The sequence below is a fragment of the Hyperolius riggenbachi genome, chromosome 2 (assembly GCF_040937935.1).
Source record: "Hyperolius riggenbachi isolate aHypRig1 chromosome 2, aHypRig1.pri, whole genome shotgun sequence".
In the NCBI taxonomy this organism is placed as follows: Eukaryota; Metazoa; Chordata; class Amphibia; order Anura; family Hyperoliidae; genus Hyperolius; species Hyperolius riggenbachi.
In genome coordinates this window covers 348,481,862-348,544,332 of record NC_090647.1, presented here as the reverse complement: position 1 = coordinate 348,544,332, position 62,471 = coordinate 348,481,862, and the positions used below count along the sequence as shown (strand labels likewise).

The window sequence follows — 62,471 nt, the reverse complement described above, 5'->3', positions numbered from 1 at the left end:
GGAATTGGCTGATCTCTTCATCCAGCAAATTTTCCGTCTGCATGGTATTCCGGAAAATGTAGTGTCAGATCGGGGAGTCCAATTTGTTTCTAAGTTTTGGAGAGCCTTTTGCCATCAGCTGGATATGGACCTTGCATTCTTATCAGGCTACCACCCACAGACCAATGGCCAGACCGAGAGAGTTAACCAATCCCTGGAACAGTTTCTCAGATGTTATGTTGCAGATGCACAATCCGATTGGGTAAAATTTTTGCCGTTCGCAGAATTTGCGCACAACAACCTGAAAAGCTACTCTTCAGGATTTTCGCCACTACAGGTAGTCTCGGGAAGATCACCTAAGTTTGCTCCATTGCCGGTGGCATCTACACCATTCCTGGCTTTGGAGGATTGGCAGAGGGCTTTAAAGGAGATTTGGGGAATGGTTAAGAGGAACCTGGGGAAAGCTTTCCAAACCCAGAAAAGACAGGCAGATAAAAGGCGGTCCGTAGAGTGGAAGTTCTCTCCAGGAGATTTGGTGTGGGTATCCACTCGGCATTTGGCCTTGAAGCAGCTGTCACCCAAACTAGGTCCTAGATTTATAGGACCATTCCCAGTGTCCAAGAAAATTAATAATGTCACTTACGCGATTGATCTCCCAGCCAGTATGAGAGGTGTGAGATCATTCCATGTGTCTCTATTGAAGCCAGCAGTGCACGTGGATTCCTCTCCCACCCTCCCCGCTGTATTGGTTGATGACCAACCAGAATATGAGATTGAAAAGATCCTGGACTCTCGCTTAGTGCAGAATTCCGTACAGTATCTGGTCCACTGGAAAGGATATGGTGTGGAGGAAAGATCTTGGGTGCAAGATTGTCGCATGCATGCGGAGGAATTAAAGAAAGAATTTCATGACTCACATCCTGGGAAGCCTGGTGGGAAGTGTCCAGAGTCCACTCCTCAGGGGGGGGGGGACTGTAATGGATTGCGGAAGCACCGCCGCGCGGTCTGACAGCGGGGCGGCTGTTTCCGCGTTCAGACCGGCGGTTTCCGCACAGCAGCATGCGTCTGGTTTGTCTGAGCCTAGTAGTGCACACAGATGGAGAGCTACGCGCGCGCGCGTGCGCTAGGAGGCAGGACCTTTATGCCAATAGGAGAAGGATCAGCTGATCAGGACAATCAGCTGATTCCAGCTCAGTGGGTGATTGGCTGAGTGGGACTGGGCGGTGCTGAGGAGCGCTGCACTATATATACTTCTTGCCTGTCAGTTGCTGGTTGTCTGCCGTTGTGAATACTAACGTGTGAGCACTCAGACCTCAGTTAGATCACACAGTGTGTTAGAACCAGGAGAACCTGGGAATTCACACTTAGCCAGATTACGTTTGTGTTATATGTTAGACCAGTTCCAGGGTGTTGTGACCACGGACCTCACACCTAAGCTTAGGGATACTGTGTCATTGCTGTGTTATACTTTAGACCAGTTCCAGGGTGTTGTGACCACGGATCTCACACCCAAGCTTAGGGATACTGTGTCATTGCTGTGTTATACTCTAGACTAGTTCCAGGGTGTTGTGACCACGGACCTCACACCCAAGCTTAGGGATACTGTGTCATTGCTGTGTTATACTCTAGACTAGTTCCAGGGTGTCGAGACCAAGGAACTCACACCCCAGTCTAGGACTTTGTTATACTTATATGTTATGACCATTGGCTCTGTCGACCTTTCTCTTGTTTTCTGATTCGGTACCTCTGCATATCTGCCTACCTGTTGCCAGACCCTGCCTGTACCCGGTTACCGAATCTCTCTCTCTCTGTACCTGATCTGCTCGTGTGTTGCCGACCTGACCTGGCCTGCCCGACCACTCTAGCTGTCACTCTCCCTGAGTGCTCAGTCTAACTGTACTAGCAGTAACACCATTCCACCAGGTGGCGGCTGCAACCAGGACTTCCACTCCTCAGAGAGCCCTCTCTGCAGTAGTGCCAAGGGCTCTACCCCTTAGGAGTCCTCTGGCTGCAGTATAGTCTTATTCCCAGTATAGCAGGGAATCATTGGCTCCCAGGTTATCTCTATCCCCTCTCCTAGGAGATAGTTCACACACAGCCATAGGCCTCCTGCTCCTCAGGTGGTCCATGCTCATAGTTTCTGCGTCTCCCGCCCCACGGGAGATAGCCTACTGTTGCACCAAAACACTTACACATTACTAGGTGTCCAGAGGTTAGTCATACTTGTATTATTGGTGATTCTGCAGATCATCAATAATCAGGTATACATCTGTATTCTTGGTGATACTGCACATCACCAATAATCAGATTCTCTCTGTGTGCTGACACCGATCGTTACATAGGGTTTGGAACAGCAGGAACAAGTTAAAGTGAACCTCCAGACTAAAAATCTACTCAGCAGAAATGAAAAGGCTTGGTGTTTCTTTAGTTTCACAGCATCAGAACTTTGTTTTTCTTATAGAAGTCTCATTTTTAGCTGCATTTTTAGCTAGGCTTCGCCCCATAACAGAAAACAGCCTGGGCTTTTTCCCCCTGATGCTGTGCAAAGCATGATGGGATTTCCTATGTTGTTATTCACGTTGCCTAGCAACTGGGAGGGGTGATCAGGACACAGGACAATTGGAACTGTGTCTCATGCTCTCTGTCACCTTCTTTCAACCAAAAAGATGGCTAACCTTTTGAAATCACAAACCTTTGCCTGTTCTTTTAAAACAGGGAGGGTAAGATATTACATTACCTACCTATTTTAATTAACATAACTATTGTAACTTAATGACAGTATGTTTGTTTAGGCTGAAGTTCCTCTTTAACCAAGCCAGGGATACAGGTAGCAAGAAGCCAAGATGCACAGGACAATACCTTGATGAACTGCTAGCTGTCAGTTTTCCTCATTGGTTATCAGAGGCGTATCTAGGGAAAACAGCGCCATGGCAAACATTGATGCCCTAACATTTTAATGTGTAGTGTCAGTTGAAATGGTTGTGCCCAAGTTAGGGTGAAGTATGGCCTATAAGAGTATTGCAATAGGTTAGCTTAAATATATCCCCCAAATTGCAGTTAGACAGCTTGTCCCCCCAAAAGATGTAACCAGGTAGCAGAATGTCCCCCAGATAAAACTAGAATCTGTATGCAGAACACCAAGGTTGCTACGGAGCAGCCCCCTCAGTAACAGGCGCCCATGGCACATGCTATACCTGAACCCCTGTAGATATGCCTTTGTTGGTTATCACTGCAGGTGACCCACCAGCATACATTTCTCAGTATCTACCTGGAATGGATATCACTAGAATCTAGAAATCACGATCTACCTTCCACTGCACTCTACCGATCACTACCAATCTGCCTTAGAACCTACTTATCCCTATCTGCCAGCCACTAGAAGGTAAAGGACTAGAAAACCCCTACACTCACTTCACATAGGGATTGTAAATGAGATCATTATAATACCAGCTTGAAAGCAAAACTAATGCAACATGTATCCAGCTAGTAATTTGGCCAATAAGAATAATCAGAAAGGACATCTGATTAGCCTAATACCAAGGTGTACACTATTTGCGTTAAAGTCATGTCCGCCGTCTCCGCATGTCAGCCGGCAGCGGTCCCCGCCTCGCCGTCACGGACAGGTCCTTCGGCCGCACACAGGGCATGGGCTACGCGTGCGCGCGCCCAGCGGCAGGACCTTTATGCAGCTAGACGGAGAGTCAGCTGACTCGCCGGTCAGCTGACTCCAGCTAGCTGCCGGATTGGCTGGGCGGCTGGGTGGCGCTGCAGAAGCGCTCCCAGCATATAAGGAGCTGTTTGTCAGTTGCTCCTCGTCTGCTGTCGTGATTACCTCGTGTGCTAGCGCTCAGACCTTAGACTAGATCCCTGGTGTTGATGCTAAGGATTTCACATCAAGATTAGAACATTGCTGATATTGTATTTGATTTCCTGTGTATGATTCTCGGCTAACTCTGACTCTGATCCTGCTTTCTGACTCTGTACTTCTACCTATCTGCCTCACTGTTGCTGAACCTTTTGCCTAATTACCGACTACTCTCTTGCCTTACGATTTAGTACCGATACTTACCTCTCTGTTGCTGAACCTTCTGCCTGATTACCGATTACTCTCTTGCCTAACGATTTTGTACCGATACTTACCTCTCTGTTGCCAACTCGATTAGTCTGACTCCTCTACTCTCACCAGAGGGCCCTTGTCTCTGGTGAGGGGCTCTGTACTGTTAGGGCCCTCCAGCTCCTCTGTAGAGGTACAGCCAAGCCTATCAGTGCTACTGTTGCACCAAACACCACAATATTGTATTCCTCTGCTATACTAGTATTATTGGTGATTCTGCAGGTCACCACATAATCTGGTATAGTCTGCATTATTGGTGATTCTGCAAATCACCACATAATCAGACATTTGAGTCGCTACACAGTACCATTACAGAACAGCAGACCACATTATGGACGCACTACGCAGCCAGGTGGAGGCCTTAGCCACTTCAGTAAACAATCTCATTGGGGTGGTTAATACGCAACAAACCCAGATCACTCAATTGTCTGGGTCTGTACAGGCCCTCCAAACGGCCGTCAACACAATGCGATCCCCCAGTCGTAGACCTTCACATGTCGGTACCTGAGAAATTTTTAGGTCACAGGTCTGATTTTCAAAATTTTCGAAATCGAGTCTTGTCCTATTTTGAGTTGAGGCCTACTTTGTCAGGTTCAGAGCAACAAAGAGTGACTTTTATAAAAACCTTGTTATCAGGAGACTCACAAACCTGGGCATATAATCTCCCTCCTGGAGATGAGGCCCTGTCCTCAGTTGAGGAATTCTTTAAAGCAATGGCCATCATATATGATGATCCGGACGTTTCGATCACTGCTGAGAGGAAACTTAAGGCTCTCAAGCAGGGACGGAATTCTGTAGGATTTTATGCAGCTGAATTTAGAAGGTGGGCTGTGTTGGCTAGGTGGGGGTATTATGCTTTGTTAGACTGCTTTCTTTCTGGCTTATCAGATGCAGTCTCTGAGCTAATGTTGGGACACCCTGAACCAAAAAATATCGATGATGCTATTTCTCTGGCTGTGCGAGTTGACCGCCGGCTACGTTATCAGCGACAAACTCGTGGGAAGAGTGCAGTAAGGTCTGTTTCTTACGCTACCTCCTCTCCTTCCACGTCAACAGATGAGCCGATGCATATCGGACATTCCCGTTTGACACAAGTGGAGAAGGATCGCATAAGGTCTGAAAAGCTTTGTCTGTATTGTGCAGAGGAGGGTCACATGGTACAAAATTGCCCCAAGAAGTCGGGAAACTCTGCCGCCTAGGAGTAGTTGGAGGTAGCACCCTAGGTGAGCAGATGTTACCTCTATGCAATAATCGTTTACTCCTACCTTGTTTCATTTCTTGGGAAGACCGGGCTGCGTGCACTGAGGCCTTCGTGCACTCTGGCTCGGCGGCCAATTTTTTTTTTAAACATATTTTATTGCACATATGTCATTACAAATTATAAAAACTGGACACAGTTGAAAATTATATTACATCGCATATAACAAGTCAGTATACAATGCGCCTTCAGACATCTGCGCGTTTCTCAACATTTTCACCGAACCCCCCTCCCCCCCCCCTCCCCCAACCTCATCTACAACTACCTATCTCATCGGGTATTATTAACCAGACCACATCTCCATATGCTTGTCTATACGGTATGGTTTTTTTTCCTGTTTTTGTTTTTGTTGCTAGCCAAGTTCCGATGTGTCTAGCACTTTAAGTATCTGATCTTACTATTTCAAGCTTCCCTAGGCTGCCAAGTAGTTGTTCCGTGCAATACCAAGATGTGTATTTAAAGGGATCCATGAGTGCCGCTATCTCTTCGCTTGTGTAGAAAAATTCCACAAATCGTCGCCAGGTATTAAACAATTTTTTTGTTCTTTTCTCTTTATGTGCTAATGTCAGGATTTTTTCTTTATCGAACAGGAATTTTAGCTCTTTTCTTAATTCACCTAAGGATGGGGTTGTAGGATATATCCAACGATTAAATATAACTTTCCGCGCTGCCATGAGTGTTATGTGAACTAGATCTGTTGGCTTCATATTTCTGGTACCCTCTTTTTCTGGATCATACCAATTGAACAGTAGCATCCATGGATCCCTCTCCACATCTCGCCTGCACATTCTTTTAATTAGTTTACAGACCTTCGTCCAAAATACCACTATCCTTGGACATTCCCACATACAATGATATATATTAGCAAACGGAATTTTACATTTAGGGCACTGAGGTACATATTCTGGGTTGGGTGGTGGATTTCTGTACCTGATGTCGAACGCATATTTTGCCTTATGCAGAAACAATAAATGCAATTCTCTCCATACCTCGTATGTTATTAATTGCCTTATAACTTCATTTCCCCCCAGTATTTTCTTAGATGTATCCTTATCCTTCAAGATTTTTTCCCAACTCTTAAAACTAGAATGCGCCACTTGTTCTTGACGCCATGAACACATATCTTTGTATAACGTAGAAAGTGATACTTCCTTGTTTCCAGGTTTTATTAGTTTGTCAAACTGGGTGATTTCTAATATAGGAGCTAGATCCTTCAGTACAGAGGAGCAGTAGGAGAGAATTTGTGCATGGTATAAGAAATGGGTATTCGGTATATTAAATTTTTGCCTTATTTCCGCAAAGGTGAGTAATCTTTTTTCCCTTAAATTACAGATGTGGCCTAACATAGTTATTCCATGTGTTTCCCAAAGCAGAAACCCTTTATGTTGAATGGCGGGCGAAAATTCAGGGTTACTCCATAGTAACATATATTTTGATAGCTGAAAAGGCAGCTTAAGCATTTTCCTAACCTCTCTACATGCTAAAATCGTGTCCCGGAGTACCACATTATGTTTGATTCTCTTTGGAAGATTTCTATATTTAGTGTGCATTATTCCCTTCAACGTCCATGGTTCCACCATTTCAATCTCTATTTCGATATTTGAAAATGTATTAGTTTCATCTATCCAGTCTTTTATGTGTCGGATAAGACATGCCAAATTATATGTTCTAACGTTTGGAACATTTAACCCTCCCAGTGTTTTGGGTAGCTGCAATTTATGCAATGAAATCCTGTGTCGTTTCCCTCTCCACATAAATTCCATGAAGGCCTTTTGTAATCTCTGTATATCTTTATGTCTAATTAGCATAGGGATATTTTGCATAGGATATATAATTTTACCAAAAGATACCATTTTGAGTAGACCAGCTCTTCCAGTCAAATTCAAAGGGAGGTCTTTCCATGTCTGAATTTGTTTAATTATTTTGTCAATCAAACTGGAAAAATTCAAATCATAAATTTCCTGTGGGGTTCTAGCCAGGAATATCCCAAAGTATTTCAACTTATTGCCCGCTATTTTAATAGATTGGGATTTCGCCCATCTGTTATCTGTATGTTTGGATAAAAAGAATAATTCTGATTTATCTTTATTCACCTTAAATCCAGTGAATCCCTCAATTTCGTCAAAAAATCCCATTATTGTTCCCATTTGCTCTTGTGGTTTGTCCAAAAAATAGAGGAGATCATGTGCAAACAATGCTTGTTTTATTTCTGATCGTTCTAATTTTATCCCCCTGATTAGTATGTCCAATCCTTTTGATATAGGTTCCATTGCTAAATTAAAAAGCAAGGGCGACAGTGGGCAACCCTGTCTAGTGCCTGAGGCTAATGAAAATCCCTGAGACAAGAACCCTGGTAGTTGTATCTTAGCACTTGGATTAGTGTACATTGTCTTTATATATTGCAAAAAGGTTCCCATAAATCCCATTGTTTCCATTGTATCATACAACCACCTTCTATTTACATTATCAAAAGCTTTTTCCATATCCACACTAAAGGTGGCCACACACCATACAATTTTTTAAATATCTGTTCAATTTAAGAATTGCAATCAATTTTTCTGACTGATTGTAACATTTCAAAAATATGACCAATGTACCAAACACCTATGTTCAATTTTTTCCTCAATTATGAAAAAACTGATTGGAAACTCAGAGAAAATTGCTAGGATGTGTATATTAATAAATTAACAATCCAACACACACCATACAATCTTTAGTAGAAATTGAAAAGAAATATCTGGCATTCCGGATCGATTTAAATCGAAAAAAACGAGAAATCCGATCGGATTTTTCAGTCGAATGAAAAAAAGCTTTCGATTTTTTTGAGAGATACGATCGTTTTTATCGAATTACTGCAAAATTGGATCATTTTATTGTATCGTGTGTGGCCACCTTTAGTATTGCACTGTCCTTATACGTTCTGGGGAATGCTCTTGCTTGTTCCAATACCAAAAGAACCTTACGAATGTTTGCTACAGATGATCTCCCCTTTATGAACCCCACCTGATTGGAAGATATTAATTTAGGTATTATGTCAGATAGACTATCTGCCATTATTTTAGATAATATTTTGATGTCCTGATTTATTAATGATATGGGTCTATAAGACTCGGTAAGAGTCAAGTCTCTACCCTGCTTTGGGAGTACTTTTATATACGCCAAATTAGCTGAGTCAAGATAAGTTTTTCCCTCCAGGATTGCATTGTATAATTTTGTAATTGTTTCTGATATATCTTTTTTTTTAGCAATTTAAAGAATTCAGAGGAATACCCGTCTGGGCCAGGTGCTTTTCCACACGCTAAGTTTTTAATCGTGGTTTCCACTTCAAGAACTGTAACCGGTGCATTTAAATATGACAGGTCATCTTGGTTAATTGTAGGTAATTTAAATTTTTTTAGAAATTTTTGGGCCATCTCTTGATTATAGTCTGATTCTTGATATAGCTTTGTATAATACCCTTGGAATAAATTTAACACCGATGCAGGATCAGAGCATAATTCTGTGCTTCCTGTTCCTTTCTTAAGGATTGGTATAGCTGTGCCTACATATGGAGGTCGTGATAATTTCGCCAGCAATTTTCCAGATTTGTTGCCATGTTGATAAAATTTAGCAGCTAGTCTATTTCTTGTGTATAGTTCCCTCCTATGTAGCCAATAATCATAGTTACTTTTCTCCTCTACCCACAGGTCTCTATCTTTTTTTTGCTCCTGAACCTTTATAAGTATTATAAGCAGTTCTGACCCTTTCGACGACCACCAGGTTATATTCCTGCTGGGTTGTCTTTTTCCTCTGTGCTAAATGATTTATTATCTGCCCTCTAAGGACTGCCTTTGCCGCATCCCAGAATAATGTCCTGTCTTTCGCATGCTGTTTATTTAAATCTACATATTCCATCCACCAGTTTTTTAACTCCCCTGCAAAGCTTTCATCTTCATATAAGTACCCTGGAAATCTCCATACAAAGTCTTTTCCCTTTGGAATGTTATCTGCTTACATTAGAACCACCGGACTATGATCAGAAATGACCATATCCATAATATCTGCATGTATTATTTTGTGTGCTCAGCTAGCATCAATGAATATGTAATCAATCTTTGACATTGTGTGATGGACCAGTGAATCCCTCAATTTCGTCAAAAAATCCCATTATTGTTCCCATTTGCTCTTGTGGTTTGTCCAAAAAATAGAGGAGATCATGTGCAAACAATGCTTGTTTTATTTCTGATCGTTCTAATTTTATCCCCCTGATTAGTATGTCCAATCCTTTTGATATAGGTTCCATCAGGGGTGCCTCTAGCCATGTTGTCACTCCAGGCGAGAAAATCCGTGGCGCCCCCCACCCCCATGGTGCCCTTCCATGAAAATAATCATAATGCAGCAACATTTCACCAGGAAATAATCATAATCCGGCAGCTTTCATCAGAAAATTCCCAATTCGGGCAGTGTTTCACCAGAAAATACACGTAATGTAAGGCTGCAGAAGTGAGCTTACGTGCTGTGGGCCAGTGAATTGACGCGGCAAGCCTGTTCACCATCTGGAGACACAAAGGGGACAGAAGGAGGCACATGGGGACAGAGGAAGGCGCAGGGGACAGAGGTGGCACATGGGGACTGAAGAGGCACATGGAGACAGAAGGAGGCACAAAGGGATACAGAAGGAGGCACAGGAGTACAGGAGGAGGCAGAGAGGCACTGAAGGAGGAACAGGGGGGCAGAGGTAGCACAAGGGGACAAATAAAGGCAAAGGGGACATAAGGAGGCACAGGGGACAGAAGGAGGCACAAAGGGCACAGAAGGAGGCAGAGATGTCACAAATGAGGAAAGAAGGATGCACAAGGCACAGAGGTGTCAGCTGCCTGCAACTTAGGCTAAGTAGATTCAGCAGAAGCAAGTAATAGAGCAGCTACAGGGGTGTGGCTTAATCTTGGGTGGGGCTTAATTTGGGGGCGGGGCTTAATTATGCAACATGGCGCCCCCCAGGACCAATGGCACTACAGGCAATGGCCTGTACTGCCTATGCCTAGAGGCGCCCCTGGGTTCCATTGCTAAATTAAAAAGCAAGGGCGACAGTGGGCAACCCTGTCTAGTGCCTGAGGCTAATGAAAATCCCTGAGACAAGAACCCTGGTAGTTGTATCTTAGCACTTGGATTAGTGTACATTGTCTTTATATATTGCAAAAAGGTTCCCATAAATCCCATTGTTTCCATTGTATCATACAACCACCTTCTATTTACATTATCAAAAGCTTTTTCCATATCCACACTAAAGGTGGCCACACACCATACAATTTTTTAAATATCTGTTCAATTTAAGAATTGCAATCAATTTTTCTGACTGATTGTAACATTTCAAAAATATGACCAATGTACCAAACACCTATGTTCAATTTTTTCCTCAATTATGAAAAAACTGATTGGAAACTCAGAGAAAATTGCTAGGATGTGTATATTAATAAATTAACAATCCAACACACACCATACAATCTTTAGTAGAAATTGAAAAGAAATATCTGGCATTCCGGATCGATTTAAATCGAAAAAAACGAGAAATCCGATCGGATTTTTCAGTCGAATGAAAAAAAGCTTTCGATTTTTTTGAGAGATACGATCGTTTTTATCGAATTACTGCAAAATTGGATCATTTTATTGTATCGTGTGTGGCCACCTTTAGTATTGCACTGTCCTTATACGTTCTGGGGAATGCTCTTGCTTGTTCCAATACCAAAAGAACCTTACGAATGTTTGCTACAGATGATCTCCCCTTTATGAACCCCACCTGATTGGAAGATATTAATTTAGGTATTATGTCAGATAGACTATCTGCCATTATTTTAGATAATATTTTGATGTCCTGATTTATTAATGATATGGGTCTATAAGACTCGGTAAGAGTCAAGTCTCTACCCTGCTTTGGGAGTACTTTTATATACGCCAAATTAGCTGAGTCAAGATAAGTTATTCCCTCCAGGATTGCATTGTATAATTTTGTAATTGTTTCTGATATATCTTTTTTTTTAGCAATTTAAAGAATTCAGAGGAATACCCGTCTGGGCCAGGTGCTTTTCCACACGCTAAGTTTTTAATCGTGGTTTCCACTTCAAGAACTGTAACCGGTGCATTTAAATATGACAGGTCATCTTGGTTAATTGTAGGTAATTTAAATTTTTTTAGAAATTTTTGGGCCATCTCTTGATTATAGTCTGATTCTTGATATAGCTTTGTATAATACCCTTGGAATAAATTTAACACCGATGCAGGATCAGAGCATAATTCTGTGCTTCCTGTTCCTTTCTTAAGGATTGGTATAGCTGTGCCTACATATGGAGGTCGTGATAATTTCGCCAGCAATTTTCCAGATTTGTTGCCATGTTGATAAAATTTAGCAGCTAGTCTATTTCTTGTGTATAGTTCCCTCCTATGTAGCCAATAATCATAGTTACTTTTCTCCTCTACCCACAGGTCTCTATCTTTTTTTTGCTCCTGAACCTTTATAAGTATTATAAGCAGTTCTGACCCTTTCGACGACCACCAGGTTATATTCCTGCTGGGTTGTCTTTTTCCTCTGTGCTAAATGATTTATTATCTGCCCTCTAAGGACTGCCTTTGCCGCATCCCAGAATAATGTCCTGTCTTTCGCATGCTGTTTATTTAAATCTACATATTCCATCCACCAGTTTTTTAACTCCCCTGCAAAGCTTTCATCTTCATATAAGTACCCTGGAAATCTCCATACAAAGTCTTTTCCCTTTGGAATGTTATCTGCTTACATTAGAACCACCGGACTATGATCAGAAATGACCATATCCATAATATCTGCATGTATTATTTTGTGTGCTCAGCTAGCATCAATGAATATGTAATCAATCTTTGACATTGTGTGATGGACCAGTGAATCCCTCAATTTCGTCAAAAAATCCCATTATTGTTCCCATTTGCTCTTGTGGTTTGTCCAAAAAATAGAGGAGATCATGTGCAAACAATGCTTGTTTTATTTCTGATCGTTCTAATTTTATCCCCCTGATTAGTATGTCCAATCCTTTTGATATAGGTTCCATCAGGGGTGCCTCTAGCCATGTTGTCACTCCAGGCGAGAAAATCCGTGGCGCCCCCCACCCCCATGGTGCCCTTCCATGAAAATAATCATAATGCAGCAACATTTCACCAGGAAATAATCATAATCCGGCAGCTTTCATCAGAAAATTCCCAATTCGGGCAGTGTTTCACCAGAAAATACACGTAATGTAAGGCTGCAGAAGTGAGCTTACGTGCTGTGGGCCAGTGAATTGACGCGGCAAGCCTGTTCACCATCTGGAGACACAAAGGGGACAGAAGGAGGCACATGGGGACAGAGGAAGGCGCAGGGGACAGAGGTGGCACATGGGGACTGAAGAGGCACATGGAGACAGAAGGAGGCACAAAGGGATACAGAAGGAGGCACAGGAGTACAGGAGGAGGCAGAGAGGCACTGAAGGAGGAACAGGGGGGCAGAGGTAGCACAAGGGGACAAATAAAGGCAAAGGGGACATAAGGAGGCACAGGGGACAGAAGGAGGCACAAAGGGCACAGAAGGAGGCAGAGATGTCACAAATGAGGAAAGAAGGATGCACAAGGCACAGAGGTGTCAGCTGCCTGCAACTTAGGCTAAGTAGATTCAGCAGAAGCAAGTAATAGAGCAGCTACAGGGGTGTGGCTTAATCTTGGGTGGGGCTTAATTTGGGGGCGGGGCTTAATTATGCAACATGGCGCCCCCCAGGACCAATGGCACTACAGGCAATGGCCTGTACTGCCTATGCCTAGAGGCGCCCCTGGGTTCCATTGCTAAATTAAAAAGCAAGGGCGACAGTGGGCAACCCTGTCTAGTGCCTGAGGCTAATGAAAATCCCTGAGACAAGAACCCTGGTAGTTGTATCTTAGCACTTGGATTAGTGTACATTGTCTTTATATATTGCAAAAAGGTTCCCATAAATCCCATTGTTTCCATTGTATCATACAACCACCTTCTATTTACATTATCAAAAGCTTTTTCCATATCCACACTAAAGGTGGCCACACACCATACAATTTTTTAAATATCTGTTCAATTTAAGAATTGCAATCAATTTTTCTGACTGATTGTAACATTTCAAAAATATGACCAATGTACCAAACACCTATGTTCAATTTTTTCCTCAATTATGAAAAAACTGATTGGAAACTCAGAGAAAATTGCTAGGATGTGTATATTAATAAATTAACAATCCAACACACACCATACAATCTTTAGTAGAAATTGAAAAGAAATATCTGGCATTCCGGATCGATTTAAATCGAAAAAAACGAGAAATCCGATCGGATTTTTCAGTCGAATGAAAAAAAGCTTTCGATTTTTTTGAGAGATACGATCGTTTTTATCGAATTACTGCAAAATTGGATCATTTTATTGTATCGTGTGTGGCCACCTTTAGTATTGCACTGTCCTTATACGTTCTGGGGAATGCTCTTGCTTGTTCCAATACCAAAAGAACCTTACGAATGTTTGCTACAGATGATCTCCCCTTTATGAACCCCACCTGATTGGAAGATATTAATTTAGGTATTATGTCAGATAGACTATCTGCCATTATTTTAGATAATATTTTGATGTCCTGATTTATTAATGATATGGGTCTATAAGACTCGGTAAGAGTCAAGTCTCTACCCTGCTTTGGGAGTACTTTTATATACGCCAAATTAGCTGAGTCAAGATAAGTTATTCCCTCCAGGATTGCATTGTATAATTTTGTAATTGTTTCTGATATATCTTTTTTTTTAGCAATTTAAAGAATTCAGAGGAATACCCGTCTGGGCCAGGTGCTTTTCCACACGCTAAGTTTTTAATCGTGGTTTCCACTTCAAGAACTGTAACCGGTGCATTTAAATATGACAGGTCATCTTGGTTAATTGTAGGTAATTTAAATTTTTTTAGAAATTTTTGGGCCATCTCTTGATTATAGTCTGATTCTTGATATAGCTTTGTATAATACCCTTGGAATAAATTTAACACCGATGCAGGATCAGAGCATAATTCTGTGCTTCCTGTTCCTTTCTTAAGGATTGGTATAGCTGTGCCTACATATGGAGGTCGTGATAATTTCGCCAGCAATTTTCCAGATTTGTTGCCATGTTGATAAAATTTAGCAGCTAGTCTATTTCTTGTGTATAGTTCCCTCCTATGTAGCCAATAATCATAGTTACTTTTCTCCTCTACCCACAGGTCTCTATCTTTTTTTTGCTCCTGAACCTTTATAAGTATTATAAGCAGTTCTGACCCTTTCGACGACCACCAGGTTATATTCCTGCTGGGTTGTCTTTTTCCTCTGTGCTAAATGATTTATTATCTGCCCTCTAAGGACTGCCTTTGCCGCATCCCAGAATAATGTCCTGTCTTTCGCATGCTGTTTATTTAAATCTACATATTCCATCCACCAGTTTTTTAACTCCCCTGCAAAGCTTTCATCTTCATATAAGTACCCTGGAAATCTCCATACAAAGTCTTTTCCCTTTGGAATGTTATCTGCTTACATTAGAACCACCGGACTATGATCAGAAATGACCATATCCATAATATCTGCATGTATTATTTTGTGTGCTCAGCTAGCATCAATGAATATGTAATCAATCTTTGACATTGTGTGATGGACCAGTGAATCCCTCAATTTCGTCAAAAAATCCCATTATTGTTCCCATTTGCTCTTGTGGTTTGTCCAAAAAATAGAGGAGATCATGTGCAAACAATGCTTGTTTTATTTCTGATCGTTCTAATTTTATCCCCCTGATTAGTATGTCCAATCCTTTTGATATAGGTTCCATCAGGGGTGCCTCTAGCCATGTTGTCACTCCAGGCGAGAAAATCCGTGGCGCCCCCCACCCCCATGGTGCCCTTCCATGAAAATAATCATAATGCAGCAACATTTCACCAGGAAATAATCATAATCCGGCAGCTTTCATCAGAAAATTCCCAATTCGGGCAGTGTTTCACCAGAAAATACACGTAATGTAAGGCTGCAGAAGTGAGCTTACGTGCTGTGGGCCAGTGAATTGACGCGGCAAGCCTGTTCACCATCTGGAGACACAAAGGGGACAGAAGGAGGCACATGGGGACAGAGGAAGGCGCAGGGGACAGAGGTGGCACATGGGGACTGAAGAGGCACATGGAGACAGAAGGAGGCACAAAGGGATACAGAAGGAGGCACAGGAGTACAGGAGGAGGCAGAGAGGCACTGAAGGAGGAACAGGGGGGCAGAGGTAGCACAAGGGGACAAATAAAGGCAAAGGGGACATAAGGAGGCACAGGGGACAGAAGGAGGCACAAAGGGCACAGAAGGAGGCAGAGATGTCACAAATGAGGAAAGAAGGATGCACAAGGCACAGAGGTGTCAGCTGCCTGCAACTTACGCTAAGTAGATTCAGCAGAAGCAAGTAATAGAGCAGCTACAGGGGTGTGGCTTAATCTTGGGTGGGGCTTAATTTGGGGGCGGGGCTTAATTATGCAACATGGCGCCCCCCAGGACCAATGGCACTACAGGCAATGGCCTGTACTGCCTATGCCTAGAGGCGCCCCTGGCCCCCCTGTTCCTCCTTCAGTGCCTCTCTGCCTCCTCCTGTACTCCTGTGCCTCCTTCTGTATCCCTTTGTGCCTCCTTCTGTCTCCATGTGCCTCTTCAGTCCCCATGTGCCACCTCTGTCCCCTGCGCCTTCCTCTGTCCCCATGTGCCTCCTTCTGTCCCCTTTGTGTCTCCAGATGGTGAACAGGCTTGCCGCGTCAATTCACTGGCCCACAGCACGTAAGCTCACTTCTGCAGCCTTACATTACGTGTATTTTCTGGTGAAACACTGCCCGAATTGGGAATTTTCTGATGAAAGCTGCCGGATTATGATTATTTCCTGGTGAAATGTTGCTGCATTATGATTATTTTCATGGAAGGGCACCATGGGGGTGGGGGGCGCCACGGATTTTCTCGCCTGGAGTGACAACATGGCTAGAGGCACCCCTGAGGGGGGCAGAGGTAGCACAAGGGGACAAATAAAGGCAAAGGGGACATAAGGAGGCACAGGGGACAGAAGGAGGCACAAAGGGCACAGAAGGAGGCAGAGATGTCACAAATGAGGAAAGAAGGATGCACAAGGCACAGAGGTGTCAGCTGCCTGCAACTTACGCTAAGTAGATTCAGCAGAAGCAAGTAATAGAGCAGCTACAGGGGTGTGGCTTAATCTTGGGTGGGGCTTAATTTGGGGGCGGGGCTTAATTATGCAACATGGCGCCCCACAGGACCAATGGCACTACAGGCAATGGCCTGTACTGCCTATGCCTAGAGGCGCCCCTGGGTTCCATTGCTAAATTAAAAAGCAAGGGCGACAGTGGGCAACCCTGTCTAGTGCCTGAGGCTAATGAAAATCCCTGAGACAAGAACCCTGGTAGTTGTATTTTAGCACTTGGATTAGTGTACATTGTCTTTATATATTGCAAAAAGGTTCCCATAAATCCCATTGTTTCCATTGTATCATACAACCACCTTCTATTTACATTATCAAAAGCTTTTTCCATATCCACACTAAAGGTGGCCACACACCATACAATTTTTTAAATATCTGTTCAATTTAAGAATTGCAATCAATTTTTCTGACTGATTGTAACATTTCAAAAATATGACCAATGTACCAAACACCTATGTTCAATTTTTTCCTCAATTATGAAAAAACTGATTGGAAACTCAGAGAAAATTGCTAGGATGTGTATATTAATAAATTAACAATCCAACACACACCATACAATCTTTAGTAGAAATTGAAAAGAAATATCTGGCATTCCGGATCGATTTAAATCGAAAAAAACGAGAAATCCGATCGGATTTTTCAGTCGAATGAAAAAAAGCTTTCGATTTTTTTGAGAGATACGATCGTTTTTATCGAATTACTGCAAAATTGGATCATTTTATTGTATCGTGTGTGGCCACCTTTAGTATTGCACTGTCCTTATACGTTCTGGGGAATGCTCTTGCTTGTTCCAATACCAAAAGAATCTTACGAATGTTTGCTACAGATGATCTCCCCTTTATGAACCCCACCTGATTGGAAGATATTAATTTAGGTATTATGTCAGATAGACTATCTGCCATTATTTTAGATAATATTTTGATGTCCTGATTTATTAATGATATGGGTCTATAAGACTCGGTAAGAGTCAAGTCTCTACCCTGCTTTGGGAGTACTTTTATATACGCCAAATTAGCTGAGTCAAGATAAGTTATTCCCTCCAGGATTGCATTGTATAATTTTGTAATTGTTTCTGATATATCTTTTTTTTTAGCAATTTAAAGAATTCAGAGGAATACCCGTCTGGGCCAGGTGCTTTTCCACACGCTAAGTTTTTAATCGTGGTTTCCACTTCAAGAACTGTAACCGGTGCATTTAAATATGACAGGTCATCTTGGTTAATTGTAGGTAATTTAAATTTTTTTAGAAATTTTTGGGCCATCTCTTGATTATAGTCTGATTCTTGATATAGCTTTGTATAATACCCTTGGAATAAATTTAACACCGATGCAGGATCAGAGCATAATTCTGTGCTTCCTGTTCCTTTCTTAAGGATTGGTATAGCTGTGCCTACATATGGAGGTCGTGATAATTTCGCCAGCAATTTTCCAGATTTGTTGCCATGTTGATAAAATTTAGCAGCTAGTCTATTTCTTGTGTATAGTTCCCTCCTATGTAGCCAATAATCATAGTTACTTTTCTCCTCTACCCACAGGTCTCTATCTTTTTTTTGCTCCTGAACCTTTATAAGTATTATAAGCAGTTCTGACCCTTTCGACGACCACCAGGTTATATTCCTGCTGGGTTGTCTTTTTCCTCTGTGCTAAATGATTTATTATCTGCCCTCTAAGGACTGCCTTTGCCGCATCCCAGAATAATGTCCTGTCTTTCGCATGCTGTTTATTTAAATCTACATATTCCATCCACCAGTTTTTTAACTCCCCTGCAAAGCTTTCATCTTCATATAAGTACCCTGGAAATCTCCATACAAAGTCTTTTCCCTTTGGAATGTTATCTGCTTACATTAGAACCACCGGACTATGATCAGAAATGACCATATCCATAATATCTGCATGTATTATTTTGTGTGCTCAGCTAGCATCAATGAATATGTAATCAATCTTTGACATTGTGTGATGGACCAGTGAATCCCTCAATTTCGTCAAAAAATCCCATTATTGTTCCCATTTGCTCTTGTGGTTTGTCCAAAAAATAGAGGAGATCATGTGCAAACAATGCTTGTTTTATTTCTGATCGTTCTAATTTTATCCCCCTGATTAGTATGTCCAATCCTTTTGATATAGGTTCCATCAGGGGTGCCTCTAGCCATGTTGTCACTCCAGGCGAGAAAATCCGTGGCGCCCCCCACCCCCATGGTGCCCTTCCATGAAAATAATCATAATGCAGCAACATTTCACCAGGAAATAATCATAATCCGGCAGCTTTCATCAGAAAATTCCCAATTCGGGCAGTGTTTCACCAGAAAATACACGTAATGTAAGGCTGCAGAAGTGAGCTTACGTGCTGTGGGCCAGTGAATTGACGCGGCAAGCCTGTTCACCATCTGGAGACACAAAGGGGACAGAAGGAGGCACATGGGGACAGAGGAAGGCGCAGGGGACAGAGGTGGCACATGGGGACTGAAGAGGCACATGGAGACAGAAGGAGGCACAAAGGGATACAGAAGGAGGCACAGGAGTACAGGAGGAGGCAGAGAGGCACTGAAGGAGGAACAGGGGGGCAGAGGTAGCACAAGGGGACAAATAAAGGCAAAGGGGACATAAGGAGGCACAGGGGACAGAAGGAGGCACAAAGGGCACAGAAGGAGGCAGAGATGTCACAAATGAGGAAAGAAGGATGCACAAGGCACAGAGGTGTCAGCTGCCTGCAACTTAGGCTAAGTAGATTCAGCAGAAGCAAGTAATAGAGCAGCTACAGGGGTGTGGCTTAATCTTGGGTGGGGCTTAATTTGGGGGCGGGGCTTAATTATGCAACATGGCGCCCCCCAGGACCAATGGCACTACAGGCAATGGCCTGTACTGCCTATGCCTAGAGGCGCCCCTGGGTTCCATTGCTAAATTAAAAAGCAAGGGCGACAGTGGGCAACCCTGTCTAGTGCCTGAGGCTAATGAAAATCCCTGAGACAAGAACCCTGGTAGTTGTATCTTAGCACTTGGATTAGTGTACATTGTCTTTATATATTGCAAAAAGGTTCCCATAAATCCCATTGTTTCCATTGTATCATACAACCACCTTCTATTTACATTATCAAAAGCTTTTTCCATATCCACACTAAAGGTGGCCACACACCATACAATTTTTTAAATATCTGTTCAATTTAAGAATTGCAATCAATTTTTCTGACTGATTGTAACATTTCAAAAATATGACCAATGTACCAAACACCTATGTTCAATTTTTTCCTCAATTATGAAAAAACTGATTGGAAACTCAGAGAAAATTGCTAGGATGTGTATATTAATAAATTAACAATCCAACACACACCATACAATCTTTAGTAGAAATTGAAAAGAAATATCTGGCATTCCGGATCGATTTAAATCGAAAAAAACGAGAAATCCGATCGGATTTTTCAGTCGAATGAAAAAAAGCTTTCGATTTTTTTGAGAGATACGATCGTTTTTATCGAATTACTGCAAAATTGGATCATTTTATTGTATCGTGTGTGGCCACCTTTAGTATTGCACTGTCCTTATACGTTCTGGGGAATGCTCTTGCTTGTTCCAATACCAAAAGAACCTTACGAATGTTTGCTACAGATGATCTCCCCTTTATGAACCCCACCTGATTGGAAGATATTAATTTAGGTATTATGTCAGATAGACTATCTGCCATTATTTTAGATAATATTTTGATGTCCTGATTTATTAATGATATGGGTCTATAAGACTCGGTAAGAGTCAAGTCTCTACCCTGCTTTGGGAGTACTTTTATATACGCCAAATTAGCTGAGTCAAGATAAGTTATTCCCTCCAGGATTGCATTGTATAATTTTGTAATTGTTTCTGATATATCTTTTTTTTTAGCAATTTAAAGAATTCAGAGGAATACCCGTCTGGGCCAGGTGCTTTTCCACACGCTAAGTTTTTAATCGTGGTTTCCACTTCAAGAACTGTAACCGGTGCATTTAAATATGACAGGTCATCTTGGTTAATTGTAGGTAATTTAAATTTTTTTAGAAATTTTTGGGCCATCTCTTGATTATAGTCTGATTCTTGATATAGCTTTGTATAATACCCTTGGAATAAATTTAACACCGATGCAGGATCAGAGCATAATTCTGTGCTTCCTGTTCCTTTCTTAAGGATTGGTATAGCTGTGCCTACATATGGAGGTCGTGATAATTTCGCCAGCAATTTTCCAGATTTGTTGCCATGTTGATAAAATTTAGCAGCTAGTCTATTTCTTGTGTATAGTTCCCTCCTATGTAGCCAATAATCATAGTTACTTTTCTCCTCTACCCACAGGTCTCTATCTTTTTTTTGCTCCTGAACCTTTATAAGTATTATAAGCAGTTCTGACCCTTTCGACGACCACCAGGTTATATTCCTGCTGGGTTGTCTTTTTCCTCTGTGCTAAATGATTTATTATCTGCCCTCTAAGGACTGCCTTTGCCGCATCCCAGAATAATGTCCTGTCTTTCGCATGCTGTTTATTTAAATCTACATATTCCATCCACCAGTTTTTTAACTCCCCTGCAAAGCTTTCATCTTCATATAAGTACCCTGGAAATCTCCATACAAAGTCTTTTCCCTTTGGAATGTTATCTGCTTACATTAGAACCACCGGACTATGATCAGAAATGACCATATCCATAATATCTGCATGTATTATTTTGTGTGCTCAGCTAGCATCAATGAATATGTAATCAATCTTTGACATTGTGTGATGGACCAGTGAATCCCTCAATTTCGTCAAAAAATCCCATTATTGTTCCCATTTGCTCTTGTGGTTTGTCCAAAAAATAGAGGAGATCATGTGCAAACAATGCTTGTTTTATTTCTGATCGTTCTAATTTTATCCCCCTGATTAGTATGTCCAATCCTTTTGATATAGGTTCCATCAGGGGTGCCTCTAGCCATGTTGTCACTCCAGGCGAGAAAATCCGTGGCGCCCCCCACCCCCATGGTGCCCTTCCATGAAAATAATCATAATGCAGCAACATTTCACCAGGAAATAATCATAATCCGGCAGCTTTCATCAGAAAATTCCCAATTCGGGCAGTGTTTCACCAGAAAATACACGTAATGTAAGGCTGCAGAAGTGAGCTTACGTGCTGTGGGCCAGTGAATTGACGCGGCAAGCCTGTTCACCATCTGGAGACACAAAGGGGACAGAAGGAGGCACATGGGGACAGAGGAAGGCGCAGGGGACAGAGGTGGCACATGGGGACTGAAGAGGCACATGGAGACAGAAGGAGGCACAAAGGGATACAGAAGGAGGCACAGGAGTACAGGAGGAGGCAGAGAGGCACTGAAGGAGGAACAGGGGGGCAGAGGTAGCACAAGGGGACAAATAAAGGCAAAGGGGACATAAGGAGGCACAGGGGACAGAAGGAGGCACAAAGGGCACAGAAGGAGGCAGAGATGTCACAAATGAGGAAAGAAGGATGCACAAGGCACAGAGGTGTCAGCTGCCTGCAACTTAGGCTAAGTAGATTCAGCAGAAGCAAGTAATAGAGCAGCTACAGGGGTGTGGCTTAATCTTGGGTGGGGCTTAATTTGGGGGCGGGGCTTAATTATGCAACATGGCGCCCCACAGGACCAATGGCACTACAGGCAATGGCCTGTACTGCCTATGCCTAGAGGCGCCCCTGGGTTCCATTGCTAAATTAAAAAGCAAGGGCGACAGTGGGCAACCCTGTCTAGTGCCTGAGGCTAATGAAAATCCCTGAGACAAGAACCCTGGTAGTTGTATCTTAGCACTTGGATTAGTGTACATTGTCTTTATATATTGCAAAAAGGTTCCCATAAATCCCATTGTTTCCATTGTATCATACAACCACCTTCTATTTACATTATCAAAAGCTTTTTCCATATCCACACTAAAGGTGGCCACACACCATACAATTTTTTAAATATCTGTTCAATTTAAGAATTGCAATCAATTTTTCTGACTGATTGTAACATTTCAAAAATATGACCAATGTACCAAACACCTATGTTCAATTTTTTCCTCAATTATGAAAAAACTGATTGGAAACTCAGAGAAAATTGCTAGGATGTGTATATTAATAAATTAACAATCCAACACACACCATACAATCTTTAGTAGAAATTGAAAAGAAATATCTGGCATTCCGGATCGATTTAAATCGAAAAAAACGAGAAATCCGATCGGATTTTTCAGTCGAATGAAAAAAAGCTTTCGATTTTTTTGAGAGATACGATCGTTTTTATCGAATTACTGCAAAATTGGATCATTTTATTGTATCGTGTGTGGCCACCTTTAGTATTGCACTGTCCTTATACGTTCTGGGGAATGCTCTTGCTTGTTCCAATACCAAAAGAACCTTACGAATGTTTGCTACAGATGATCTCCCCTTTATGAACCCCACCTGATTGGAAGATATTAATTTAGGTATTATGTCAGATAGACTATCTGCCATTATTTTAGATAATATTTTGATGTCCTGATTTATTAATGATATGGGTCTATAAGACTCGGTAAGAGTCAAGTCTCTACCCTGCTTTGGGAGTACTTTTATATACGCCAAATTAGCTGAGTCAAGATAAGTTATTCCCTCCAGGATTGCATTGTATAATTTTGTAATTGTTTCTGATATATCTTTTTTTTTAGCAATTTAAAGAATTCAGAGGAATACCCGTCTGGGCCAGGTGCTTTTCCACACGCTAAGTTTTTAATCGTGGTTTCCACTTCAAGAACTGTAACCGGTGCATTTAAATATGACAGGTCATCTTGGTTAATTGTAGGTAATTTAAATTTTTTTAGAAATTTTTGGGCCATCTCTTGATTATAGTCTGATTCTTGATATAGCTTTGTATAATACCCTTGGAATAAATTTAACACCGATGCAGGATCAGAGCATAATTCTGTGCTTCCTGTTCCTTTCTTAAGGATTGGTATAGCTGTGCCTACATATGGAGGTCGTGATAATTTCGCCAGCAATTTTCCAGATTTGTTGCCATGTTGATAAAATTTAGCAGCTAGTCTATTTCTTGTGTATAGTTCCCTCCTATGTAGCCAATAATCATAGTTACTTTTCTCCTCTACCCACAGGTCTCTATCTTTTTTTTGCTCCTGAACCTTTATAAGTATTATAAGCAGTTCTGACCCTTTCGACGACCACCAGGTTATATTCCTGCTGGGTTGTCTTTTTCCTCTGTGCTAAATGATTTATTATCTGCCCTCTAAGGACTGCCTTTGCCGCATCCCAGAATAATGTCCTGTCTTTCGCATGCTGTTTATTTAAATCTACATATTCCATCCACCAGTTTTTTAACTCCCCTGCAAAGCTTTCATCTTCATATAAGTACCCTGGAAATCTCCATACAAAGTCTTTTCCCTTTGGAATGTTATCTGCTTACATTAGAACCACCGGACTATGATCAGAAATGACCATATCCATAATATCTGCATGTATTATTTTGTGTGCTCAGCTAGCATCAATGAATATGTAATCAATCTTTGACATTGTGTGATGGACCAGTGAATCCCTCAATTTCGTCAAAAAATCCCATTATTGTTCCCATTTGCTCTTGTGGTTTGTCCAAAAAATAGAGGAGATCATGTGCAAACAATGCTTGTTTTATTTCTGATCGTTCTAATTTTATCCCCCTGATTAGTATGTCCAATCCTTTTGATATAGGTTCCATCAGGGGTGCCTCTAGCCATGTTGTCACTCCAGGCGAGAAAATCCGTGGCGCCCCCCACCCCCATGGTGCCCTTCCATGAAAATAATCATAATGCAGCAACATTTCACCAGGAAATAATCATAATCCGGCAGCTTTCATCAGAAAATTCCCAATTCGGGCAGTGTTTCACCAGAAAATACACGTAATGTAAGGCTGCAGAAGTGAGCTTACGTGCTGTGGGCCAGTGAATTGACGCGGCAAGCCTGTTCACCATCTGGAGACACAAAGGGGACAGAAGGAGGCACATGGGGACAGAGGAAGGCGCAGGGGACAGAGGTGGCACATGGGGACTGAAGAGGCACATGGAGACAGAAGGAGGCACAAAGGGATACAGAAGGAGGCACAGGAGTACAGGAGGAGGCAGAGAGGCACTGAAGGAGGAACAGGGGGGCAGAGGTAGCACAAGGGGACAAATAAAGGCAAAGGGGACATAAGGAGGCACAGGGGACAGAAGGAGGCACAAAGGGCACAGAAGGAGGCAGAGATGTCACAAATGAGGAAAGAAGGATGCACAAGGCACAGAGGTGTCAGCTGCCTGCAACTTAGGCTAAGTAGATTCAGCAGAAGCAAGTAATAGAGCAGCTACAGGGGTGTGGCTTAATCTTGGGTGGGGCTTAATTTGGGGGCGGGGCTTAATTATGCAACATGGCGCCCCACAGGACCAATGGCACTACAGGCAATGGCCTGTACTGCCTATGCCTAGAGGCGCCCCTGGGTTCCATTGCTAAATTAAAAAGCAAGGGCGACAGTGGGCAACCCTGTCTAGTGCCTGAGGCTAATGAAAATCCCTGAGACAAGAACCCTGGTAGTTGTATCTTAGCACTTGGATTAGTGTACATTGTCTTTATATATTGCAAAAAGGTTCCCATAAATCCCATTGTTTCCATTGTATCATACAACCACCTTCTATTTACATTATCAAAAGCTTTTTCCATATCCACACTAAAGGTGGCCACACACCATACAATTTTTTAAATATCTGTTCAATTTAAGAATTGCAATCAATTTTTCTGACTGATTGTAACATTTCAAAAATATGACCAATGTACCAAACACCTATGTTCAATTTTTTCCTCAATTATGAAAAAACTGATTGGAAACTCAGAGAAAATTGCTAGGATGTGTATATTAATAAATTAACAATCCAACACACACCATACAATCTTTAGTAGAAATTGAAAAGAAATATCTGGCATTCCGGATCGATTTAAATCGAAAAAAACGAGAAATCCGATCGGATTTTTCAGTCGAATGAAAAAAAGCTTTCGATTTTTTTGAGAGATACGATCGTTTTTATCGAATTACTGCAAAATTGGATCATTTTATTGTATCGTGTGTGGCCACCTTTAGTATTGCACTGTCCTTATACGTTCTGGGGAATGCTCTTGCTTGTTCCAATACCAAAAGAACCTTACGAATGTTTGCTACAGATGATCTCCCCTTTATGAACCCCACCTGATTGGAAGATATTAATTTAGGTATTATGTCAGATAGACTATCTGCCATTATTTTAGATAATATTTTGATGTCCTGATTTATTAATGATATGGGTCTATAAGACTCGGTAAGAGTCAAGTCTCTACCCTGCTTTGGGAGTACTTTTATATACGCCAAATTAGCTGAGTCAAGATAAGTTTTTCCCTCCAGGATTGCATTGTATAATTTTGTAATTGTTTCTGATATATCTTTTTTTTTAGCAATTTAAAGAATTCAGAGGAATACCCGTCTGGGCCAGGTGCTTTTCCACACGCTAAGTTTTTAATCGTGGTTTCCACTTCAAGAACTGTAACCGGTGCATTTAAATATGACAGGTCATCTTGGTTAATTGTAGGTAATTTAAATTTTTTTAGAAATTTTTGGGCCATCTCTTGATTATAGTCTGATTCTTGATATAGCTTTGTATAATACCCTTGGAATAAATTTAACACCGATGCAGGATCAGAGCATAATTCTGTGCTTCCTGTTCCTTTCTTAAGGATTGGTATAGCTGTGCCTACATATGGAGGTCGTGATAATTTCGCCAGCAATTTTCCAGATTTGTTGCCATGTTGATAAAATTTAGCAGCTAGTCTATTTCTTGTGTATAGTTCCCTCCTATGTAGCCAATAATCATAGTTACTTTTCTCCTCTACCCACAGGTCTCTATCTTTTTTTTGCTCCTGAACCTTTATAAGTATTATAAGCAGTTCTGACCCTTTCGACGACCACCAGGTTATATTCCTGCTGGGTTGTCTTTTTCCTCTGTGCTAAATGATTTATTATCTGCCCTCTAAGGACTGCCTTTGCCGCATCCCAGAATAATGTCCTGTCTTTCGCATGCTGTTTATTTAAATCTACATATTCCATCCACCAGTTTTTTAACTCCCCTGCAAAGCTTTCATCTTCATATAAGTACCCTGGAAATCTCCATACAAAGTCTTTTCCCTTTGGAATGTTATCTGCTTACATTAGAACCACCGGACTATGATCAGAAATGACCATATCCATAATATCTGCATGTATTATTTTGTGTGCTCAGCTAGCATCAATGAATATGTAATCAATCTTTGACATTGTGTGATGGACCAGTGAATCCCTCAATTTCGTCAAAAAATCCCATTATTGTTCCCATTTGCTCTTGTGGTTTGTCCAAAAAATAGAGGAGATCATGTGCAAACAATGCTTGTTTTATTTCTGATCGTTCTAATTTTATCCCCCTGATTAGTATGTCCAATCCTTTTGATATAGGTTCCATCAGGGGTGCCTCTAGCCATGTTGTCACTCCAGGCGAGAAAATCCGTGGCGCCCCCCACCCCCATGGTGCCCTTCCATGAAAATAATCATAATGCAGCAACATTTCACCAGGAAATAATCATAATCCGGCAGCTTTCATCAGAAAATTCCCAATTCGGGCAGTGTTTCACCAGAAAATACACGTAATGTAAGGCTGCAGAAGTGAGCTTACGTGCTGTGGGCCAGTGAATTGACGCGGCAAGCCTGTTCACCATCTGGAGACACAAAGGGGACAGAAGGAGGCACATGGGGACAGAGGAAGGCGCAGGGGACAGAGGTGGCACATGGGGACTGAAGAGGCACATGGAGACAGAAGGAGGCACAAAGGGATACAGAAGGAGGCACAGGAGTACAGGAGGAGGCAGAGAGGCACTGAAGGAGGAACAGGGGGGCAGAGGTAGCACAAGGGGACAAATAAAGGCAAAGGGGACATAAGGAGGCACAGGGGACAGAAGGAGGCACAAAGGGCACAGAAGGAGGCAGAGATGTCACAAATGAGGAAAGAAGGATGCACAAGGCACAGAGGTGTCAGCTGCCTGCAACTTACGCTAAGTAGATTCAGCAGAAGCAAGTAATAGAGCAGCTACAGGGGTGTGGCTTAATCTTGGGTGGGGCTTAATTTGGGGGCGGGGCTTAATTATGCAACATGGCGCCCCCCAGGACCAATGGCACTACAGGCAATGGCCTGTACTGCCTATGCCTAGAGGCGCCCCTGGCCCCCCTGTTCCTCCTTCAGTGCCTCTCTGCCTCCTCCTGTACTCCTGTGCCTCCTTCTGTATCCCTTTGTGCCTCCTTCTGTCTCCATGTGCCTCTTCAGTCCCCATGTGCCACCTCTGTCCCCTGCGCCTTCCTCTGTCCCCATGTGCCTCCTTCTGTCCCCTTTGTGTCTCCAGATGGTGAACAGGCTTGCCGCGTCAATTCACTGGCCCACAGCACGTAAGCTCACTTCTGCAGCCTTACATTACGTGTATTTTCTGGTGAAACACTGCCCGAATTGGGAATTTTCTGATGAAAGCTGCCGGATTATGATTATTTCCTGGTGAAATGTTGCTGCATTATGATTATTTTCATGGAAGGGCACCATGGGGGTGGGGGGCGCCACGGATTTTCTCGCCTGGAGTGACAACATGGCTAGAGGCACCCCTGAGGGGGGCAGAGGTAGCACAAGGGGACAAATAAAGGCAAAGGGGACATAAGGAGGCACAGGGGACAGAAGGAGGCACAAAGGGCACAGAAGGAGGCAGAGATGTCACAAATGAGGAAAGAAGGATGCACAAGGCACAGAGGTGTCAGCTGCCTGCAACTTACGCTAAGTAGATTCAGCAGAAGCAAGTAATAGAGCAGCTACAGGGGTGTGGCTTAATCTTGGGTGGGGCTTAATTTGGGGGCGGGGCTTAATTATGCAACATGGCGCCCCACAGGACCAATGGCACTACAGGCAATGGCCTGTACTGCCTATGCCTAGAGGCGCCCCTGGGTTCCATTGCTAAATTAAAAAGCAAGGGCGACAGTGGGCAACCCTGTCTAGTGCCTGAGGCTAATGAAAATCCCTGAGACAAGAACCCTGGTAGTTGTATCTTAGCACTTGGATTAGTGTACATTGTCTTTATATATTGCAAAAAGGTTCCCATAAATCCCATTGTTTCCATTGTATCATACAACCACCTTCTATTTACATTATCAAAAGCTTTTTCCATATCCACACTAAAGGTGGCCACACACCATACAATTTTTTAAATATCTGTTCAATTTAAGAATTGCAATCAATTTTTCTGACTGATTGTAACATTTCAAAAATATGACCAATGTACCAAACACCTATGTTCAATTTTTTCCTCAATTATGAAAAAACTGATTGGAAACTCAGAGAAAATTGCTAGGATGTGTATATTAATAAATTAACAATCCAACACACACCATACAATCTTTAGTAGAAATTGAAAAGAAATATCTGGCATTCCGGATCGATTTAAATCGAAAAAAACGAGAAATCCGATCGGATTTTTCAGTCGAATGAAAAAAAGCTTTCGATTTTTTTGAGAGATACGATCGTTTTTATCGAATTACTGCAAAATTGGATCATTTTATTGTATCGTGTGTGGCCACCTTTAGTATTGCACTGTCCTTATACGTTCTGGGGAATGCTCTTGCTTGTTCCAATACCAAAAGAACCTTACGAATGTTTGCTACAGATGATCTCCCCTTTATGAACCCCACCTGATTGGAAGATATTAATTTAGGTATTATGTCAGATAGACTATCTGCCATTATTTTAGATAATATTTTGATGTCCTGATTTATTAATGATATGGGTCTATAAGACTCGGTAAGAGTCAAGTCTCTACCCTGCTTTGGGAGTACTTTTATATACGCCAAATTAGCTGAGTCAAGATAAGTTTTTCCCTCCAGGATTGCATTGTATAATTTTGTAATTGTTTCTGATATATCTTTTTTTTTAGCAATTTAAAGAATTCAGAGGAATACCCGTCTGGGCCAGGTGCTTTTCCACACGCTAAGTTTTTAATCGTGGTTTCCACTTCAAGAACTGTAACCGGTGCATTTAAATATGACAGGTCATCTTGGTTAATTGTAGGTAATTTAAATTTTTTTAGAAATTTTTGGGCCATCTCTTGATTATAGTCTGATTCTTGATATAGCTTTGTATAATACCCTTGGAATAAATTTAACACCGATGCAGGATCAGAGCATAATTCTGTGCTTCCTGTTCCTTTCTTAAGGATTGGTATAGCTGTGCCTACATATGGAGGTCGTGATAATTTCGCCAGCAATTTTCCAGATTTGTTGCCATGTTGATAAAATTTAGCAGCTAGTCTATTTCTTGTGTATAGTTCCCTCCTATGTAGCCAATAATCATAGTTACTTTTCTCCTCTACCCACAGGTCTCTATCTTTTTTTTGCTCCTGAACCTTTATAAGTATTATAAGCAGTTCTGACCCTTTCGACGACCACCAGGTTATATTCCTGCTGGGTTGTCTTTTTCCTCTGTGCTAAATGATTTATTATCTGCCCTCTAAGGACTGCCTTTGCCGCATCCCAGAATAATGTCCTGTCTTTCGCATGCTGTTTATTTAAATCTACATATTCCATCCACCAGTTTTTTAACTCCCCTGCAAAGCTTTCATCTTCATATAAGTACCCTGGAAATCTCCATACAAAGTCTTTTCCCTTTGGAATGTTATCTGCTTACATTAGAACCACCGGACTATGATCAGAAATGACCATATCCATAATATCTGCATGTATTATTTTGTGTGCTCAGCTAGCATCAATGAATATGTAATCAATCTTTGACATTGTGTGATGGACCGCAGAGAAATGCGTATATTCCCTATCAATTGGATGTAATAGGCGCCAGGTATCTACCAATTGATTGTTTTCCATTAATTGGTAAAGGGCTCTGTCACGTTGACTAGGTTTTTTCTTAAGATTATGCCCTTGTCTATCTTCTAGCACTTGTGCAACACAGTTAAAATCTCCCCCCACTATACAATTTGTAAGTGGCCTGGCCGCCAATGTTTCATTTAGTGTTTGGAAGAAAACTGCATTTTCTTGATTTGGTCCATACACATTGACAATATCATACATTTCATCTTGAATTTTTAATTGCAAAATGGATAGTCTTCCCTGATCATCCGTCTCATGTGCTATAACTTCACAATCCAAGTTCTTGTGAATAAGCGTCAGCACCCCTGCTTTTCTTCCCACAGCTGCTGATCCCAGACACTTCCCCACCCACAATTTCTGCATATATTTAAATTGATCTCCATGTAAGTGAGTCTCTTGTAGCAAAGCTATATCAGCCTTTGTTCTTTTGAGATGTTTCAGTAATTTTGCCCGCTTGCATGGAGATCTAAGGCCCTTTACATTCCATGTAATTATCTTAACCATTTTCCTTCAAATAAATCTTAGTCAGGATAGTGTTAAAATCTAGTATTCTAATTTGTACATACGGAGCATATACTTTAACTCTTACTTGAATCCCCGATGAGATATTCTGGCCAACTGGGCCATACATAACATAACAAACAAAACTCTTACACGTCTGAACATATCTACAGGTCCTTTTACCCCTATGTAGATCGTGAGTAAAATTGTCCATCCTTGACTTCTCTTCTTCCCCGAAAGGACCCACTCCTCTGCAGCTTCTCCCCCCCCCCCCTCCCCCCCAGAACTTTGTTCAAGTTGTCCTTCTTATCCTAAAAGTTCTTATAATGGTAAAAAAGATAACCACATAAAGCTCAAAGAAAGTTAAATGAAACTGTCTGTCCATGAGACCCCCTTATTACTGAGCAAAACGCAGCCTTATTAAAGATAGTTACTTTCAAGTGCGTTCGTCTGTATCATCTTCCTCATTTTCCGAACGGAATGAGCTGTCGCCATTTTGCTTTTGTGACGCATGTTTTTCTACTCGTGGCGAATGTTGCGGCGAGGATGTATCCTTGTGAGTTAAACCCTGTAGGAAGTCTTCAGCTTCTCCTTGCGTTTTAAAGAACCACGTATTGTCTTCCCTATCCGTAACTTTCAACAAGGCCGGATAAAGTAGTGCAAATCTCAGGTTCATCTTGTAAAGGGATGTACATACTTTGCTAAATAATTTCCTCTTTCTTGACACTTCTGCAGAAAAGTCTTGAAATACTAAAATGGTGTTGTTCTTAAACACCGTTTTTTCCTTCTTGGCTTTGTATGCTGTCAAGATGGCTGCCTTATCTTCGTAGTCTAGGTAGCGTACCATAGCGATTCTAGGCCTGCTTAGGGGGGGCTCCCTTTTTTAGTTTTAAGCAGACCCACCCTATGTGCCCTGTCAGCTTTGCACGTGCGGTCTATGCCCAGTATTTGTGGGAGAGTCTGCTCGCAGAATTATTTTAGCTGTGGCGCCGTTACTGATTCTGGTAGGCCCGCTACTCTTAAATTGTTCCGGCGCGACCTATTTTCGAGGTCATCTATTTTCTCCGCATATTGACCATTCTGCTTTATCACCTTTCTGAGCTTTGTGTTAACTTTCTCCAGCTCATCGTCACAGAGTGAGAGCCTTTTTTCCGTCTCCGTGACCCTGCTTGCGCATGCCGCCATATCTGTTTTTAGGTCTCCCATAGTGCGCTTAATGGAGTCCTTGATCAGTTCCGAGAGGCAGGGAGATAGGTGGCTAACCACCTCCTTAGCCAGGTGCACATAATCAATAATGGGTACCTGAGATGCTTGTGAGCTTTCCGGCCAGTCTGTGCCAGAGTCTCGGCTAACTTCTTCCGACGCCATCTTGGCCTGCCTCGCGGGTCTCGCTGTGTCTTGCTTTGCTGTTGAGCGCGTTAAGTATCGCTCCATCGGCTCTCACTCCGGGCTCCTAGGCTGTTGCTCACTCGCGTTCAGGGTTGCGGGGGTCCCTTGTAGTTGAGCTGGGGGGAGAGAATCCCTTCTCTTAGAGGAGCGCTGTCACGGACGTCCTGCTGCTCGGGCGCCGGAACCGGAAGTCTCGGCGGCCAATTTTATCGACTATGAGTTTGTAAAAAGATTGCAAATTCCGTTACATTCGTTAGACCGCCCAGTAGTGGTCACTGCCGTTGATGACTCTCCATTGCAATACAGACAGCCCCTCTCACAGACCCCGGTGTTGTTTTGTACTATAGGAGTTTTACATAAAGGAAAATCTGGCCAAGGGTTTCATCCGTCCTTCCCGGTCACCGGCCGGGGCTGGGTTCTTTTTTGTGCAAAAAAAGGACGGTGGTCTTAGGCCTTGTATTGACTATCGAGGTCTAAACAAGATCACAATAAAGAATCGTTATCCTTTGCCTCTGATAGACGATCTGTTCTCTCAAATAACCAACGCCAGTATTTTTTCCAAGTTAGACTTGCGTGGAGCATACAACCTGGTACGCATCAGGGATGGTGATGAATGGAAGACAGCCTTCAACGCGCCCGATGGGCATTACGAATATTTGGTTATGCCCTTCAGGTTGTGTAACGCCCCTGCTGTCTTCCAGGAGTTGATTAACGAGGTTTTTAGCGAGGTATTGGGAAAATTCGTCCTGGTTTATCTTGATGACATATTGATCTATTCTCCAAACCTTACCGAGCATCGTAAACATGTCAAGTTCGTGTTAAGGTAACTGAGACAGAATTCGCTATATGCGAAACTGGAGAAGTGCCTCTTTGAGGTCACTAAGGTTCCTTTTCTGGGTTACATTATTTCCACTGCTGGTCTCTCGATGGGTCCAGAAAAGGTCTCAGCCATCCTGGAGTGGCCTCAACCTGTAGGATTGAAGGCACTCCAAAGATTTCTTGGTTTTGCCAACTACTATAGGAAATTTATCAAAGGATTTTCCTCGATAGTAGCTTCCCTTACCAGCCTTACCAAAAAGGGGACCGAGCCACACCTTTGGATGTCAGAGGCACAGGTAGCCTTTGCCACTCTAAAAATTTTTTTTTGTTCCGCACCAATCCTGAGACATGTGAATGTCACCCTTCCTTTCATTCTGGAGGTGGATGCATCAGAGGTAGGGGTTGGAGCTGTATTGTCTCAGCGTTCAGGTTCACAGGGTAAACTGCACCCCTGTGCCTTTTTCTCCCGTAGATTCTCTCCTGCGGAGAGAAACTATGATATTGGCAATCGGGAACTGCTGGCTATTAAGTTGGCCTTTGAAGAGTGGCGTCACTGGCTAGAAGGGGCAGAACATACTATTACGGTTTATACAGACCACAAGAACTCGGAGTACATTGAAGGGGCCAAGAGGCTCAGTCCCCGACAGGCCTGCTAGTCTTTATTTTTCTCTAGGTTTAAATGTATTATTACTTATACGCCAGGCAGTAAGAACGTCAAGGCTGACGCCTTATCTAAGTGCTTTGAACCTGAGGCAGTGCAACATTCAACCCCAAAGACCATATTACCTCAAAGGGTTGTTTTAGCAGTTACTGACACCTGGGAAAACTGGGACACTATTCTGGGTGATTATCAACAAGATATACCTGAAGGGAAACCTGCAGGGGTTATGTTTGTCCCGCTTCCTTTTCGCCTACAAATCCTTCAACTCTTTCACTCCCATAAGAATGCTGGGCATCCTGGGGTTGCCCGAACCCAGGATTTGCTAACCAGGTGTGTGTGGTGGCCTTCCCTGACACTGGATTGTAAGGAGTTTGTGAGGGAGTGTGCGGTTTGTGCCAAAAGTAAGCCCTCTCGTCAGGCATCAGTGGGTACATTACAGCCCCTGCCAGTTCCAGACGAACCTTGGACCCACTTGTCCATGGATTTTGTGGGGGAACTCCACAGGTCTGAGGGGAAAACGGTCATTTGGGTGGTGGTCGATAGGTTCAGTAAGATGGCTCATTTTATTCCGGTAAAAGGACTCCCCTCAGCACAAGAGTTGGCCGATCTCTTTGTTCGGCATGTTTTCCGACTGCATGTCATTCCAGAGAATGTAGTGTCAGATAGGGGAGTCCAGTTTGTTTCAAGGTTTTGGAGGGCTTTTTGTCGCCAGTTGGGCATGAACCTTTTGTTCTCATCGGGCTACCACCCACAGACCAATGGCCAGACAGAAAGAGTCAACCAGTCCTTGGAACAATTCCTCAGGTGTTATGTGGCTGAAGCTCAGTCGGATTGGGTCAAATTCTTGCCGTTTGCGGAATTTGCACACAAAAACCTGAAAAGCTCTTCCACTGGGTTTTCTCCGTTTCAAGTAGTGTCAGGAAAATCTCCTAAGTTTGCTCCACTACCCGTGGTTTCAACTCCCTTCCCGGCCTTGTAAGATTGGCAAAAGGCCTTACAGGAGATTTGGAGGTTGGTCAAAGACAACCTGGGTAGGGCATTTCAGACACAAAAGAAACAGGCAGACAAGAGGCGATCTAAAGAGTGGGACTTTTCACCAGGGGACATGGTTTGGGTGTCCACTCGGTATTTAGCGTTGAAGCAACCGTCTGTCATAAGACGGCGGCCTGACCGCATTCAGCAAGCGGAACGCGGAGGTTTGTCCGCGTCCGCATCAGCGGCACCATCCACCACATGGTCGCATGCGGAATGCGGAGAAACGTCCGCATCGGCGGTGCGATCCACCGTTCGGTCACAGGCCTCTCGGCGTACTTTACGTCGAGGCTGTGGTCCGGTTCTTCCCTCACAGGCCTCAGGGTCTGTCACACACCAATGCTATCCTCAATCCAGTCTGGACCCCGTAGGGGCTGCACGCGTGTGCAATAAAGCCTTTTATACTCTTAGAAGGAGAGTCAGCTGACCAGCTGGTCAGCTGACCTCAGTAAGGTCCTTGAGCTGTGCTGCAAGGTCCTTGAGCTGTGTTGTGATTGGCTGATTGGCTGGGCGGGCTGTTTGAGCCCAGCACAGTATAAAAGCAGGCATTCTGTCAGTTGCAAGTTGTCTGCAGTAAGTGTTACTTTGTGATAGCCCTCAGACCTTAGCTAGATCCGAGAGAGACAGTCCTAGCTGGAGCAAGGCTCCTGTCTCTCATCAGTCAGTCTTTGTTGTTTTTCTGATTATTGTATATTTGTATGTAACCTGATCTCTGTTATAGTCAGCCAGTCAGTTGATCTAATAGTCAGCCAGATAGTGATCTGACAGTCAGTACCATCGTGGGCCCAGTGCGGCTTGCCGTAACTAGCCCACAACAGTCAGATTTGTTATTTTCCTGATCTGCGACATATATTGGTTTTGCCAATATATTCGCAAGCACTATTGTTATCTGTGCCATTTTCTGATCTCCCGTTGCCGAACCTCTGCTTGTCTATTTCACTACGAGTTCGGCTTTCTGACTTTGTACCTCCGCCTATCTGATTTCCGTTACTGACCTTGGCTAGATTTCTGACTCTGCTCTCTGTTTCACGATTCGGTACCTCGCAGCCAGTTTGTTACCGAACCGTTTCCGTCTGACTTTGCCCCCTTTAGTGGTTCTCCCACTAAAGGGTTTATTCTGCTGAATCCCTCCTTGCGGAGGTCTCAGTGGTTCCCCAGTATATCATTGCTGCTGGGGAACGCGATTCTAGCGTTACGTCATCTAGTCGCAGAATCGCACACACTGCGTTTCTCTTTTAGAGGTATCCAGTCCTCTTAAAGATATCAGTGTGGTGGGTTTTCCACTGTCGTTATACCCGGTATCCAGAGTTACAAATAAATATCCGCATTATTGGTGATTCCGCAGATCGCCACATAATCGGATATATCAGCATTGTTGGTGATACTGCGGATCACCAACAATCTGAATACTCTGAGTGTGCACCAAACACCACACATTGTTACAGTACTGCAGACCACATTTATGAATATGGAAGGTCTGGTGGAATGATTGAATATGCTGTCAGCCACTATTGGAGAACTGTCCAAAACTGTGACCTTACAGCAAGCTCAGATCTCCCAGCTTACAGAGAGAATTAATGCCCTGTCTCCACCAGTGGTTCAACCTTCCCCTCACACAGTCGAGCCCAAGATGCCCCTTCCGGAAAAATTTTCTGGCTCACGGCCGACTTTAGTAACTTTAGAAATCGCTGTTTATCATATTTCCAGATGAAATCTGTGTCGTCCGGTTCAGAGGCACAGGCGGTTACTCTGATTAGGACCCTCTTACAGGGAGATTCCCAGACCTGGGCATTTAGCCTTCCCGAAGGTCATACTGCCTTGTCATCAGTGTCTGAATTCTTTAAAGCGATGGCCATTATCTATGATGATCCCGACATCGCCGGCACAGCCGAGCGCAAGCTCAGGGAACTTAAACAAGGTAGTCGCATGGTTGAGGAGTATGCGGCAGAGTTCAGGAAGTGGGCAGTCTCAGTGAGGTGGGATCAATTCACACTATTAGACACGTATATGAATGGGTTATCTGATTCCATCTCTGATGTCATCATAAGCCACCCTGAACCGAAAAGTTTAGATGAGGCCATAACACTGTCCATTAAAATTGATAGACGTATTCGTTATCATAAGAAGGGCAGATCTTTAGCACTCGCCAGGGTGTCCCATGCGGTTAGTCCTCCTGAGGTCTCGGAGGAGGACCCGATGCAATTGGGGCACGGCCATCTGACAGGGTCTGAGAGAGCTAGGAGAATGAAGGAGGGACTATGCCTATACTGTGGGGAGAAGGGTCACCGAGTGCAGAAGTGCAGCAAGAGGGCGGGAAACTTGTCCGCTTAGGGCTGGTTGGAGGTACCGCCCTAAGCGAGCAAACCCTACCTCCATATCACAGTAAGATCTTGCTGCCTTGTTCCCTTCAATGGGAGAATCAAGTTTGTCACACGTCTGCATTCATCGACTCGGGCTCCGCCGCCAATTTCATAGATCGCGATCTAGCTTTGAGGTTCAATATCCCCATTCTCCCCATTCTCCCCATTCAGAAGCATATCTATGTCACCGCAATCGATGACTCCCCACTGCAAGACAAGTCACCTCTTTGTCAAACTCCATTTCTCACCCTCCAGATTGGGGTCCTTCACACAGAAAACATTCAGTTCTTTGTTTTAAAGATGGCCACCTCGTCAGTCATCCTGGGTCTCCCTTGGTTGAGGAAGCATTCTCCCCAGATAAATTGGAGGGAGAGACAACTGTCTGCATGGTCACACTATTGTAAGGAGAATTGTTTAAGGTCTGTATCAGTCTGTTCCTCTGAGGTTCACGTTGAAGGGGTTCCACCTCAGTATTCTGAATTCAGTGACGTGTTTTGTGCCTGGTCTGCGGACAGGTTGCCTCCCCATAGACCCTATGACTGTCCTGTTGAGCTGAGACCAGGTACTATGCCCCCTCGGGGACGGTTGTACAATCTTTCTGGTCCCGAGAAGATCGCGATGAAGGATTATATCAGGGAGAACTTGGAGAAGGGCTTTATCCGTCCTTCCAAGTCCCCTGCGGGAGCGGGGTTCTTCTTTGTTAAGAAGAAGGACGGTGGTCTTCGCCCGTGTATAGATTAAAGACAACTTAACAAGATCACCATCAAAAACAGTTACCCTCTCCCACTCATCGACGATCTATTCTCACAGATTACTGATGCCTGTGTTTTTTCCAAGTTGGATCTGAGGGGGGCATATAACCTTATTCGTATCCGAGAAGGCGACGAATGGAAGACCGTGTTTAATACACCTGACGGTAACTATGAGTACCTCGTCATGCCCTTCGGGTTATGCAATGCCCCGGCGGTCTTTCAGGAGTTTGTCAATGATATCTTTAGAGATGTATCAGGCAGATTCTTTGTGGTTTATCTTGACGACATTTTAATTTTTTCGAAAGACTTGCAGCAGCATAGGCAGCATATTAGGTTTGTCCTCCAAAAACTACGTGAGAACCAATTATACGCCAAGTTGGAGAAATTTATTTTCGAAGTCAGGGAGGTAGCCTTTCTGGTATACATTATCTCCATATCTGGGTTGGCAATGGATCCTAGTAAGGTCGCAGCAGTCCTGGAATGGCCACAGCCTTCAGGCCTCAAGGCACTGCAGAGGTTTTTAGGATTCGCCAACTATTACAGGAGGTTCATTAAGGGGTACTCTTCGGTGGTGGCCCCTATGACTCAGTTGACAAGAAAGGGGGCTGATGCTAGTAACTGGCCATCTGAAGCAGTTAAGGCCTTTGAGTTGTTGAAAGCAGCCTTCTGTTCCGCTCCCATCTTGCGTCATCCTGACGTCACCCCTTCATTGTGGAGGTGGATGCGTCCGATGTAGGAGTCGGCGCAGTTTTATCGCAGGCTTTTGGCCCGGATGGTAAGGTCCATCCGTGTGCATACTTCTCAAGGAGGTTTGCGCCCGCGGAGAAAAATTATGATGTGGGGAATCGAGAGCTGTTGGCCATCAAACTGGCACTGGAGGAGTGGCGCCATTGGTTGGAAGGGGCAGAGTTCCCTTTTACAGTGTATACAGATCACAAAAGCCTCGAATACATCGAGAAAGCTAAGAGGTTAACGCCCAGACAGGCCAGATGGGCGCTTTTCTTTTCTCGTTTTGATTTTGTGATCACGTATAGGCCAGGTGACAAGAACGTTAAGGCTGATGCCTTGTCTAGGTGCTTTGAGCCTGAGTCTGCCCCATCTGCTACTCCCACTAATATCCTCCCTGAAAAGTACTTTCTGGCAGCTACTGAGATCTCGGAGGATCTTTCCAAGATGCTTTCGGTATGTCAGGCTAATGTTCCTAAGGGGAAACCCGAGGGTCTCCTGTATGTTCCCATCCGCTTCCGAGGGCAAGTGCTACGTATGTTTCATGAACACAAGAATGTGGGACACCCGGGCATTGCCCGTACTCAGGAACTGTTGAGTAGGGCTGTCTGGTGGCCTTCTTTCATGTCCAACTCTGAGGAGTTTGTCAAGTCCTGTTCTGTCTGTGCCAGGTGCAAATCCTCCAGGAAGGCTCCAGCCGGGTCTCTCTAACCCCTGCCTTCTCCACAGGTTCCATGGTCCCACATCTCCATGGACTTTGTGGGTGAACTGCCTGAATCTGACGGTAAGACCGTCATCTGGGTCGTAACTGACAGGTTCAGTAAGATGGCACATTTTGTTGCTCTGCCTGGGTTGCCGTCTGCTCAGGATTTGGCAGAACTATTTGTGCATAACATCTTTAAGCTTCATGGAATTCCTGTGGATGTGGTTTCAGACCGAGGGGTACAGTTTGTATCTAAGTTCTGGAGGTCCTTTTGCAAAGATTTGGGCATTTCTCTGTCTTTGTCCTCTGGCTACCATCCCCAGACCAATGGGCAGACAGAGAGAATCAACCAATCCCTTGAACAATTCTTGAGATGTTATGTGGCGGAGGCGCAACATCTGTGGGTGAAATTCTTGCCATTTGCTGAATTCGCTCACAATAATCTCAGGAACACATCTTCCGGGTATTCTCCATTTCAGGTCGTTTACGGTAGATCACCCAAATTCTCGTCGCTTCCAGTCAGGGAGTCACCTCTTCCGGCTCTCCAGGAGTGGCAAGGAGCCTTCAAGAAAATTTGGCAGAATGTCAGGTACAATCTGAATAAGGCCTTTAAGATCCAGAAAAAGTATGCGGACAAGAGACGTTCCATTGAATGGAACTTTGTTCCGGGGGATTTTGTTTGTGTATCCACCAAACATATCTCTCTCAGACAGCCATCGGCAAAACTGGGTCCCCGGTTTATTGGGCCTTTCCCTGTGGAAAGAAAGATTAATGATGTGACATACAGGGTGAAACTACCTGCCAGTCTGAGATGTGGCAGGACATACCATGTCTCCCTATTGAAACCTGCTGTTAGGGTAGACTCGGCTCCCCCTTCTCCTGTGGTGGTCGATGGGGAACTGGAGTATGAGGTTCAGGATATCCTGGATTCTCGCATTGTACGCAATAAAGTTCAGTATCTGGTACACTGGAAGGGGTATGGACCAGAGGAAAGATTATGGGTTCCCCTTCGAGATCTGCATGCCAAAGAGATAAGAAAGAAGTTTCATGAGTCACATCCCGGGAAACCTACCTTCGGCATGTCCGGAGGCCACGCCTGAAAGGGTGGGTACTGTCATAAGATGGCGGCCTGACCGCATTCAGCAAGCGGAACGCGGAGGTTTGTCCGCGTCCGCATCAGCGGCACCATCCACCACATGGTCGCATGCGGAATGCGGAGAAACGTCCGCATCGGCGGTGCGATCCACCGTTCGGTCACAGGCCTCTCGGCGTACTTTACGTCGAGGCTGTGGTCCGGTTCTTCCCTCACAGGCCTCAGGGCCTGTCACACACCAACGCTATCCTCAATCCAGTCTGGACCCTGTAGGGGCTGCGCGCGTGTGCAATAAAGCCTTTTATACTCTTAGAAGGAGAGTCAGCTGACCAGCTGGTCAGCTGACCTCAGTAAGGTCCTTGAGCTGTGCTGCAAGGTCCTTGAGCTGTGTTGTGATTGGCTGATTGGCTGGGCGGGCTGTTTGAGCCCAGCACAGTATAAAAGCAGGCATTCTGTCAGTTGCAAGTTGTCTGCAGTAAGCGTTACTTTGTGATAGCCCTCAGATCTTAGCTAGATCCGAGAGAGACAGTCCTAGCTGGAGCAAGGCTCCTGTCTCTCATCAGTCAGTCTTTGTTGTTTTCCTGATTATTGTATATTTGTATGTAACCTGATCTCTGTTATAGTCAGCCAGTCAGTTGATCTATATAGTCAGCCAGATAGTGATCTGACAGTCAGTACCAAGTGCGGCTTGCCGTAACTAGCCCACAACAGTCAGATTTGTTATTTTCCTGATCTGCGACATATATTGGTTTTGCCAATATATTCTCAAGCACTATTGTTATCTGTGCCATTTTCTGATCTCCTGTTGCCGAACCTCTGCTTGTCTATTTCACTACGAGTTCGGCTTTCTGACTTTGTACCTCCGCCTATCTGATTTCTGTTACTGACCTTGGCTAGATTTCTGACTCTGCTCTCTGTTTCACGATTCGGTGCCTTGCAACCAGTTTGTTACCGAACCGTTTCCGTCTGACTTTGCCCCCTTTAGTGGTTCTCCCACTAAAGGGTTTATTCTGCTGAATCCCTCCTTGCGGAGGTCTCAGTGGTTCCCCAGTATATCATTGCTGCTGGGGAACGCGATTCTAGCGTTATGTCATCTAGTCGCAGAATCGTACACACTGCGTTTCTCTTTTAGAGGTAGCCAGTCCTCTTAACGATATCAGTGTGGTGGGTTTTCCACTGTCGTTATACCCGGTATCCAGAGTTACAAATAAATATCCGCATTATTGGTGATTCCGCAGATCGCCACATATTCGGATATATCAGCATTGTTGGTGATACTGCGGATCACCAACAATCTGAATACTCTGAGTGTGCACCAAACACCACACATTGTTACACCGTCACCGAAGTTGGGTCCTCGATTTATTGGCCCGTACCCAGTGTCCAGAAAGATCAATGCAGTCACATATGTAATTGACCTCCCTGCTAGTATGAGAGGGGGAAGGTCGTTTCATGTTTCTTTACTGAAACCTGCGGTACATGTGAGTTCCTCTCCCCCTCCCCCGGTGATGGTCGATGACCAACCAGAATATGAGATAGAGAGAATTTTGGATTTCCGTTTTGTACAGAATTCTGTACAATACCTGGTTCATTGGAAGGGTTATGGGCCAGAGGAAAGATCTTGGGTGCCGAGTCATCGTCTCCATGCTGAGGAGTTAAGACAAGACTTTCATAAAGCACATCCCGAGAAGCCTTGTAGGAAGTGTCCGGAGTCCACTCCTCAAGGTAAGGGGGGGGGGGGTACTGTAACAGGCGGCGGGGATGCCGCCGCGGCGGAGAGCAGCATGTCCGCTGTCTCCGCATGTCAGCCGGCGGCGGTTCCGCCTCGCCGTCACGGACAGGTCCTTCGTCTGCACACAGGGCACGGGCTACGCGTGCGCGCGCCCGGCGGCAGGACCTTTATGCAGCTAGACGGAGAGTCAGCTGACTCGCTGGTCAGCTGACTCCAGCTAGCTGCTGGATTGGCTGGGCGGCTGGGTGGCGCTGCAGAAGCGCTCCCAGCATATAAGGAGCTGTTTGTCAGTTGCTCCTCGTCTGCTGTCGTGATTACCTCGTGTGCTAGCGCTCAGACCTTAGACTAGATCCCTGGTGTTGATGCTAAGGATTTTACACCAAGATTAGGACATTGCTGATATTGTATTTGATTTCCTGTGTATGATTCTCGGCTAACTCTGACTCTGATCCTGCTTTCTGACTCTGTACTTCTGCCTATCTGCCTCACTGTTGCTGAACCTTTTGCCTGATTACCGACTACTCTCTTGCCTTACGATTTAGTACCGATACTTACCTCTCTGTTGCTGAACCTTCTGCCTGATTACCGATTACTCTCTTGCCTTACGATTTTGTACCGATACTTACCTCTATGTTGCCAACTCGATTAGTCTGACTCCTCTACTCTCACCAGAGGGCCCTTGTCTCTGGTGAGGGGCTCTGTACTGTTAGGGCCCTCCAGCTCCTCTGGAGAGGTACAGCCAAGCCTATCAGTACTACTGTTGCACCAAACACCACAATATTGTATTCCTCTGCTATACTAGTATTATTGGTGATTCTGCAGGTCACCACATAATCTGGTATAGTCTGCATTATTGGTGATTCTGCAGATCACCACATAATCAGACATTTGAGTCGCTACACAGTACCATTACAGCCAACTAGTATTATTAGCTTCTCATTGACCATCTCTAGTGAAGATGCAGTCAAATGAATGAACCAGCATGGATCACCTCAAACCTCCTCTTCCTCTTCTTCCCAGACGCGGAGCAGGCAGTTTGTACTTGAGTGGTGAACAAAGTCCCTCTAGTGCTAAATCCCTGAGACAGACCGAAACAGTCAACAACGTGAAAGCTGCAGTACAGTTTTAGCACTTTGAGGCATTCTTGTGCCATTTTCAGTAAGTCTTTACTGTTGTTGCACTGACTCAGCAAAAACATTTTTTCAAGATTTTGTGTTTATGACTTCTGCAAGTACCAATTGCTTCCTCTGCAATTTTCAATAATGCATTTACAGAATTTGTATCAAATACTAAAATTTAAATTGAAAAAAAGTACTAACTATATTTCAAGCATTCTGAAAAATAGATATACTGTATAGAAAACAAGTTGGCTTTCTTAAAACAGAAAGTATTTGCAATAATTCAGATTGTCTGTATGCATGTTGGAGTATTGTGGCTCTATATATTTAACAAGCTGACACATCATTGCATTCCAGCAAATCTGGAGGTGTGGCTAGCTCACATGGACAACAATGGATAATTTGCATATTTCAGTAGTAATGCACTGGGAGAAATCTCGGAGCTCACTTCAACCTGAACTATTGCAAATACTTTCTGTTTTAAGAAAGCAAACTTTTGTTTTCCATAACATTTTAGTAAGAGGGTTTTTTGGTCCATTGTAGCCCCCTTACACACTCCTAGGTGTTCTGGTTCACCATGAGCTTGCTGAGTACTCTATATCAGTGGTGCTCAGCAGAGCTCGAATATTCGAGTAGCTCGAATATTCGAGCTCTTTTTCAGCTATCCGAGCTCGGTATTCGAGCTCCGAATAGCTGTAGCTATTCGAATGGGCTATCCGAGTACACTCGAATAGCCCATTCACTATTCGAGCTATTCGAGCAAACGGCGCTATTCGAGCTCGGTACCGAGCTCGAATAGCGTCATAGCCCAGATTGATGTCCTTAGAGCCAATCAGAGGGCTCCCAGGCCCTCTGACGGCAGCCAATCACAGAGGGGGACCCTGGCCAGCCCCTACCCTATAAATAGCGGCCGCCATGTTCCGTTTCTCCATGCTTGCCTGAGACTTGTACAGAGAGAGAGTTGCTCCTTTGTGCTTTGGCTTAGCAAGTGCTCTATTGTGATCATTTACCTAGCGTTTTTGCTCACCTACACCTGCCATATACACCTATATTGTTGTTAGTTAGATAGACATTGTATTTTAGTTAGTAGCTTGTGTGTTACATTAGAGACAGGCAGCTGCTGCAAGCTTACAGGTTTAGGCCTCAGGGGGGCCTTGCCTCTGTGGGCAGCTGTCCTCTGTTTATTTCTCTCATCTATACCAGTATTTCTGCTGTCCTTTACTAATAGTATTGTAGTTATACTGTACTAGGAGTAGGACACTCACTGACTGTCACTGTTTATAGGCTACTAGCTAGCTCCTGCGTGTGTGCACTCACTCACTGTCTGTGTGTACACACACTCTATTTCCTTCTGATTACTGATAGATTATTGTTAGTTAGTTGTACTTACTGTTACTACTTACTCTTACTGTACTAGGAGTCTAGGACACTCAGTCAGACAGTCACTGTGTTCATAGGCTACTAGCTCCTGCGTGCGGTCACTCACTGTCTGAGTGTACACACACCACCCACACTCCATTTCCTTCTGATCGCTGATTGATTATTGTAATTAGTTAGTTCTACTTACTGTTACTACTTACTCTTACTGTACTAGGAGTCTAGGACACTCAGTCACTGTGTTCATAGGCTACTAGCTCCTGCGTGCGGTCACTCACTGTCTGAGTGTACACACACCACCCACACTCCATTTCCTTCTGATCGCTGATTGATTATTGTAATTAGTTAGTTCTACTTACTGTTACTACTTACTCTTACTGTACTAGGAGTCTAGGACACTCAGTCACTGTGTTCATAGGCTACTAGCTCCTGCGTGCGGTCACTCACTGTCTGAGTGTACACACACCACCCACACTCCATTTCCTTCTGATCGCTGATTGATTATTGTAATTAGTTAGTTCTACTTACTGTTACTACTTACTCTTACTGTACTAGGAGTCTAGGACACTCAGTCACTGTGTGTTCATAGGCTACTAGCTCCTGCGTGCGGTCACTCACTGTCTGAGTGTACACACACCACCCACACTCCATTTCCTTCTGATCGCTGATTGATTATTGTAATTAGTTAGTTCTACTTACTGTTACTACTTACTCTTACTGTACTAGGAGTCTAGGACACTCAGTCACTGTGTTCATAGGCTACTAGCTCCTGCGTGCGTGCACTCACTGTCTGAGTGTACACACACCCACACTCCATTTCCTTCTGATCGCTGATTGATTATCGTAATTAGTTAGTTGTACTTACTGTTACTACTTACTCTTACTGTACTAGGAGTCTAGGACACTCAGTCACTGTGTTCATAGGCTACTAGCTCCTGCGTGCGTGCACTCACTGTCTGAGTGTACACACACTAAATTTACTTGTGATTACTACTGATTATTGTAACTGCTAGTTGTACTTCCTGACTGTTACTACTTACTTACTGTACTAGGGGACACTCACTCAGTCACCTCACCAACCAACCCACTCCATTAAAGTACCCCACTTTTCACCCGCCCTTTTACAAAACTTTTGTCTATACGCCCAAAACATTTAAGATGTCTGGAAGTGGCAGCCAGCGCGGTTTGGGCAAGGGGAAGGGCAGCAAGGGAATCAGGAGGAGAGGGAGCAGCATTGTGGCAAGCCGCGGCCGCGGGCGCGCCACCATGCACAGTTCCGCAGCAGCAGCAGCAGCGTCAGTGGCTAACATTCCTCCCATAGCCACTGGCCGTGGACGCCTTGGGCGCCGCCCAGCAGGAGCATCTGCAACTCACGCTGCAGAGACACAGCAGCAGCAGCGTGTAGCACCTGCTCCCATTTTCCTCCAGCCGGGTCGGAAACGTCCCATTGAGGAAAAGGATGCAGACACTGTGGTGCAACTCATGACGGAGGATGAGCAGCCCGCCATCAGCTCTGCATCCGAGGCCTCCACCCTCACCACCACCACCACCCCTGTTCGCATCAGCCGCCCAGCAGGGTCTGGGGAGGAGGCCAGTTCACCGTCACTCGCCGACCTGTCATTCAGCAGTCTTTTGACCCCAGGCATCATGAGTAAATTGTCTGCTGTTGTTGGCGATCTTGAGGAGGAGATGCTGATGGGCACTTTGGGGGATGAGGGATTGGACAGCAAGACTGTGGCGACAGTCAAGCAGCCCATCCATGCATCAGGAGAGGAGTTTGGGGGGTCCTCATCCCAGCAGGACATGTTTCAGGAGGGGGAGGATGATGATGACCCGGTGACAGACAGAGACTGGGTGCCACCACCTCCAGGGGATGTCGTCCTCAGCAGCTCTGAGGAGGAGGAGGAGGATGCTCTTGTGGGCCTTGCAAGGAGGCGCATCATTGCAAGCATTGGCAGCAGCAGTAGGCAGGTCCCACAGCCTGCTGGTGTCTCAGGCTCAGCAGCAGCAGCATCTGCCAGTACCACCACCAGCCGCACCCAAGCCCCCCAAGCCCCCCCCCCCAACCACCACAGGGAGACAGGCAGCAGCGCTTCCATGCCGTAGGGGGATGTTTAAGTCACCAATCTGGCGATATTTCACCATGCCCACTGTGTACAGCAAGTACGCCACTTGCAACCACTGTCAGCGGAAGTTGAGCAGAGGTGCAAACCCCTTAAAGTTCTGCACCAGCTCGCTCATCAACCACCTTGCGGCTAAACATTTCCACCAGCATGAGGAGTTCCAGAGGCTGAAGGCATCTGGTGCTGGCAGTGGCACCACACCCATCACTGCACAGCCTTCAGCAGCAGCAGCAGCAACAGCAGCCACCCGCCCTCCTGCTCCTCCAGCAGCACCAGCAGGAGTGCGGAAACGCACTGCTCCTCCCCCCTCTGCAACTCCTGCCGCCGACACTGAGGCCTGTTCTGGCAGCCAGTCCTCAGTGGCCTCCTCTGCTGTGTCTGCTGATTCCCGTGTCAGCAAAAGGCCACGCCAGAGCCTTTTGAGCGAGTCCTTCCAGGGGGTGGTTAGGGCTCTGCCTCCCAGCAGCCGTCGCGTGCGGCAGCTGAACGGCTTGCTGGCACGGGCCATGTGCTCCCAACTCCTGCCGTACACGCTCGTGCAGGAGGGGAGCGACATTCGTGCGCTGCTTGCTTGCGCAGCCCCAGACTGGCAGCTCCCCAGCAGACACTTCTTTGCCCGCAAGGCCATTCCTGCACTGCACCGCTTTGTGATGGCCAATGTGGAGCGAGGGCTGGAGCACGCGGTTGGTGAAAGGGTCCACGTCACCATGGACTCCTGGAGCAGCCGCTTCGGGACAGGCCGCTACCTGTCCTTCACTGTCCACTGGGTCAGCTTGGTGGAAGGGGGTGAGGATGGGAGAGCAGCAGCGGGCACAGCAGCAGCAGCAACACAGTGGGTGGTGCCACCCCGCAGGCTCAGGGGAACTGCAGCAGGTTCCTCCGATCCTCTGCCATCCTCCGGCACACCTGGCCAAACCCCCCGCCTCAGCAGCAGCGTGAAGGCCCGCCACTGCCAAGCGCTGCTGCACTTGGTCAGCCTTGGGAAGACCAAGCTGACGGCAACCCATGTGTTGGCCAAACTCCAGGAGCAGGAGAGGATTTGGCTGACCCCCAGAGGCCTCAGAGTCGGAGAGGTGGTGGCCGACAATGGGGCCAATCTGGTTGCCGCAATAGACAGGGGAAACCTGACCCACATCCCCTGTCTTGCCCACGTGCTGAACCTGGTGGTGCAGAAGTTCCTGCGCACCTACCAGGGGATGGGCGAACTGCTGGAAACGGCAAGGAATGTTGTGCGTCACTTCCGGCGCTCGGCTGCAGCCTGTGCGAGCCTGGAAGACGTGCAAAAGGAGCTGGATCTGCCACGCCATCGGCTGATCCTTGACGTTCCGACTCGCTGGAACTCCACCCTGGCGATGTTGGAGCGTCTGGTTGAACAGAGGCGCGCTGTCAAACAGTACCTTGCCCTGGCCACTGTTTCCGCAGCTCAGAGAAGGGACAAGACCAGCAACTTCCCGTCCATCGTCCCCGATGATGACTGGAGGCACATGCAGCAGGTGTGCTTAGTGCTGGCTCCCTTCCTGCAGGCCACAAACATGGTGAGCAGGGACCATGCTATGGTCTGCGAGTGGGTGCCCCTGGTTTCTCTGCTGAACAGGGCCCTCGATGCTTTGCTGGAACAGGGAGCGGCAGCCTTGGACCAGCAGGAGCGGCAACCAGCTGCGCAGTCCACCTCTGAGGGGGAGGAGGAGGAGGACTTGGTGGAGGTCCCTGACCTGGCTGCTGATGAGGGGGATCAGCATAGCGCAGCTGAGTTGGTGCGGGGGTGGAGAGAGGATGAGGCGGCAGAGGAGGAGGATGAGGACAGCACTGACGTCGATGTGCCAGCAGACGTGGCCCGCCTCTTCCCAATGGCAGCGCACATGCTGACGTGCCTGCGCAGGGACCCCAGGGTGATCCAGATGAAGCAGAGGGAGGACATCTGGATCAGCATGATGTTGGACCCACGCCTCAAGGGGAAGTTGAGCCAGTTCCTGCCGCCTGCAGGAGGAGACCCAGCGCAACAAATAAGGAGCTTGCAGCAGGCCCTTGTTGAGCGCTTGGAGGAAGCCTTCCCCCAGCCTTTCACCCCCACTGTCCAGCAGCCAGCACAGAGGCAGCAGCAGGTGCCTGCATCCAGCAGCAGCAAGCGCCCCACAGACCTGCTGTCTCTCAGCCACGAGCTCTACAGGACTGTAGAGGCTCCGGCAGCAGTGACTAGAGAGGAGATGCATGCAGCAGCATCCTCCTCCGGTCACAGCCAGCGCCTGACCCGCATGGTGGCTGACTACATGGGGTCGTACAGCGGGCTTGACAGCGATGCCCCTGTTGATCCCATGGAGTATTGGGTCAAGCGCATGGAGATCTGGAGCGAGCTGGCGCAGTACGCCCTGGAAGTGCTGTCCTGCCCCCCTTCCAGCGTGCTGTCCGAGCGCTGCTTCAGTGCAGCTGGTGGCGTGGTCACCGAGAAACGCTCACGTCTGTCTCACAAGTCTGTGGACAGACTGACGTTTCTCAAGATGAACCAGGCGTGGGTGGAAGGCGAGTTCCTGGCCCCTGTTGTCGGCGAGAGGGGGACATGAACTGGCTGCCGGAACCATCGTTAATGTGCCTTACCACCCTTTACCACCTCCTGGCTCCTGCTCACTAAGCCAGCCTGGTTCACTTTGACTATTACGTCGCCTGCAGCCACACATTTTACACCTACAGTGGGCTGCTGTGTACTGCCCTTCTGCTGTCTGTCTGTGTTTCCCACTGCCAGGGTACACAGATGATTTACCTTCTGCTGCCACTCTGCCACCAGCTATTACGTCAAACAATAGCTGCTCGCCTACTCCTCCATTCCTCCTCCTGCTGCTGCTGTCTGTCTGTGTTTCCCACTGCCAGGGTACACAGATGATTTACCTTCTGCTGCCACTCTGCCACCAGCTATTACGTCAAACAATAGCTATATTGGTTGCAAAACCAAAAACCAAAAAACCATAAAAAAAAAAAAAGGTTTAATTTTTCTGAGGTGCCCGGGTTGAAAACTGTGTTGTCCCAGTTGTGTATTGGACACAATGTGGGCTGCACGACCGCTGTCTGGGACCTCCTGTTGTGTTTATTTACAGCCCTGGTATCACCGCTAGGTACCAGGGCTATTATGTCACGCTGCCTACCTGCTGCCACACTCACACTGCTCCTCCATACCTCCTCCTGCTGCTGCTGCTGCTGTCTGTCTGTGTTTCCCACTGCCAGGGTACACAGATGATTTACCTTCTGCTGCCACTCTGCCACCAGCTATTACGTCAAACAATAGCTGCTCGCCTACTCCTCCATTCCTCCTCCTGCTGCTGCTGTCTGTCTGTGTTTCCCACTGCCAGGGTACACAGATGATTTACCTTCTGCTGCCACTCTGCCACCAGCTATTACGTCAAACAATAGCTATATTGGTTGCAAAACCAAAAACCAAAAAACCATAAAAAAAAAAAAAAGGTTTAATTTTTCTGAGGTGCCCGGGTTGAAAACTGTGTTGTCCCAGTTGTGTATTGGACACAATGTGGGCTGCACGACCGCTGTCTGGGACCTCCTGTTGTGTTTATTTACAGCCCTGGTATCACCGCTAGGTACCAGGGCTATTATGTCACGCTGCCTACCTGCTGCCACACTCACACTGCTCCTCCATACCTCCTCCTGCTGCTGCTGCTGCTGTCTGTCTGTGTTTCCCACTGCCAGGGTACACAGATGATTTACCTTCTGCTGCCACTCTGCCACCAGCTATTACGTCAAACAATAGCTGCTCGCCTACTCCTCCATTCCTCCTCCTGCTGCTGCTGTCTGTCTGTGTTTCCCACTGCCAGGGTACACAGATGATTTACCTTCTGCTGCCACTCTGCCACCAGCTATTACGTCAAACAATAGCTATATTGGTTGCAAAACCAAAACCAAACAAACCATTAAAAAAACAAAAAAAGGTTTAATTTTTCTGAGGTGCCCGGGTTGAAAACTGTGTTGTCCCAGTTGTGTATTGGACACAATGTGGGCTGCACGACCGCTGTCTGGGACCTCCTGTTGTGTTTATTTACAGCCCTGGTATCACCGCTAGGTACCAGGGCTATTATGTCACGGCGAGCTGCCTGCCTCATTGACTGCCTGCTGCCACACACTCATCCTCCTCCTCCTGCTGCTGAATTTACCTCCTGCTGTCTTTGTGTTTCCACTGCCAGGGAGCACATACAATGGCGCTTCCAACATGCGTGCGCCCACCAGCTATTTGTTACGCTCAAAAATAGCTGCATTTCTTTAAAAAAAAAATTGAAAAGAGAAATACGTGAAGAAGAATAAGACTATATTGAAAAGGAAGGAGAAGATGAAGAAGAAGAAGAAGAAGAAGAAGAAGAAGAAGAAGAAGAAGAAGAAGAAGAAGAAGAAGAAGAAGAAGAAGAAGAAGAAGAAGAAGAAGAAGAAGAAGAAGAAGAAGAAGAAGAAGAAGAAGAAGAAGAAGAAGAAGAAGAAGAAGATATAGAAGAAGAAGATATAGAAGAAGAAGAAGAAGATATAGAAGAAGAAGAAGAAGATATAGAAGAAGAAGAAGAAGATATAGAAGAAGAAGATATAGAAGAAGAAGAAGAAGATATAGAAGAAGAAGAAGAAGATATAGAAGAAGAAGATATAGAAGAAGACGATATAGAAGAAGACGATATAGAAGAAGACGATATAGAAGAAGACGATATAGAAGAAGACGATATAGAAGAAGACGATATAGAAGAAGAAGAACAAGTATATACAGTAACACTACTGAACAAAATTAAGGACACAACTTCTCTTTCCACATTTTTTTTTAAAGGAACATCCCCACATAATCACTTGCTGTTGTTACTTGGAAAAAAAGAGGTTTCTTGCATCATTCACCCTCAAAACAAGTGTTGGAAGCTATTTAAGGCCAATTCGAATAGTCAGCTCGAATAGTGAGCTCGAATACCGACTCGAATAGTGAGCTCGAAGTCCGAGGTCGAATCGAATAGTAAAAATTATTCGACTCGAATATTCGAATGACCTCGAATAATTTACTATTCGAATTCGACCAAACTCGAATTTTAAAAAGGGGTATTTGAGCACCACTACTCTATATAATGTATAGCTAAACGTTCTACTTTTTCCAAAGTACACACACGTAGACACCAAGCAAACACAGTAATCCAAAATACATATGTTGTGGCCAACAGAAGCAAGACATTTTGAATCAGGATGATTTTACTGATGGCTAACACGGTACAACACTCTACTGCTTCTACCTGTGGCCAATATGAATTTTAATAGCAGCTCTGTTGTAGGATAACTCTTAACATTTAAGGATATTGTGTATAATCATAATCTTTCCCTTGAAAAGTACCATTTTTGGATAGACACAACTGTAAGTTCCTGGTAACCCAACAGTACATTAAAAGTAAAACAAAGCCAGTAGCTGCACAAACCCCAAATCATGCACAATATCTTCTCTGTTTTGAGTTTGATGCAGATGATTCCAGCTGGATAGTCAATGCAATATTGTTAGTTCTACTGCGCTCTCTGAAACGTATATCAGCCTGTAATACATCAAAAAGCACCTCATAGCATAATACAGTACTGTGAACTGGTACTCTCACTTAACACGTCACATGCAATCCCCTGTGAAACACAGTGCATGCACTCCGTGGGCACACCGCACAGCCTATATACTTGCGGCTCACCAGATTCCAGCCACCTCTGGTTGCAGGTGGGACATGCGCTTACTTAGTAATGCCTTATCACTGCTCAGACAAAGGATCATCAGGCTTCTTCCTCTCCAGTTGTTCAACTTTCAATCTTATAAAACATAAACTAAAAAACCTTATAGCCAATCAATCCAGTGGTCAGCACGATATTGATGAGCCTGTGCATAACCTTTGTGGCATAAGTACAATACAAACACACACAGATAAGTGCTTTTGTTCTTAATGTGTTATGCTATGAGGTTTTATTCAGGGGCGTAGCAATAGCCATAGCAGCCAGCCATAACAACTGCTATGGGGTCCTAGAGTATAGGGGGCCCAAATTTTCCCATGTTTCTCCACCCTTTGACTTTACCTCGGTGCCTATAGACTACTTTCAGTGTAAATTACATAGGAGTGCACATTGCCCAGTCAACTAATATCCCACATGATAGGGGCAGTGGCATTGCTCAAAAGTGCCTAGGTCTGATGGTCTCATCAAAATTCTGCTATGGGGCCCCATGATCTCTAGCTACGCCTCTGATTTTATTAGTTCATGTTTTATGAGATTAACAGTTGAAAATGTGTGGAGGAAGAAGCCTGATGATCCTTTCTCTGAGCAGTGATAAGCGCATGTCCCACCTGCAACCAGAGGTACCTGGAATGTGGTGAGCCACAGTGAAATAGGCTGTGCGCGTGCGGTGTACCCACAGAGTGCATGCGCTGTGCTATTCACATTCACAGGGGATTGCATGTGACGAGTTGAGCCACAGTACCGATTCACAGTACTATATTGTGGAACTTTTGATGTATTGCAGGCTGATATACGTTTGAGAGAGTGCAGCAGAACTAACAATATTGCATTGAACACAATAAAAGGATTTCATTAGATCAGTGGTTCTCAACTCAGTGCTGTGGGAAACTGCATTTCCACAACATCCCAGGGCTGTTGCAGCTTCCTTCCCCAGTGCATAGTTGCACTTGGAGAGATGTAGGCTGATTGGTTATACTGGTTGGTCGATCAGGTCAGTGTGACTTTAAAAGGCTGATGATAGTGTGTATAACCGCAAAATTATTGCAAGGACAAGACAAATAACATTTATATTGCGCTTTTCTCCTTGCGGACTCAAAGCGCCAGAGCAGAGCAGAAGCCACTAGGGCGCGCTCTATTGGCAGTAGCAGTGTAAGGGAGACTCGCCAAAGGTCTCCTACTGAATTAGTGCTGGCTTACTGAACAGGCAGAGCCGAGATTCGAACCCTGGTCTCCTGTGTCAGAGGCAGAGCCCTTAACCATTACACCGTCAGCCAACTGCAAGGAGGTGTGGACACTTGAGTACAACCACTCAGCATGCTTCCCTGACAATACAATTACCACATTGTTCTCTGGATCTGATCTTGGGACTCGGCTTCAGTATTCACTGCTAACAAGCCACAGTCTCTGTTGATTCCTTCCAACTGTACTGTTTCTGTACTTGCTCTATCTAAGCTGGTTTTATTAGCCTTCCTGAGCTAACACTTGTTGAGCATTATTATTATTAAGTATTTATATAGCGCCATCATCTTCCACGGTGCTGTACATAGTAGATGCTTTTGTTACTAACTGTTCCTTGTAGGAGATCACAATCTAATCCATACCATAGTTATATGCCCATATAAGTATCGTGTAGTGTATGTATTGTAGTCTAGGGCTAATTTGTAGGGGGAAGCCAATTTACTTATCTGTATGTTTTTGGGATATGCGAGGAAACCGGTGTGCCTGGAAGAAACCCACACAGACACAGGGAGAACATACAAACGAGTGCAGATGTTGACCTGGCTGGGATTCAAACTGAGGACCCAGCGCTGCAAGGCAAGAGCGCTAATGACTACGATGCCGTGCTTCCCTACATATGAGCATCCAACAGACTCACAGACTCCATAAGTACTTCCTGGTCAGCAGAGCCAAGCCAGTTCATCAAGGTTGTGTCCTAATTACCCTGGCTCTCTGTTCCATGAACTCCTGATGTGGTTGCTCTGCTCCTGAGATTCCCAATTCTTGTCCTGACTGCACTCTTGCCTTCCCGGGTACTTCATCTAGTTTGCTGATTTCCTGTTGCTGATTATCTTCTATGCCTTGACTTTTCTCCTGTTTACTCCGTAGCACCTTGTCTGGTTTACTGAATAGTGAATACCAGTTGATGACTACATACTACGTTCTGACTCTGTATCTACCTTCTTCTTGGTACCTTCACCTTTTTTGCTGACCACCTGTTATCAAACTCTACTCATCTACGGACCTTGTATCCACCACTTGCTTTTGACAACAATCTGCCATCACCCTACCAGTGGTGAACCCTAATCATGTTTGTCATTAGTTTGAATGGGAAACCATGCAGACCAGAATGTACTTATGTACCGTACTTATCTTGTTTTTGGAAAAATCACAGCACATTGGTTTAAGTGGCATACACATGTACAATTACACATTGCCACATTCTATTGCTATGGAGGGGAGGAGGTACGATGGCATGGCGCATGCAAGACCAGCGAGGAGTGGGCAGGGTGAGTAGTAGAACAAAAGGGTCAGCCTGTGCTCAGCTGAAATGATCCACCAGTCTGGATTTCTTGATGACACATTGGGGAGATCAAGGGCCATCATACACATGCTAGAATCTTGGCCGAGGTGACCCTGCATCGAGTGAGAATCATCTAGTGTGTGTACAAGGCTTCAATAATACCTGTCACACTACAACCATATCAGCTATTCTTTACAAGGGAAAATTGGTATGGAAAGCTGCAGCAAGAGTACTAATGAAAGCATTGTAATAAAGGAAGCACTATAAAAAAGGGAGGAGTTTGTGGGCTCTAGAATAAAGGACAGCACTATAGAGGACACTATAATATCGTATGCGCTATGGGTGAACAGTATAATAAATGAACACCATGGAGAAGAGACACTAGAGTAAATGGAGCTCATGTGGGACTATAATAATGAAGGGTCTGTTCAATTCTGCTGGGCTTCTACATGCCTCTGTGCGCGGGTGCACATACACACACGCACACACATACACACACACATACGCCAGTGCTGTCAGTTTTGGTCAGCTCCAGACTTGTAACTTGCAACAGTATTTCTGGTTTGCAGATTACAATTTAAAATGAATGACCAAAGACTCATGTGAAAGCCTCTAGTTGACCAACTAAACAGATGTTAAGGACATGTAATAGCTGCATAAACAATATCTGGCAGATCGTGTTTTCAAGCAGCTAGATCCAGGAACAGCCTTCTGACAGGTATACAGATGCGTTACACATACTGTACTGACACTCACCTCCATCCAAGGCGTTGTGTGGAGTTCTCTTTCACAGTATGTCATCACTTTCCTTTTCTATTACAATAAAAAAAAGTGTGTTGCTAATGAGTGACACAAATGATCAAAATCTCACACATGGGGATTTTTGGGATTACTGTGGGGGTATTTCTGTAGAGTTTGTTGACCAGCATGGAAAAATAACACATTGTAAGTTCACTTCTCCTAGTTGACTAGAAAACACTGAAGCGGAACTCATCATGGCAAGTTGTATATTTTTTTATGAAGAAACACATGACTGCTCCTTGGATTGCTTCCAGTGCTCAGACAAAAACACATGACAATATATTATTAGTATTTTATACTTGTAAAGTATCGGCATACAGCTGAATAAGAGGTGTGGGGGAGAGAGATCTTGCAATTAGGGAGAACCTAGACTCCCTTTCCTTGCAAGGGGATCTCCTCTCTCCCTGGCCTGGTCAAGTGCCTGGTAACAAGGGAGAAGGGTTTACGGAGCTATACAATTTCCCCAATGTCTGAGCAATTGGATAAGCACCCCGTCCAGGCCCGGATTTAACTCACAGGAGCCTATAGGCACAGTGGTCCTAGCACCCTAGAATTCGCCCTCCTTGAACATACAAACCTCCACCAAACTGCATCGCAAGTGTGCTGGCTGGACCAGTTGCAGCTTTCACTTCTCTCTTACTTCCCTTGCCTGTCATAGGTAGCTACAGGTGCCCCTTAGCATTAGGTAGCCAGAGGTACCCTCAGTATTAAGTTGCCAGTGGTGCCATCAACTGAAGGGAGATCTCGTCAGTGGAATGCCAAGAGCTGTGTGAGTAACCCCTCATTTACACTCTGCTCAGGACTCTGCATAGGGAAGGAGGCACTAGGGGAGGGAAGTGAGCCGCCTTTCCACCATCAGGTGCCTGTAGGCACATGCCCACAGTGCCTTATGGTAAATCCGGCCCTGACCCCATCTAAGTTTATGTGTAGAGTGGTCTTATGAGACCCCTACATCTGCGCAAAGTGTAATGGTTAGAATTAACCTCCTTGCCGGTTATCCCGAGCTCAGCTCCGGGTAACCTGCGCAGGAGGATTTCTCAGGCCCCGCTGGGCCGATTTGCATAATTTTTTTTTGTTACAAGCAGCTAGAACTTTGCTAGCTGCTTGTAACTTCCAATCGCCGCCGCTCGCCGCCGATCTGTCGCGCCGCCTCCCCCCCTCCCAGACCCCTGCGCAGCCTGGCCAATCAGGGCCAGGCAGCGCTGAGGGGTGGATCGGGATTCCCTATGACATCATGGCGTCGGTGACGTCATCCCGCCCCGTCGCCATGGGAAGCCCAGCAGGAAATCTCGTTCTTCCAGCGATCGGAGTGGCTGCTGAGCTGCGGCTGAGCCCAGGGCTCGCTACATGATTAAAAAAAAAAAAATCAAAAAGAATGTGCTGAGCTGCCTCCTTGCCGGGGGAATTAGACCGGCAAGGAGGTTAATAAAGACACAGGCTGCATCTTCCACGTCACCCCACAGCAAACTCTGGCGAAGTCTATAAACCTACTAGGCAGGGATGGTGGCTGGAAGTCAGTTGAATGGAGAAGTTCAAAGAGGACAGACTTTCTATGTTCAAGCAAGGTAGAAGACTGCCATCAACATGAGAGAAATCGGTGTAGAAACAGCAGGAAAGAAGCCAGCTTTTAATCAAGTGACAGATCAAACAGTGATCCCTGAACAGTACTAAATCTAAATCTTCGAGCAAGCTACAGATAATAAAATATCATAATCCCTGATTCTTTATTAGCTCTAACTTTTACACTTTGGGCAAATATGTAAGGAGAATCATACACCCTGTCACAGACCGCAAGGCCGGTCTGCGGGTGGGTCAATCGATCAGAGTCAGAAATCCTCTCGCGCTGTCATTTTGTCCATCACGAAGCGTAAACCTGACTTCGCAATTTGATGAACTGACTAATGGAGGGAGCGTTCGGACGCCCAAAGGATTCACCACACACATACAATTCAAAGATCTGCCACCAAGCGAGTTACACAGCCCGCTACTGTAATTATGCTAATACTTTGAGAACGCTCTGTTAACCCTTTGCGGTATGCAGAAATCTGGGTCAGATCTGACTATCTGAGCCGGATTCACGCATACGGGTTATAAATGCACACTTCTATTAACTACAGGGTAGCGGTTTCAGGAGAATTGGTACGATTGTGTATGTTCAGCAACAGGTCATAACCGCTAAACGATTTTTAAGACGTTTAATAACAAAAATGCATTACATACAGTTATATACACCAATTAACATATATCCCAAAGCTTAAAAATGAAGGGATACAATTAGAAAGTTCTTACTTAGTTATGGCTGCAGTCTATTTGGCGGATGAAGAAAACAAAGTCCAGTTAAAGTAGGCATTAATGTTTAAGAGTCCTTGAAACACAGCATGCGTCGGTTCTCCTTGAACGCATGCATGGACTTTCCTGGTCGATGGAATTTGGAGAACTGGGCGGGTTTGTTCCCGCCCCACTTTTATAGGACCTGAGTTTTGGGCTGTCTCTACCTGGAAAGTAGGTGTGTTTAAGGCGGGGTTACCTCCTGGTCAGCAAAAGGGGCAGGATTTCTGTGCAAGCCTAAAATGACACAATTCACCAATAATCTACGCCATTTCTGTCTGGATTGGCGCACAGCGAATCCGAGGGCAGATTCGTAACCTGCGGCCGATGTGTGATCCGATGACACCAAATACCGTTAGATTAGCCCGTGTGGTCTGCTAGTAAGGAGTAGTTGAGTCCCCCTGGCGCTAACAAGTTAGAAATTGGATTCATTATTAAGCTGATTTTTAGGAACCCAAAAATATATTTGTCTTTTGACTGCGATAATCACATCTGGAATTATTAATCAATTAAATTGGTCTATTGTCTGTTAACAGTTTTTTGGCGGGAACCAAAGGGACTGATTGTTATCTGCTGAGTCTGCTGAAGCTACTTCCATGGCCACCATTTGGTCCTAGCTTGTAACACCTATGTGTCACCAGCTATGTGTGAAAAGCTGGAGGAAGTGGAGGGGGTGAGGGGCTTTGCTTTTAAGAGAAGAGAGGAAAAAGACATCTATTGTACATTTACACAGGACTGACAGTAATTGTGCAGGACCATACGAAAATCGTTGGCAATTACGCACGACTTTCCGTAATGTTCGCCACACACCCTGTTATACATTAGTTAGAACATGTGTGCTTCTCTGATTGCTATTTCAAGGAAATAATAAAATACCATAAACTTGTGCCCCTTTTTACCACTTACCCCACTGGGCCAGGGCAAATCTGAAGAGCTCCCGTGCCCATCTGCAGAGAGTTTAGTGATTTCAAGGAGAGCTAGGCTGTGTAGTCACACCGCTTTGCAGGCTACCTCTACACAATGCTTTTGGCCATAGGCCAGATTGGAGACTGACCCGCAAGCTTGTGGAGTTTTCTCTGTCTGTTACCCAACTCCAACAGCCAAGAAGATTGAGGAGGGGGCAGGGCTAGTACAGCTCCAGGAAAGAACCTCAGGCTGTTTTGGTTCTTACTTGCTAAACCATTTCTTTTTCGGAACAGGAGGAAAATGAACCCTAGAAGTTGCTGATCAGTTGGCGGGCATTTGATTAACTCCCTAGCGTTCAAATTTCCCAGGATTTCTGTGCAAAAAGTGATAAAATTTATTTTTAAAACTTTTTTTTTTCTGTAACTTGCCAAAATGTGTCAAGCAAGGGTCTAGTATACAGTGCAGGAGAGTATTGATGTGTATGCACGTTTATACTGTTCACAGAATGTTTTTATGGACGGATATATCTGTCCATACCCCTAGGGAGGTTAAGTAACCAAAAGATGGAAACCTTGATTGACTATTGCAGCCAATGGAAACCAAGCTGAAAAGGTGAAATTCAATCCACAGTGTAGGTCGAATTAAAATTTGGCCTACTGATGCACAGCCTTGTGGGTAATGATATAACATGCAGCTCCTTCCTGATTTGCATAATGCTGATTTTAAAGGCATAATATCTCAGCACTCATAGCTCCTACACACTCCACATTTTTGGGGGTAGGAATTGGACCCTTAGAACTACCTCTGTGCCAAATTGCAGCCGCCTAGCCAGCTGGTTTACAAGATAGTGTCAATTTACGCTATCTCAGGAACCAGTGGGACTGGAGGAAGGGGGGGGGGGGAGGAAGGAGGGGCGATGCTGCAATTTGGCACAGAGTGTGTGGGAGCTATGAGTGCTGAGATACCGAGCTTTAATATCAGTACCATAATAAAATACTCTAGACACAGGAGGATCAGACCCAGCCTTGGCATAGCAACCAGATGGTGAGTAAAGAAGTAGCAGCAGCAGCAGCACAGGATCAGACAACAGCACTGATATATCAGCCTAGTGGAGAGCAGAGAAATATCAGCAGCACAGGATCTGAAAGAGCAATGTTATATCAGCCTAGTGGAGAGCAGAGAGATAGCAGCAGCAGCAGCATAGGATCAGACACAGCACTGACACAGCAGCAGTGGCGTACCAACCATAAGGCTGCAGGTGTTCACAGCATCGGGTGTAGCCATGGCTAGGGGTGCCACTGTGGTGCTCAGTTCATGTTTTGCAGAAAACCACAAACATTCACAGGTGGTGTAATTAGTGTCTCAGCAGAGCTGATTATCTACCCCTGTGAATTTACACAAAACATACACTGTTGGTGGGCCTTGAGGACAGGGTTGGGGAACACTGACTATTGATTATTTATCCCGATCAGAGTAATTAATCGATTATGCAGGGCAGTTTGCTTTTGCAGTGACACGCTTGGCGCCCTAACTCATCAACCCTCATTTTAGGGGGGCGGGGGTTGGTGTGTCAAATAATCAGCACTGGGTGTCAAATTTCCTAGGTACGCCACTGCATAGCAGCCTAGTGAAGAGCAGAGAAATAGCAAAAAGATAACAGTGTTTAACCACTTGAGGACCACAGTGCTAAACCCCCGTAAAGACCAGGCTAATTTTTAAAAAAATAGGCCACTGCAGCTTTAAGGCCAAGCTGCAGGGCCGCACAACACAGCACACTAGTGATTCCTTCACCCCCCAACCTTTTCTCCCCACCAACAGAGATTTCTGTTGGTGGGGGGTCTGATCGCCCCCCAGTTGTTTATTTTATTTTATTTTTTTACAAATATTTATTGTAATTTTTTAAAATACATAAACGTTTTTTTTTCTCACTCTACCTCCCTCCTACCCCCCGCCAGCCAATCACAGCAATCGGCTGTCATAGGCTTCAGCCTATGAGAGCCTATCACTCTCCTGTGCCCCAGGGGGGCAGCTGTGTCACACGGCTATCCCCAGTACAGCACTGCCATGGATTGCAGCGCTGTACTAAGTAAAAAGACGGCCGTCTAACAATCTCCGAGTGGAGACCGCTGCTGGGAGACTCTGCTCCGTCTACCAAGCTGGAGATGCGCTCGCAGCCTGCGCACAATCTCCTGCAATAGCCAGCCCCAGGACTTGACGTTTGGCGGTCCTGGGGCTGCCGCCGCGGCGTGAAGCGGTCTTTAAGTAGTTAAACCAGTCTGTTTCATACTGAAAATTGTGGCAACATTTTGCTGCGATTGCATTTGCAATTCCAGGGAAGGAGCACTGCTCCCTAACGAGAATTGCTAACAGAATTGCGGCAAAATAGCAGGGATTTTGCAGCGATTTTCAGTGTGAAAAAGAGCCCTAAAGGATCTAATATCCGGAAAAAAGGGGCGTACTGTGACATTAAAACCCCAATTCACCCTCCCAGAATGTTATCATTAGTAAGGTGAATAAGGAACTATGAGGTTAATTAACTGTCTGCACATTGCAGTTTTCCCATTAGATAGTGAATTTTTATGTCTGCTAATGCTACCAAAGTAGCAGTAGCATGCATCGCGCAATTAGTGCAACCTGCGGTGCATGACAAATGCTCGAGCTGCTGTGGTGAATACACTATTACGCAATCTAATGCGTGTTACCATGGCAACACAAGCGTTGCCCATGTACTGCAGCACGCGTAACATGCACCACTGTAGTGGTATTGCTATCAGTAAAAATACTGTGTGCTTCTGCACATGGCAGTTTTACCTTTGGATAGTGAATCGACTCCTATGTCATTACTTAAGGAGGAACTGTACTGAAAATCATGCACTAAATACAATTGCCTATTTGTTACAATATTTATTTATAAATAGTTTTTTTAGTGTTCGCCCATTGTAAAATCTTTCCTCACCCTGATTTACATTCTGACATTTATCACAGTTGGCAACATCTTTACCTTCTGGCAGGTGCATCACTGCGGAATGTTTGTCTACTGAGAGTCCTGAAGCCAGCACAAATAATACCTGGTCTCCAGAATGCTCTGGGAGAAATCTGCATAGCTAAATAGCCTAGGCTTAGCGTCTTTGGGAGAGTGGGATATACAGCATTACATAGATATTGGAAGCATTTCTGATGCTGAAACCACATAAAAGTGGGTATCCTGAATACGTTACTACATTATACAATTTGTCACTATGTTGCCTCTTTAAACAATCTGATGCAACCATTCCAGAGAAACTTTTGCACATGACATCAGCATTGCACACCCAGCCAGTCAGGTAATAAAAATAA

The 62,471-nt window shown here is 44.9% G+C and overlaps 1 long non-coding RNA gene across 8 annotated transcripts; it reads left to right on the top strand.

The window, feature by feature from the left end:
- The first annotated feature begins 2,588 nt into the window (after positions 1-2,588).
- On the top strand, positions 2,589-29,685 carry LOC137546759 (uncharacterized). Of its 8 annotated transcripts, none has more exons than XR_011026353.1 (9): positions 2,589-2,699; positions 8,597-8,726; positions 11,370-11,503; positions 14,143-14,276; positions 17,677-17,810; positions 20,450-20,583; positions 23,223-23,356; positions 25,996-26,129; positions 29,530-29,685. It is a non-coding gene; the product is annotated as an uncharacterized lncRNA (long non-coding RNA). The 8 variants fall into 8 exon arrangements; XR_011026358.1 differs by having other exon boundaries at positions 8,597-8,730; positions 11,370-11,499; XR_011026357.1 differs by having other exon boundaries at positions 8,597-8,730; positions 14,143-14,272.
- Positions 29,686-62,471: the final 32,786 nt, after the last annotated feature.